A 70145-nucleotide genomic window follows, 5' to 3' on the forward strand; every position below is an offset into this window, starting at 1 on the left:
TTCTTGGTATTCATTTTTTAGAATTTAATTAAATGATTCATTTATAATAATAATTGTGAAAAAATAGCTTCTAAAACAAAATAGAAAATAAAATCACCAAACAACTTTAGCTTTATTTTAAAGTTCTTCTTTTTAACTTTAAGTTTAAAGTAGCTTTTATTGCAAAAAAAAACTAGGCCAAACGGTACCTACACACCCCCTCATGCCCAGCACTATTGGGCTTGGTGCGTTGATATAAACGGTAGGTGGCCCGATAACGGAAACCTGGTAACAGGTGGCCCAACAAATCGTGGAGAGGCTCTGATACCATTTTAGAAATGAGTATTGGGCCTAACTCAACCTTACAAAACCGGCTTGTAAGGTGAGAATTGCCTCTAGTATATAAACACTTAGTCAGATCATCTCTCAACCGATGTGAGACTCTTAACATTGCAAGACCCAAAAGTAAGTGCGGCACATATAAGATTTTCAAAATTGCATCGAAGTATAAAATTAGAGAAATTAGACAGCAAGTCAACACAACAAAAAACACCCTAAATTTTAATGTAATTAACCAAGACAAGATACATAAAACTACATGCATATTTGTTGTTGTTGCTGCACAACTAAAACAGAAGCTTTACAATCAAGATCAGATGAAGCCAAAATATCTCCAACAGGACCTAACTCAGGAAACTCACTCCATTCTTGAAGCCCATATGTCTGTGGAGATTTGATTCCATGTCTTCTCCCAACTATAATAAAATCATGTTCTTCTCCCATTTGTCTAAGAACATCAATTGTTTGTGATCCACCCTCAACTTCAATTACTTCATATGCTACATTTCCCAATCCAGAGTGTGATATCTTACTATCTTTTAACATTGCTATATCCAACCTTGTTTCCAAATTTTCCATGTCCTCTGAAGTTCTCTTCTTGTCTACAATGTGATATATCACAAGCTCAACATTAGGGTCTTGCGCTGCCCGATTCGCCAAACATAATGCCTCTCTATCATCTCTTCCACCTAAAAATACTAAAGCTAATCGAAATAATGAATCCGTTTGACGAATACCACGAGTCACTAGGATTCCAACTGAGCATGGAGATCTTTCCAAGACTGAGCAGTTTAAAGACCTTATATTCTTGTCTTCATATTCAAGCTTACCATCACTAAACCATTTTTTATGAAAAGGAAGGATTATAATTGATGAAAGTTTGTCAAATGCTAAGTGACAAACATCTTCATGCATCAAATTAAGTGGAGATATGGCAGTGTAAGGGTTTATTATTGCTGCACCTAGTTTATCATGTTCATATAGTTTGAGATTAAGAACAACATTATCAGAGTAAGAGTCATGTAAGTTTAAAGCAACAACTTTTTTCTTCTTGTGAGAAATGAAAATAGGTGAGGATCTTCCAACTAACTCGATTAAATGCAACGCGTCTACGGTGATAGGACGTTCGGCTATAGGGTGACATAGATCGATTACTTCCGTAATAGGAGTTACATGATGTTGTTTATGAATGACAACTAGTATCTTCCATTCTGAGTTGTGTTTCAAACTGAATAAGTTCCTCTTTTCGTAGCCAGCATATTTTCTTGAAGGATCATACAAACGTTTTACCAGCAAATGAGTTATGCAGATTGAAACCATGATTATCAGTATAATCACACAATGTGTATGGGAAAGGATATCCTGCAATCACAAGTATATATTTGATTAGTAATTTTAAAAGCAATACAAAAATAAAATTAGTTTTGTTATATTATAAAGGTTTGGATTGGATTCGCTCTGCGGAAAAATCACACAGTAGCTAATCTCGGTCGTTGATTTGAGATCTGAAGACTCAGATATGTTACAGCGGAGAGATTTTAGTACTTACATTTCTATCCAATGCAGTAGAGTACATGGTTACTTGCACAACACCTTTGCAGTTCAAAAGCAAGGAAAGAGTGATAGCATCCTTTGGAGGCATGTTGAAAAAGAGTGAACATATAAAACATGCTACCATTCTGACAAAATAACCCAAAAATAGAACATACAAAAATACATCAAGTGTCGATGTTGATGATGAATTCCAAAAGCCATATTCTACTTTCATTGTACTAGTAGTCATAAAAATTGGCAAAAACAATTTTAGGCCTAACAAATGAATTCTTTTAATCAATGTAGATCCTAATGGAGGTCCTTCTGGTGTAGCCAATCCAAAAATAAACGGTAAAAAGACAGGTCCTCTTTCTAGGTATCCTGAAAACCAACACAAACTAAATAGAATCCCAATAACAATGTTGACATAAATATCCTTAACTTCTTTTCCTTCAGGAGTGTGTTCAACAACCCAAAACATTGCGGGACGATAGATGAACAGAACGAAGATAGCTATGCCGAATAAAGATCCTAATCTCATGCCAAATGAAATATGATCACTCGAACTCACCATAGTTGAGGATATAGTTATAAAAATGTTACTCAATAGGTCACCAATCAAAGAAACAGATAATGCTAATCGTCCAAGTTCGGAGTTTAGAAGTTTAAGGTCATTTAAAAGAGCAACAACCACGGCGAATGAAGTTGTATTGTGTCCTATCATTATTATATTTCCTTCAAGGGGACTGTTGCTAAAAGCATCCATACCCTTTACATTTCGGGTAGCAAAACCAAATATAATAGGGCTTACTAACCCGAAAAACATAATCACCCATGCTTTTCTTCCCGTTCTCATGATCGTGCAAAAATCCATTTTTATACCTGTTTCAAATAGGAATAACACATAACCAAGTGCTGTTATTGATGCAAGTGTATCTTGACTTCCATAAGGAAACAACTTCCTCTTGTAGTCCTCAAATACCGGCACCATTGGTCCTAAAATTAGCCCAGCCTGAATACAAATTAAATTTCTCAGGCTCATGCATGATCACAAATATATAATTTTTGGCTCGTATATGATCAATCAATCACAATTAAGGTCTATTAAACCAAATTTAAATTTAAAAATATATGTAATTACATAAATGATGAATGTAACGAGAGTTTGCATCATGAATACATCACAAACCTTTCTATAATTGGCTAGTTAAACCTTTGACCCGTCATGCTTTCTAAATAAAAAACATGACGTTTTCATGAAATTTCACAAACGAAACATTCGTGATGTATTACGAGTTTGGTAGAACCATGCATCTTGTTATATAGAACTAAAACAATATTTAATTACTATATGTTAATATTCCTACTAATTAACCTATGACATATATAAGAACTATAAGGTAATTAAATAGTTACCATCATTTGTGAAAAGAGGATGGGTAAACCCAACTTCTTGAGAGGAAAATTTAAAAGTCTTGTTGTGATATAAATTAGAACAACTTGAAGAAGGAACATTGGTAAAGAGCACTTGAATGGAGTCCTGTGGGATTTATGTACACCCCATATGCCATCAGAGAGAATATTGGGTGGGGTGGTAATGCAAACTTTATAAAGTGTATTAAGATTCATATTGGTGGCCACATCTACACTATTTAAAATTTCAATTGATGAAAATAATGTTTCGTTTACATTTACTATCCCCATTATGGCTCCAACTTAAAATCTTCACAAGGAGAAAAGCAATATAATTAAAGAGAAAGATGAATGAATAATTGATATTATATAAGTATAGTACAAATGAAGAATATAATTAAAGATGTATAACAACTTGACAATTAGTTAGTAACAAGAATAGGTGAAGTTTGTTGTCATAATGTTGTGCTTTCATTGATTAGGAAGGCAATGAAACTAATAAGGCTAATTTGAGTATGACACAGTTCATAAAATGCAGACCCAATTCTAATTTTAGCAAAGTAAAATAAAAAATATATATTTTTAAGAGAAAAGTTGTAAATGTTAGCTAGAAAAGAGAAATTAAGGTGATCTAATGATCTATCCCCATTCCCATGGGGATATATACTTCTATTAAGGCTATTATTTAGCTGGTCAAAAATATAAGAAGGTTAGCAAAAAAAGCAAGAAAATGAAATCATAGTCTTTTATTATTAACGTTATTAATAGATTGCTCATTTTAGTTTTTTAAGTTTTAAATTGGTCCTTTTAATTTTTTTAAGTACCAAATTGATCCTTTTAACTTTGAAACAAAATACACCATTACCCTTTTAATGACCCTGTCTTACAAAAAGTACTTATATAGTCGTTATCCTTTAACAACTGTTATTGCTACCAGCATCACTTGATCATTTGGATAACTACGAACACTTAGTAAGTATTGTACCATTATAATACGCATTTAAAAAACATCCATTAAGCTCAATGAACGATATGCATTTTAGGCACAACTTTTAAATACACATATAGATTCTCTCATCTAACGGTCAAGTAAGAATTTTTGTAACAGTGATGTAAATGTTTTTCTAATGCTCACGTAAACACACAAATGTTACATCACTCGGTAAACAGCCACATGAGGATTTTTGTAAAGAATAATCATAAAAAGGATAACAGTGTAATCTATTATTACAAAGTTAAAAGGATCAATATGTTATAAACGTTAAACTTAAAGACCTCAAATACATTTGACCTATTCTTTTCTATGTGAAATAGTCTAATGACTAGACTTGGACACTTTAAACGTAAAGAAGTGAATAATATAGAATAAAAAACCCTCAGCCTCTTTAATGATTTCCCTTCCAGCTACTGTTAAGATGTGAGTTGACCTGAACATGAATTTTATAAGTAAGAGGCAATCCTCACCTTACAAACTGGTACCTTACAAACTGGTTTTGTAGGGATGAGTTATGCTCAATTCTCAATTCTAAGATGGTATCAGAGTCTCTCTAAAATTCGTTGGGTCACCCACCATTTATATCCATGCACCAAGCCCAACAGTGCTGGACATCATAAATGTGTGTTAAGAAGTATGACATCGAATATGAGTTGGCGAACATAAGTTTATAAATCCCCACCTCACCTAATGCACCACTCCGAATTGTAAGAGCTACAAACTAAGCTAGCAAATAGCAATCAATGTATCTACAATTTTATTAAACTAAAATTATGTACAAGTTATTATCTCCCTGATGATATGAATATGTGATGATTAGAAGGCAATTGGTGGAGACATGAACATAAAAGCATCTTTGGCAATCACAATTAGACAGAGTTTAGAGTGGGCATTGTGATTTTTTGACGAGTAATGTGGAAGCTAGGATGAAAATGCAAAATAGACGAAAAATAGGACTAATAAAACATACTATAGAGGAGTAGTAAAATTGAAAGCATGTCTTACTCGTTGTAGCGTGTGTGTGTGTTTGGTATCCACCCTTTGAATTTGAATACATACATACAGACGAATGAATGAATGAATCATAAAACGACGGAAATGAAGGACAAAGCGGTATCGTCTACGCCTTCTCTACAGCGATGTATGTATACAAACATATTTTCATTTATTCAACTACCTTACATTACTTTGCTACTACTATTTTCTTTTTCCTTTCACTAATTAATTCTGTAAATTAATTAATTTCGGTAATCACGTAGGAAAATGATAAATTTTAATATGGACCACTTCATCAAGTGGTTCATGGTAGACCAGTCATGAATAACATTATAACAAATACGAATTTTACAAAATTCATCGTTGGAATGAAAATTTATATCATATAGATCATCCACAGAAAAATTTAGAAAAATTGAAAATCATTTGATACGTTATTCAAATACATCAAGATTAACGGTTTATTAAATAATGTAAATTTTGATGGGTCTCAATAACATAAAATGATTTTCAAAAAAATTTAAAAAATTTATGGATGATCTATACGATATAAACTTTCAATCCAACAGTGAATTTCGTAAAATTCATATTCGGTAGATAACTAGCTTAAGAAAATGACGAATCTGGTGGGACCATGAGTGAAATGCAATAAGAGCCGGCTACGTGTCACGTATTCAGACACAACCTCGAATGAATCGACGTATCAAATGAAATTGGATGGATGGACTATATAAACAGATATAAATGATTCAGTGGGAGAGGGTACAGGAAAGCCCCGATAGACCATCAGAAGATAAATAGATAGATATTCTTAATTTATTTATATCTATAGACACTGAGTCCATTTGCCACCACAATTTTATTCCTTTCTCCTCTTCGATCCCACTATCTCATTGTATTATTAATTATTTTATTAATTTATCGTATAAACTTCTTCTTCTTCTTCCTTATCACCACCTCCTTCAATCGTGTTGTTATCTTATCCCTTTTCCCGGTCAGGTTCATACAATTTACTCTTTTACTTCCCTTTTCCATGCTTTCTTAACTCTAAACAAACAAATTCAATTATTGCTTGCTGTTGCTCATTCATTAATTCTACTTTTTTTTTTTTAATAATTATCTATGTTTCACAATTTTCTTAGCTCTTACTATGTTAATATTGTTTCTAAATCGAGTTTCATCAAACTAAATCCCTTTCTATTCTGTATGATTTTTGTTGGTTAGGTTTTACTTAAAACAAGAATTAGGAGGAGTTTGGCAAGTTAAGCAGCATAATTAACAATTATTTACTTGCACTCAACTTCCTCTCACTTAATATATCTTACCTTATCTTTTTATGTGACTCAAGTATCTTATCTTATCTTATTATCAATTAATTAAAAGAATGTTTAAAGGGCTTATTTCAAGTAACTCTTCATTCCTCTTTTAGATTAATATATAATAATTAACTTACCTTCTATACACATTTGTTTCAATTTCATTGCTTTATAGCTTAGGAGGAGTCATTTCAAAACTAACTCTGATTCTTCGCACGGTGTTGTTTTTTCAAACTTTGAATTTTCTTGTGTTGGTCCTTAATCCTTATTATAAGAAAATGATTGCTTTTTAGGTTCATAGAATGTTTGATGTATCTGGTTCATGATATGGACTAGATACATCAAACATTCTATGAACCTAAAAAGCAATTTTTTTTTCATATAATAAGGACCTGAGGGAGTATTAGTTTGCATGCTCTGAAAAATCTTTTATGTTCATTGTATTACTATTTTGACTATTTTCTGAATCATGAATATGTTCTCTATGAGGAAGGGTTTTTTGAAAGATTTATCTCGCAAGCTTATGAACTCTATTGCTTCAAGAGTAATGATTGTTGGCTAATATGTTTTATTAATAAATGCAGCCGGCTAATCAGGAATCATGGCTAGGGTTTTGGCTCAGTCGATTAATGTTCCTGGCCTAGTGGCTGGGCACAGTCAACATAAGGGATCTGGAAAATCGAAACGATCAGTCAAAATGATGTCTACTCTGCGAACAAGCGGATTAAGAATGCCGGTTTTCTCAGGACTTCGTCCTATCAATCGTTTGGATACTATGCTGAGACCTGGAATAGATTTTCACACCAAGGTAGCAATGGCAATTTCTTCACGGCGGGCAAGGGCTAAGAGATTCATACCTAGAGCCATGTTTGAGCGTTTCACGGAGAAAGCAATCAAAGTGATAATGCTAGCTCAGGAGGAAGCAAGACGTCTTGGTCACAATTTTGTTGGAACTGAGCAGATTCTATTGGGTCTTATTGGTGAAGGCACTGGTATTGCTGCCAAGGTTTTAAAATCTATGGGAATCAACCTTAAAGATGCACGTGTGGAAGTGGAGAAGATAATTGGAAGGGGTAGTGGATTTGTTGCTGTTGAGATTCCGTTTACTCCCCGTGCAAAGCGTGTATTGGAACTTTCCCTCGAGGAAGCTCGCCAACTTGGTATGCATTTGCTTCTGGGAATAAAAATTATATTCAATTGTAAGTCTTAGCTTGTTAAAACTCTGATTCTTACACCATAAACATTTCAGGTCACAATTATATTGGATCAGAGCACTTACTTCTGGGTCTTCTTCGAGAGGGTGAGGGTGTAGCAGCACGTGTTCTTGAAAACCTGGGTGCTGATCCTACTAATATTCGCACACAGGCTAGTATATTATGCTTTCCTTTTTTTTTTACCACATATTAATGTTTACATTAACTATTTTTTCCTTCATTTTCCTTAATCTGATCGTTTCTTTGGAATGGGCATAGGTTATTCGCATGGTGGGTGAGAGTGCCGACAGTGTTACTGCTACTGTTGGCTCAGGAAGTAGCAACAATAAAATGCCAACTTTGGAGGAGTATGGAACCAATTTGACCAAGCTAGCAGAAGAGGTAATGAAAGTTCCTAGTTTCCTTCATGACAGATGGTGGATGATACTACTCGGTGCATAAAAGCTAAAATGTTTCTCATCTGTCCCTCAGGGAAAGTTGGATCCTGTTGTGGGAAGGCAGCCACAAATTGAACGTGTCACCCAAATTTTAGGCCGTCGCACCAAAAATAATCCTTGTCTTATAGGAGAACCTGGTGTCGGTAAGACAGCAATTGCTGAAGGTCTTGCTCAGAGGATTGCAAATGGTGATGTACCTGAAACAATCGAGGGAAAAAAGGTTAATAGAAAGAAATCATCTAACCTTTACCGTCATTAAATTGGCATTCTATTTAAATGATTTGTTATTCTATATTTGAGTACCATTACTTTTTGGATGTGTTCAAGTAATTATGAAAATATCCTTTGTTTTTTTCTCTATGCACGTAATTTTACAAGTTAAAAAAGCATTTTATGGCACATTGGATAATCATGCCAGTATTCAGGAAGTGCTGTTTCGTTTCAGTTATATGGTTTCATTATGAATTTCATAGTGTAGGCTAGGTATTATTATTTTTTTAATTGCTGGATTTGTGGGAGTGTAATGTGATTTTGATGAGTTCGGAATAAAGTCAATACTTTCTTTGCTCAATTGTATTTGACATACGACAGTCTGTTTTGGGTATGTTTATCTTTACTCTTTAGACCATTTTTTTTTTGTTGACAATTTTACTCTTTAGACTATTAATCATTGACAAGTAGGTATTGAGGTTTCTTTCAATCATTTTAATTATGTTTTCGAAGTTATGGCTATAGAAAATCAATGATTAACTTCATTGTTGTTTCAAGGAGTCATATATGTTAATTGAGTTCTTAACTACTGATAACTTTTCCATTATATTTGTTGTTGACACATCCCTTTATGAAGACCCCTTTAGGCTTGAAGTGCATTAATGTGCTGATTTATTTTTACTATAATCTGAAATTCAAATATTATTTAGAAACATGATGTTGTCAAGGGTCAATGTCCTCACAAGTTGGCAAAGGAGGCTTTGATCCCATGTTATATTAAACTATTCCAACATCCTAAACTGTTATTTGAAGGCATGTGATAGTGAATGATTTTATATATCCAACATTTTCTTATAATATGCTTTGTTCACATGAACTAGGTTATAACCCTCGACATGGGTCTGCTTGTAGCTGGAACCAAATACCGTGGTGAGTTTGAGGAGAGGTTGAAGAAACTGATGGAAGAAATCAGACAAAGTGATGAGATAATACTTTTTATCGACGAAGTGCACACTCTAATTGGAGCAGGAGCAGCTGAAGGTGCTATTGATGCTGCTAACATACTAAAACCAGCTCTTGCAAGAGGTGAACTACAGGTAGTAATTTCCTCAAAGCGTTTGAAATGGATTTATTGCTTATTGATTTTGTCCTTGAAGTCATTGTGGTATATCCAGGAGGATGAATAAATTGTTTTTAGTTGTTGGATTACATTAGCACCACTCTTGAACCATTTCATAGGAAAAAGTTCTGACCTTCTCTGGTCATAAAGTTTCTATAGCAATTCCACATCATCCAAAAAGAATATATGATCCGTCTTCTGATTGTTCAGTGTGGCCACAAGTTCTTTCTAACTTGCTGGCTTGTAGTCAGAATTAAATAATATCTGCTCAGTATCAAATTAATAGTGGAATTTTTAATCTAAAAATTCAAGTGTTGACATTTCCTACTGTTTCAGTCTTGGTCAATAATGGAATACCAAAGGGTCAATTTAGACACATTTTGAAGTGCCTCATGTCCACATTATGCTTGTAGCTGGAACCAAATTGTAAATTAATCAATTTGATGAAATTCGCTCTGCGGTTTATAGGGAGGTTGTCCTAAACAATGTTAACTTAAATTTCACTACAGTGTATTGGAGCCACAACATTGGACGAATACAGGAAGCACATTGAAAAAGACCCAGCTTTGGAGAGACGATTTCAGCCAGTTAAAGTACCAGAACCAACTGTCGATGAAACCATACAAATACTGAAAGGACTTAGAGAACGTTATGAGATTCACCACAAGCTTCGCTATACTGATGAGGCTCTTGTAGCTGCTGCACAACTTTCGTATCAGTATATCAGGTTTGTCATGATTTGTCTATTCGCTATTCTGTTCGTTTTCCATGTCATTTATGCTGGTATAGATAATATTTCAATATTGCGTGTCTAACTGGAAGATTTCCTTTAGTAAAAATAAAACCCGGAAGATTTCCATTGAAAAGTGATGTTCGACTTCTTGAATTTAGTTGTCTTCCTCTGTGAATCTCTTGACATTATTTACATTAGAAATTTAGAATCTATAAAGCATGGATACTCTAAAATCGGAAGTACTAGTATTGTGTGTATTGGTACTGATATGTTTATGATATGCAATTATGCATAAGGTCTATTGTTGAGTTTGTATTTCTATTTTTAATTTTCCTGGCATATACATTTGTGGTGTGACTTTGCCTTGTCTAGCAGCTTAACCATCTAAACTACGATAACTTGATATTTTATTTATTTTAAAAAATTTAAAACAACTATGTAGCAATACACCTGGATGTTTAGCATAGCTCTTTGGCAAAAATGAGATATAGTTTGATATGGGCAGTGAAAATATATGCATTACAAATATCTTTATGTATTAAACTGAACGTTTTTATTACAATTACAAATATCTTTTTTTTTTTTTTTGTATATTGTGATCATTGCTTGTCAATATATTTTACACGTGAAGTGGTCAACTTCTCTTGACACATACATCTATGTAAAATATGTTTTGTGTTGATGTATTTAGTTCCGAATAATGCCTTTAAATTTTAAGAATTTCCCATATGCATGTCATGCTGCCCTAATATCATACTCCATATAAGCATATGGACTGGGGTTGAGATTCTAATATAGCCGTTTGATTAATATCCATGTTAATCAAAATACTCATCCAATCCTTACAAAGTGATTCCTGGCGTATAATAATGTTTGTTCCCTGCAGTGATCGATTTTTGCCTGACAAAGCTATAGATTTGATTGATGAAGCTGGTTCACGAGTCCGTCTTCGACATGCACAGGTATATTGTTTGTCTACCCTTTAACTAGCAGTTCTAGCTTCTATTATTTAGCTAATTGGGCTATTATGTGCTTCCAGTTGCCAGAAGAGGCAAAAGAACTTGACAAGGAGGTCAGGAAAATTGTTAAGGAGAAAGAGGAATTTGTTCGCAACCAAGACTTTGAAAAGGTAACTTCTTTCACTGAAGATCTACTTTGTTCAATTTTTAGAGTTTAATTTATATACACTGTCGGTGTAAAAAAAATTATAGTACATCCAATGATGTGTTGACACGTCATATAACGAGTTAAAAACATATGACTTGTCATGCTCATTAAATGGTGTGTCAACACATCAGTGGATGCATGTGCAAAACTTTTATACATTGACAGTGTATATCCATCAAACATTTTCAAGAAGATTGTCAACTACCTTTACTCGATGAGATAATGTTGTTTGTCTATGAAAAATAATACTTGTGCTCCGGTAAATATAAGAACGGCTGAAATTTTATAGTAGGCCTAGAATGATCTCTACTTCTAGTTCTTTGAGTTCATAGAACACTTCAGTGTTATCCCTGTGATTTATTCCTGATTCGAATGTGCAATGTTTTGGACAATAATTTGTGACCTGATGACACATGAATTTCTGAATAGGCCGGAGAACTACGTGATAAAGAAATGGATCTTAAGGCGCAGATCTCAGCACTTATAGAGAAAGGCAAGGAGATGAGCAAAGCAGAGACTGAGGCAGGAGATGAAGGTCCTCTTGTGACTGAAGTTGACATTCAACATATTGTGTCCTCCTGGACGGGCATTCCTGTTGATAAAGTCTCAGCAGATGAATCTGATCGCCTCCTCAAGATGGAAGATACTTTACACAAGCGAATCATTGGTCAGGATGAAGCAGTGGAAGCCATTAGTCGGGCTATCCGCCGAGCCCGGGTTGGATTGAAGAACCCTAATCGTCCAATTGCCAGCTTCATCTTTTCTGGTCCAACTGGTGTGGGGAAGTCTGAATTGGCTAAAGCATTGGCTGCATATTACTTTGGCTCTGAAGAAGCCATGATTCGTCTTGACATGAGTGAATTTATGGAAAGGCACACTGTCTCCAAACTTATTGGTTCGCCTCCTGGATATGTTGGTTACACTGAAGGCGGTCAATTGACTGAAGCAGTTCGGCGTCGTCCTTACACTGTTATACTCTTTGATGAGATCGAGAAAGCCCATCCTGATGTATTCAACATGATGCTTCAGATTCTTGAAGATGGAAGACTAACAGACAGTAAGGGCAGAACTGTGGATTTCAAGAACACACTACTTATAATGACATCAAATGTTGGAAGCAGTGTTATTGAGAAAGGAGGCCGCCGGTTTGGATTCGATCTGGATTACGATGAGAAAGATAGCAGTTATAATAGAATCAAGAGTTTGGTGACTGAGGAGCTAAAACAATACTTCAGGCCAGAGTTTTTAAATAGGTTGGATGAAATGATTGTTTTCAGGCAACTCACAAAATTAGAGGTGAAGGAAATAGCAGACATAATGCTCAAGGAAGTGTTTGAGAGACTGAAGATCAAAGAGATTGAACTTCAAGTAACAGAAAGATTTAGGGACAGGGTGGTTGACGAAGGTTATAATCCTAGTTACGGAGCTAGGCCTCTAAGAAGAGCCATAATGCGTCTTTTGGAGGATAGCATGGCTGAGAAGATGCTCGCCAGAGAGATCAAGGAGGGAGACTCTGTCATAGTGGATGTTGATTCTGACGGTAATGTGATTGTTCTCAACGGTACCAGCGGTGCTCAGGAGTCATTACCAGAGGCCCTTCCTATATAATGTGGTTACCTTTTCTATGATGTATGTATGTACTTTATTTATTTAAAGCATAGTCATAGTCACGTTTTCCCTTAGCAGCCTAGCAAATCAAGTTGAGAAAAGGGGATTACATTACACGAACTGGTGGGAATAGGGGGAAACCAAAAAAGGTGTGGGAATGATGAAAACAATTTGTGTATTGGACGCGTTCATCTTCATCCATGGCTGTTTCATCGGAAGCTGGAATGCCTTTTTATGCTTTCTCTGATAGACTATGTAATGTAACATCCCAACATTGTTGTATAGTATTGCTATGGCGTATTTATTGCTAGACATGTAATGACAAATACTTGTATGACAGCCACAGATTCGGGGTAATTTAGATCTTAAATATGTCACCCAATGTAAAGGGGGGTTACATGTTTTTCAGGTTCATCTCATGGTTGTATTCCTAGTTTATGGAGTGACACTGTAGATGTTGGTTTTCCACGTAAACTTCCAATGATAGGGAAGATTTTTTATCAGACATCTCAACCCTCATTAGTAGAGTAAATAGCAATTTAATAAACTTTTTAAAGTAAATAGCAATACTGAATGAATAAACCTTAAATTGCAAGCGTAAAAGTTCTAGTCCTATTTTGGTGCGAAGAAATGAGTATGTGTATGTTTGATTCTGCAATGTAAAACTTGATTTTTGTTAACTGAGTTAAATGAAAGGTGGTTTGCATTTTATGCATTCACGTAAAAGTAATTTTTGTGAATTCGTGTTTGGATTAGATCAAAATTGTGAGTGTATCATTACCAAAAGTAGTTTTAAAATGTATATAAAAAATTGGAAAAAGTACTAACCAATCTCGCAGTTCTAAAAGTCTTTGTAACGAGATAGAAAATATTCAAAGGAGCTTTTTATGAGGAGATACCGACCAATCTCGCAGACCTCATCTGGTGGGATGGGACGTTTGTTGTCTTCCAAAGAAAGAGGGTGGCCTAGGCATTAAGCGACGAAATTTTCCCATCTCACCCACTCACTTTCTCGCCTACTCCCCTAGCGCGCAAAAAATTCGGAAAATACGTTCCGAACTGTTTTTCTAGTGTAAAATTTACACTATAAAAAATTCGAAAAACGTTTTCCGAATTGCTAGGGGGTAGGGGAGAAAGTGAGTGGGTGGGATGAGAAAATTTCTTAAGCAACCTCATCATATGAATGAGGCTTTTTTAATGAAGATGCTTTGGAATCTCATCACCAAATCAGATGACCTCTGGTGCAAAGTTCTTTATAGCAAGTATGGAAGGAACAAAGACCTTAGGGTAACCATAAACTCTCAACCTTATGACTCTCCTTGGTGGAAAGCTTTAACAAGTATTCGGGAGAGATTTCAACAGAATATTGTGTGGAAGTTGGGTAATGGTAACATTATTAATTTTTGGCTAGATAAATGGACTCCCAGTGGAACTTCTCTTATCTTCATTACTAATCAAACTATTATCGACACGACTCTCTCTGTGAGGGATGTGGTAACCCCCTCAGGAGATTGAGATTATAATTTTCTTACTTCTAGCTTACCGTCTACCTTTGCTTTTCAGGGTCTCGCTATCCCCGTGCCTAAGGACGCCGATGGACAAGACAATATTGGTTGGGGAGGAACCAGCGTGAGGGGGATTGGAAGACCTATGACTCTCTAAACACTATAGCTCAACCCATTGAGGGGGATTGAAAGGCCTTGTGGAGCTGGAAAGGCCCTCGTCGAATTCAATCTTTTATGTGGATGGCAGCTCATGAACGTCTTCTCACTAGGCATGGCAATGGGACGGGGCGGAGACGGGTTTTGCCCTCTCCAAACCCAAACCCATAAAGTTCGGGTTTCCCCAAACCCATCCCAAATTCGAGCGGGGATAAAAATGATAACCCCAAACCCATACCCAACGGGGATCGGTTATCCCCATCGGGTTTCGGGTATCCCCATTATGCTTCTTTCCACATGAATTTAGATTATATTTTAGTATTTTTTTATTAAAAAAAAGTTAAATGTCCAAAATTATATTCTTTAAACAATATTATTTTAAACAAAGAAAAAAAAATAGAGAAAATGGTTTGTTTAATACTTAAATTAAAATAAAAAATAAATATATGAACGTAATTTAAGAGATTGTTTAAGCGTTTCTAATTTAAAAGAGGTGAAATCTAATTTTTAGTATAAGTGGGGCGGGTTCGGGGTGGGTATCAATGTACCCATTACCCGCCCCAAACCCATCTTTTGAAATCGGGGAAAACCCAAACCCGAACCCAAACCCAGTCAACTCGGGTTTTCCCCGTCAAAACGGGTATGATTTGGGTGGGTACCCGCGGGTATGAGTTTTACTGCCATGCCTACTTCTCACTAATTATCGTAGGAGCAAATGGGGAGTTGGAGCTTCTCCCACATGCTCTGCTTGTGAGAGAGACAATGAAACCACTATTCATGTTTTGCGGGATTGCCCCATAGCAACACAAACATGGATAAGGTTAGTACCTTCTAATAATATCTCTAATTTTTTCTCTCTTGAATGCAGGGATTGGATCTTCAAGAATATCAATAATCAGAATAAGAAGTGGATAACAACTTTTATGGTGGCGTGTTGGTACATACGGATGTGGAGGAACAAAAATATATTCGAGGAATTTTAGCGTCCGACTGATCCAATTTTCAGATTCTCAAGATGGTTGATGATATAGATAATTACACCAGACATCCTTTGAATACCCGTCGATGCGACACTATTTTCATTGATGGAAAAGACCTCGGGAGGGGTGGATCAAGCTTAACTGTGACGGAGCCTTCAAAAATTCTTTGGGTCTAGCTGGTTGTGGTGGACTCTTTCGGAACTCTGATGGTAGATGGATTAAAGGATATGCGCGAAAAATTGGAACTTGTGACGCTCTTTGCGCTAAAATGTGGGGAATGTACTTTGGAATGAAGCTTGCTTGGAGTCAGGGTTTCCATCATCTGGAAGTGGAAAGCGACTCAAAATCTCTAGTAGACATGATCACAGGAAAAATTAAAATTAATGGCAATCCTCCAACCTTGGTGCATCGTATACAAGAGCTTTTAAAGTTGAACTGGTAGGTGCATTTCAATCATACCTGGCGGGAGGGGAATAGAAGTGCTGATTGGCTGGCTAATTTTAACTTCTCCTTAGACTCTTTTAATATTCATGTTATGGAGAATCCTCCCAGTGAGGTTTCGAGACTCCTTTTTGATGATTTTTCCGGGGATTGCATGCCTGGGAATATTCGTTTGACTCTATAGTTCTTTTCGTTTTGGGCTTTAACCCTCTTTTTCTACAAAAAAATAAAAAATAAAAAAATTGGAAAAAGTAGTCAAAATTGATTCTAAAAATAAAAACCAAACATAAAAAACTAGTCAAACCACGTTTGACCTTTGCAAACTCAAGTTTGGGAAGTGCCATACACTTATTGTAAAAAGAAAAACTAAAAGGACTTAAGATGCTGATGTTCATAAAATTTTAACCTAATAAAAATTTCTAGGGACTGAAGAGTAAATCTGAAATGACCTTTTATTGCAAGAGAAAGAGAAATATATTAGTCTGTCATAGAGTGAGTTTGCCTTTGTTTGGGGCTCACACTCCCACCACGGCTAATATTCAAAGTGGTTAATGCCTTTTGGATTTCCATTGTCATGGCACTATCAACACTCCCTGATGATAGCCTTTTATGAGATTTCTGAAGATGTAGCTTAAGTGAGCTGCTGCTCAGTCCAGCATTCTTGCCACATATAGGACAAACTTTCATTGTTGGTTTCCGCCGCTGCCACTCCATCGAAACTTTCCCGTGCAGTTTTTTATCAAGTTCTTGTAAGATCTTTGCAAAACCATCATTAGGCTGCGCTCGACGGTGAACTTTTCTCATAGCATTCCATGCTTCTAATAATGTGAAATTCCTGCGTCACAAACACTTTTAGTTCTAAAACTGTCGCAGATATCACTTGAATTGATACTATTAACTATCAAGGAAGATGAACTTTAAGATTGCCAATGTTACAACCCACTTGGGGTTGGTCGAGTGGTGTTGGCTTGGGCCCTTGGAGTATGCTCCTCTCAAGGTCTCAGGTTCGATTCCCACTGGTGCCAATTTCGGTGGGCTAAGTCCATACAGAGCAAAAAACTCTGGCTTTAAATGGGGCCCCCGCAAGTGGGCGGTGGGATTGGTCCCCTTGGATTAGTCGGTCCTAAGGCCGGATACCAAGTTTTCAAAAAAAAAAAAGATTGCCAATGTTACACGTACTGAAAGATACTAAGATTGCATTATATCATCTAACTAACCATGAAAATAATTGATACTTGTACAAATAAATAATTCAGTAGCTGAAAATAACCTATCTGATAGCATAATTTGTGGACTTTAATTATAATTGCGTTTCAACTTTAGGCAGTGTAGTATTTATAGGTTTACTTACTTTCTGAGAATCAAGTAAGCAAGGAGCACAGTGACACTTCTGCTTTTCCCTTCGAAGCAATGAACTAAAACTCTCTGACCTCCTTTCTCAACATCTTCTATAAAATCACAAGCTTCGTCAAATAAGACGCCGATGTCAGAATTCTCAGTATCACACACCTGTTCAAACCGGAGAGTGAAAAGAAATATAACGAACATTAGCAGAAACTAAGAAGACAGTTGATATTTTAATCAACAGAAAAGAAAATATTCTTATTGATGTGCACAATAACAAGCGTAATGTTTAAGCATTTGGCGAAAGTGATTTATTGTTTAGAGATTTATGTAAAGCGGACGTTATTATAAAATGATAAATCCTATATGAAAATTCATGAATATAAATGATATAAACAAAACTTAGATAAGGAAATCAACTGAATCTCACACAAAAACCTTTGCAAATAAATCAGTAGAATAATTTGGGGTAAGAAATAGACACATGAGAAATATGGCTTACCGAGAAATTTTTGTAAGTAAACAGATCAGGAAATTGGGAATCTGATTGTCCAATTTCATTAGTACACAAACACAAAATATGAGTGATTCCCAAGTGTTGCATTGTGTATACAGATCTTGCAGATTGTGCTCCACCGATGAACAAATTACTTGTAACAGCAGATGGTCTCTCTGTATTTGCAGCCTCGGATATCAATGTAATCCTTTCAAGGATGTGCTCAAGTCTAACCTGAAAGTTAATGGAGTAGATACTATGAATATGTATTCTCTAAAAATGAATTTACTTTAATAATTCTGCATAATATCTAAACTCGGGTACCTTCAATTCATATGCATCAACAACAGTGTTGCTATCACTACCCTCAAAAAATCCTGAATTGAAATTGTTCTCCTGGCAAAACTTGATAGCATCATTTTTAAGCATTTCATTCCAGTGTTCCAATTCTTTATAAGATTCTGCATCAACCTGGAAAGTATGATAAAGTATAAGACGAGAAAAAAGTAGAATGATGATAGAGGAAATGCTGTGTTACAAGGAAACGAAACCTCATCGATTAAACAATAAAAATACGAGCAAAAGGTAAGAGTAACATGTTTCTTCAAAACAAAAAAGCAGTAACAAATTCCCCAGAACTCACTCTCACAATAAAAAGCAACAGCCAACAAGTGCACATCCAAGACATTGTCCACAATAGTTAATTTTGTTGACACAGACTTGTCATAAATCATTTTATTTTGCACAATAAGCATATGAATAAAAAAATTGCACGCGTATGAATAATGTTTTTCACAATAAGCATATGAATGAAAAAAATATGCAAACAGTGCACCAAATCAATAACCTGGATAAACACATCAGCAGAAGCAAGACCATGTACTAGTAAGCAGACTACCAACCTTGGCAAATTTATGAAAGTCACGGAGCTTGGCTGTAAAACGGGAACCAAGCAATGGTTCCGCGCTTCCTTTAGAGGATTTTCCATGCCAACCTTCTCTTGACATAGGAGAAGCAGAATCACAAAAATCTCTATTGCCTGAAGATGGTGATGCCCTTGGAGCAGATCTCTGTGAATCTGTCTCACTGAAATCTCGATGGCTGTCATTAGAAAATCTCTCCTTACTTGTTGGAGAAAGACAACTACCAGCAGCGGGTGACGGTGAATCTTCTTTTTCAGAGTCCCCCAATGGTATTTTGCTTATAGTATTATTAAATGATCGTAACACATTATCAAGTTTTTTGTGAAGTGTAAGTAGGAATATATGAAATCCTTGCAGATCCCTAAGAGCAGCACGAAAACCATTGCGGAACTCGTGAACTATTGATGCTGCTTCACTTCCTTGTACATCGACTGTTGTATTTATGTCTTCTAAGGGAGGACTTCCTAATTTCCCTCCAGTTATATCATATAACAAGCAAGAGGAAAATTCAGAGCTATTTAGTATCAACTCAACCAACTTAGGATAATTGACCTGATCATCTGCACGTTTTCCAGCAGGGGGTCGACGAGGAACACCAGAGTCAATAGCCACAATCTTAGAGCCAGTAAACAATGATTCTTCTGACTTTTGACTTTTAAGGCACAAGTCATCAGATGATTCACTTATCTGTGAAAGAAGAGAGCCTTGTGATTTTATTCCATGATTGTGAGAACTCGATCTGCTAACTACTGAAGTTGACCTTCTTTCTTTCTGAAGTGTCCCAACCACCCCGGGCCCATATCGGTTCATTTCAAAATCAAAGGCTTCTCCTATTGTATCTAAATTTGAAGAGATTGTCTTATCAGCCAATAACAAATTGGCAGGGTTCCCACGCCATCTAAGTTGACGGCATGGAAGCCTATCTTCATTTCTGATAACAAGATCTAGCATCATTACCCTGCCAAGGGCTGCTGATACTTTTTCTGCAGAATCCTGTGATTCAAATGCATTACAGCTTTCAAGCAAAGGTGAACCATGTACATAACTACAAGAAGATTATGAATCATTAGAATAAACATCAAAAGGTATCTTGAAAAATAATAATTCACAGAAAAAAAACACCATATTTAATTGCATTCATTTCATTGTTCTTCTTAGTGATATTAAATATGATTTATTTTCTCATAATTACTAACAATGCCAAAATAAATAGTTTTCAAACCATCACACATGGAGAAGAGAATAAAATAAACAGTTATTATTTGATTATTGCCAAAAATTTGTTACTGTTATGTTAAATTAAATTGAAATTTCGTATGAAAATTGCATATTTTGAATCAATGCAGAAACTCATATAGGATGATATTTTCTCACACCAGAATCAAAATTATTAGGTCATGCCCCTACAGCGGAGCATAATTAATTCATGAATAAAGGAAAATCCTCAAGAAGTGACAAAAATAACAAAGCAAGCCAATATATCTCATGTTGCCATCGAAGCCATGCTGAAAACCTTAATATATGAAAACTAGATTTGAATTGTACCTTATAAACAAGAGACACCGGCTAAGCTCAAGTGCTTCCAAAAGTTCTGAACATGTCCTTTCACCAATTGCATCACTCTCACAACTTGCTGCATCCCTTGCTTTTTCTGCAGCTTCTTTTATTTGGAGCCATTCTAAACTGGTATTGTGAATGACTCTAGCCTAAATTTTGCAAACAAAAAAAAAAAGCAAAAAATGAATATGACTAACTACGGGCTAAGTTGCAAAAATCATGGTTAAGTCAAGTACGAAGGGAACAACCTGTGGCGTTTGGACTCCCAACCACTTGGCAAATTCATATCCGAGACGTTCGGACTGTGTTGCCATTCTTGACGAAGATATCTTTATGACAGCTGCTGCTTCTTTTGGAGATGCATCATCACTCCCATGGACATTGAAAAGGGCAAAGAAGACAACCCCTCCAGAATTTACGGTTAGCTATGTGGACACAAATGAGAAGAAATGAGACAGAAGCCTATCAAATAAGCAGTAAGCACACATGTTTAAATGTTTCTGCACTACAAAAAGAAAATGAAACACAAATTTACTCTAAGAACAAAACATTGATTAAAAAACAGAACTATTTCTTGGACACCACACACATCTGAGTTGTATATTGGATGGTTTCGGATACAAAGTCTGACTTTTGCGTGTCTAAGTAACACACCTCAACATAGTATGTACTGAAACAACATGGAAGCCCTAACTGAAAATAAATGGAACAAAAACTAAAACATAAAGAAGTTATAATTGTTTATAAATGTTAGAAAACATAAGAAAATCACATCACATATTCTACATCTGCATGGTAACTATTTGTTCATTCATGTAAACAATATAATGAGGTATAGGAAAACATGAAACCTCAAGAGCTCTATTCATTTCATCCTCGGAATGTTCATTGCTACTAGTATGCTCAGTGTGGTGAAGTGACGAGAGCATATCCCAAGAAAAGGAACTCGATTCAATGTCCAACATTTCAGCTTTACCAAGCCTATCCCACAAACTAATTTCAGTTTGATCAGGCATGTCATCAATTTTTGCATCCTCTGCAGATTCTCCAAACCTAGACACAATTTAAATCAGTTACCAACCATTTCAAGAAGCATATTGATATCGAATCCATGACACAAAATTAACACTCTCCTTCAGTGAATAACAGTTAGAGTGTAAAACTCAACATCTACCAAATACATTAAGGATTTAATTATGTACACTCTCAATCAATGAATAACAGTTAGAGTGTAATGGACATGCTACTTCAGTATAAAATATTTTTACACGAACATCCAATAAGAATCAATTATTCCTCCACATCTTATCATTAGAGTGGGGTGTAGTAGGGTGATTTCGTGAAATGCATGGTTGATATTGAATGACAGTGTAAAATATCGGTGCATGTCCCATTTTCTCTAACAGTGGGATCATTAGAAACATTTGACTTTTATCATAAACACTTCAAAAGTCACGCACATTGTGATGTGGCGACAAGGTAAAACTTTTTACACCGAAAGTGCATAACAATTAAACACATAAGGAAATTGAAAATATGAAGAGAGTAGATAAAGTATGAAACCAAACCAAAAGGGCGTGATGGAGGAAGAAGAGCGAGGGAATCCAGAAGAGCGATGATCGGAAGCGCGTTTTCGAACAGATTGAACCCATTGAGTGAACATATGTGCAGGCCCTGCAGTGATGTCTCCCAACATATACAAAACCTGCAAGATTGAAACTTTATGAATTTGAGAATGACCCAATTGAAAATGAACACAAAAAGTAGCATAGAAATAAATAGCTACAATACATACCCGGGAAGTAACTGTTAGAGGCGATGATCCCTCAGAGTCCAACTGCTCTTTACCCTGCAATTCCAAATTTTCAGCATTCATTCAATCATTCATTCACATGAAATGAAGAAATTAAGTAAAGTTTTGTTTTGATTAGAAAGAAATGAGAGGGAAAAAAGGAACAGAAACCTGGTTTTGGTTAATGATTGGTGTTGGTGTTAGAGGGTGTTGGTTTTGTTGGTGATTTGTCATGTTGGTGTTTTTGTTGTTAACTGCAAAACTGCTAGTAACCGGAGGGAGGAAAAACTGATTTTTGAAGAGCAATGATGGAGGGAAGAGAAAGAGGGCACAAATAATAGCAATAATTTGTTGTGTGTTTGTTTGGTGATTGATAATGATAATGGATCTAAAATGGAAAAATAGTATTTATATTAGTGGAGTACTATACCAGTATGGTATATTGTATTATGATCAAAGAATAGATTTGATCCAACCAAATGCACTTTTTTCCTTATAAATAACTAGGAAAATATGCATAATTCCGCGAATGACTTCTTACTAAATCTAAAAAAAAAAATAGTTAAGAACCATAGCATTTCGTGATTCATTGGTAAATCTACTTTGATTCTCTCAACCAAGAATTTTGGAACATTACCATTCCTTAAACAAATATGGTACTCCATTATTATTAGCAAGAAAAAATGGTATTATTAGGAAGAGTAGAATTTAACCGAGAGAATGTTATGGTCGGATAGGGATATTGCATTTTAAACGTAAGAGTTGAGATTTAAATTCTGAATATTTTATTTATTTATTTTAAAAATGAAATTCTAATTATTATATTAACAAAAAAGAATTAACTAGAGATTTTTTTCCTTGAATAAAATCAGAGAAGTTAAGTATTTGTGAGTTTAGCTCAGTTAGTAGTGATATAATATTTTTTATACACAGAAGACATCCTACTTATGGGCGGAATTTCTAACCCATATGGATAATTCTAAAAAAAAAAAATCTAAGAAAATTCAAATTAATTTCCTTTCAAAAAAAAATTCAAATTTGTTTCCTTATACAAATCACAAAAGTCAAATTCATTTTATTTCCTAATTGATGTTAAAGTTTCTATTTCTAATTTCGAATCCTAATACTTCAACTTAAAATAAACATATGCAATGGGAAATAAACATATGCAATAATAAAACCTTAAGAAAATATTCAATTTAAATTCAAAACAAACAAAACTTGAATTTCATTTAAATCCACAAAAATGAGGAGGAAAAAAAAAATATATATATATATATATATATATATATATATATATATATATATATATATAGGGGTCCCCATATATATATAAATCTCATGAATTTAATTGAGTTGACTTTCTTTTTTTAATATGTGCCAAAAATAGAAAAATAATTTATAATGGGTTGAGATTTTATTTAAAAATAAAATTTAGTTAGGCCCGACGGGCCAACCCGCCCCGCCCCAGCATTGTCCCGTGTTTTTGCAGGTTAGGCGGGATGATGCCCGCTACTTTTACGGATAGAAAATGTCAATCCACCCAGCCAAAAGTAGCGGGTTAAATGGGCCGACCCGATGGGCTTGACCCGTTTTGTCATCCCTAAGTGCATGAGAAGAGATTGGGCTGGGGACTGGGGGCAAAAGATGAAAGAAAGGGAAGTTGATAATTCGGTAAAAGCAACCGGGTGTGGATAGCAAAAGGAGACGGAGATAGCAAGACATGAGGGAAGGGTAGATGAAGCCTGAAGGAGAAACAATATCTTTTCTAAAAGGGAGAGTGGTGGAATGGAAAAAAATATCATTTCTCTCCCAATCTCCCTCATTTCTTTTTTACCCCTGAATTTCCGTTTTTGCTCTTGGGGGTACTGCGGTTTATACGAACCGAAGGAATTTGACATGCTGATAAACTTCGGTAAACCACTTACCTAAATCTGGGACATTTAGGTTCACAGGTACCGAAACAATTATTTCGGTAAACTTCTGCCGAAAATGGCCTAATTCCAGCGACCCAATGAAATTTTCGATAACAACGTATCGAAATCTAAGACATTTCGGTTCGCAGGTACCGAACAAGCTGACGTTCGATTTCTGTGTACCGAAAATGCTAATGTTCGGTTCGCAGTTACCGAAATGGTCTAATATTTGGCTTCGGTGAATATAAACCGAAGTTTTTTGGCAAAAATTTTTCAAATCGCAAGTGGCAAAATGAGATTTTTGGGGGTATAAAAGAAATGTGGGGGGTCGGGAGAGAAATGATCGAAAAAAAATGCTTAATTGTAATTTTGGTCTTTTTAGTTTTATCATTCTATAGATGTGGTCTTTTATTTTAAGGAAAATGCTAAACAGTGCCCCCGGGGCACTAGTTAAAGCATGTTAAAATAGAAATTTTGTCTCGAAATGCGTGCATTCAATGTCTCAAAAATATAAAAAGTTGTCTTTTCAATATAAATTTTATTTTTTATTTCCTTTTTAGGTAAGCTTAACAAGTGCCCAGGGGCACTGTTTATCATGACCCTTATTTTAAAAGAATTGATAGTTTTGGTTTCTATCATTTTTTTTAAACTAAATACTCCTTTCATTTTAAAATAAGTGTCATTTAAGGTTTTTACATATAAATCAAGAAAATTAATTAATGAGTAAATGTAGTAACAATTATTTATATTATTTTACTATTTTTAATTGCTAATAAAAAATATAAACAAACCTATATATAAACTGGCCCTATTTTCTTTTTCTTTGAGTTTCTTCTTCCTCTACTAGTTAGGGGTGATTTTAGGTCATATTTGGCCTAAAATCACCCCTCTTCACCTTTTTTCTTGTTGTTTTCAATCTAAATAAGTGATTTTTCACATAGATTAAGTTTTTTAGTTGTTTTTCTTTTTTATTTGTGTGATATCGTCGTCTGAGTGCGGCGTTTGTGTTGATCGTCGTCTTGGTATGACGTTGTTGAATTCTCCGTCTTGTTACGGTGTTCGTTTAGTTCATATTGAAAGATCATCTTCAATCAATTGCAGATTCAATCAATGATTTGGGCATCAACGTTGCAGATCCGGAAGCATGGATATTTCGGTGACTTTAGTTTTATCATATTATTATTTGTAGGCATTTTGCCGTTGTATGCTATTAACACGGATGCTGTGAGTTTGTTCGCAGATTCATCCTTTTTGTTTTTAGCGATGTTGAATGTGTATTTGGATCTGATGTACTATATCAATTATTGGAATGAATGAATATCGTTATCTTTTTAGTCAAAAAAAAAAAAAAAAAAAAAACCTATATATAAACAAACATTTTCTAAAATAAAACAGAACAAGCAATCAATGATTCAATGCAATCATGTATTAATTAAAAGGGAAATTATTGTTGGACATCAAAATTTAGTAGACATCTTACTTTTTGCCACTTTTGTAGGATGAACAGAGCTTGTAGTAAACTTAATTCACCAAACAACTTTTGTGTGCCATTTCTCTCATTTGTCACATTTTTTTTGTTCTTGAATAATTTTACTGTTTATTTTGGAATATTGCACTTTGCAGAGCATAAATGGCATCAGAAGTTGCCTTTCTGAACAAAAGTTGCTCCTTTAAGCCAAGAGTTAGTACTTGAGTACAACCTTCCTGAATAGACATTTTTGTCTATAGCTCAGTTATTCTATACCTTATCTTTGCTAATCAACACCTAATTTGCCGATTTTTTTGACACCGATCCATGGTTATCTGAATAGGTGGTCTATGTTAGAACTTGCCTGTTTTCGAACCTTATTGTTGGCCTAAATATTTAGAACAAGAATCCACTTGCATTCTCTTCAACAACTTTTTTACATAATCTCTTAACTACACTTAACAGATACTAATAAAGAACAAGCATGCACACAAAAACTCAAGTACAAAGGTTGAAAACCAAAAGGCCCGAATGGCCAATGCTAGGGTGGGAGACCATGACATGTCTCTCACCGGTGCACCATATGATATGTGGATTGGATTGAATGTGTACATGATATTATGGTGTACTGTCAGTATTATATTATTTATATTTTTTTGAAAAAAAAAAGTTTTAAATTTTTCCGGATAAAATTTTTCTATTTTTTTTTGGAAAAAAAATTTCGGTTTTTTTTTTCGAAAAAAAAGTTCCAAATTTTTAAGGAAAAAAGTTTCGATTTTAGAAAAAAACAATTCCGGAGTCTTTGCTGAACAAAAAAGTTTTCGTTCTTTTTTCAAAAAAAAAAGTTTCGGATATTTTCCGAAAATAAAGTTTCCGATTTTTTTTCTGAAAAAGATCCAATATTTTATTCGGAAAAAAAGTTTCAAATATTTTCTATTTTTTTACTCTTTTTTGTATCGACAATAATTTTTAGGTGAACATTTCGAAACTATTTTTCCCAAAAAATCGGAAATTTTTTTTGGGAAAAATCTGAACTTTTTCCATAAAAAAACAAAAACTTTTTTTTTTTGAAAAATATCCGAAACTTTTTTCCCGAAAAAAGAACGGAAAATTTTTTTCCCAGAAAAACTCTGGAATTGCTTTTATGTGAAATCGAAATTTTTTCCCCCAAAAATCAGGAACTTTTTTTCCAAAAGAAAAAATCGAAAATTTTGTGCCCGAAAAAAAGATAGAAAACTTTTTTCCAGAAAAATTTAAAACTTTTTTTTTTCAAAAAAATATAAATAATATAATACTGACAGTACACCATAATATCATGTACACATTCAATCCAATCCACATATCATATGGTGCACCGGTGAGAGACATGTCATGGTCTCCCACCCTAGCATTGGCCCCAGAAAAGTAGTAAAAATTTGTGCAACTTTTCTTTTGACATTCTGCACATTTAATTTAATTTAATACATTTGGTATTAAAGGATAATGCTTATTTACAAATTACAATACAATCTCAATTAAATAGGAAACACACAAAGGGAAAATGGTGTGTCAGAAAACTTCAGGTAAAGGGCTTCCTTCCAAGAATGATTTGAATAGCACAAGTGATCTTTCAGGCTGTGAGAAAGGAGCTTCATGTGCAGCACCTCTGACAGTGGCAAATGAGAGAATATTGCCATAAACTTGAGTCCATCCACCAACCTAAGTTTCATTTAAATTGGGATTAGTTTATCATATATTTTATTGTATTACATAGTAGTATAGTACATACAATTTGGATTTGGATTATGTTAAAAAATAGTGTTTCAGAATTCAGACACAAAAAAGTGTCACATTCTTTGATAATCGAGTTTAAGGGTAATTTATAAACACCAATTCTCCTCAACTCATTGAGGCATGGGCGGAGCCAAGGCCCAACAAGCTTGGGCAGTTGTCTGGGCTCTGACCAAAAAATTTGGTGTTTTTAGGGGTTAGTTTAGAGAAAAACTGAGATTTTTTGTTGGACTACTTATATATTATGTCACATGTGAAATTGTACCGAGTCTCTATAATTTTTCTAGCTCCGCCACTGCATTGAGGCATCTTTTAACTAAAGATAAAATCTTTTGAGCTTTACACAAAGCTCAAGACAGACAGCACTTCATAACTCCGGTGCATCTAACGTGAGGTTGAAGCATTGGCGCTAGAGGGAGACCTAAGCTACGTATGAGGGCTGACAAACTCTTTAGCCCCTTAACCTCGGCTGGGGCCTGGGGGCTACTGTTTCGTCCACCAAAAAGGCTCACATTACTAAGAAACCGAGGATAAGGTAGTTTATAAATACTCTCGTTCTCTTCTTCAATCCACTAAAACATTTTTTAACTGAAGATAAAACTACGAGGGCTTGCACAGGACTCAAAATAGACAATACTTCAAAATGTCAGTACAACGGACTTAAGGTCGAAACGAATAGATATTACTCAATAGATGATTTCTTTATACTGTTGTTGTGAATACAGACATAATAAAGTTCAAACAAAGAATAAAATCCACAGCTCTACAAAGGGCCCAATTGACAAAGACTAAAGCCAAGGTGAAAGGATCTTTCCACATTGGGGAAAGACTTGTCAGTGATCTCTAGTCACTCCACTGAAGGCTTTCTGGCCTCTTATAAAATATGGCCAAAATTTGTGCAATTGTTTCTCAATAATTCTAACAAGCAAGATATTTAAATTAATTTTTCATATATTTACCTGCTGGCCTTCAAACCATACTCTGTAAGGTACTGTTGTATTCAGTCCTAATTGTCTACCCAATTTTTGAACTAAGGTTCTGCTTCCAGTCAGTGGAATCACTGAATCTTGATCACCACTGTATCATTAATAATGCACATTGTTATGTTAATTTGGCACTTAAAAACATGTATGTACCCTCAAGTTCAAGCCACAAAAGGAGAAGGAAAAGTTTAGGTTATGTGGCTTCTAGGTACCTGTAAATTAGGACCCTAACTCCAGCTTTTATCAATGATCCAACTACAGGAAGTGTTGGCACTTCCAAGTTAAGCACATCATAGTCCAGAACACTGTTACCAACATAACAAAGATCAGTTGTAAAATCATAGCAGGTACTGATTTTTCAATTTTCAATGATCAATTAAGCTAAACCATTAGCCTAATAAAAGTAATTTTTTTTAAACATAGTGAAAAGGACCAAGGTTTTAAAAACAGGTCCGTGACTGCGATTTAGACCGTGACATCAAGACTTTGATGCGTCCGCGATTGCAAATGAGGCTGTATCAACCACATTTAAAATTGATACTATGCAGTATTAATAATTGTGATTTGCGACTGCAACTGCAATTTAAAACCACAAGAATGACTTACTTGCTGCAGACATCCCACTTCCGAACGCCAACAAGCTTTGCGTGAAGTGCCTCTTGCACATCTCTTCTGTTTAAGTAGTTTGTAACCTTGTCATCCACACACACATCTATCATCTCATTTGCTTGCTACAACGATACAGGAAAACAATCTAAACCAATTAGTGGCCAGAAGCTATGTAGCACCGACACTTCAAATTGAAGACGTATTTATTCTCTAACATGTGTCAATCTCTGACACTGACACACTTGATTACATTCAATTATACTATTTTCTCAAATTATTATCGATGTTGACGTATCAATGTTGCGTTTGCATCAATAGTGACGGAAAAGCATAAGAAGTTAAATGGTACAAGAGAAGAGTACTACTCACTTGAGGTTGAGGAGAAATAATCTTGGATTGTGACAGCACAGAGGAAATACAAACATCAAGAGTGACATCATATTTATCCACAAATCTACTAGTTTCTTTAGTCACCAACCCCATAACCTTTGAACAAAGTGATGAAACTGAGTCTCTATTGTACTCACTTACATAGCGTGAGTAATTACACACTGTAGTGAACATGTTATAAGTTGCATCTGATATTAGTCCATGTGACCAAAAAAACTCAGCCCTTGAATTGAAATCAGTGGCATATTCTAGCACTGGATTCCCCAACTGCAATTCAATTTTGGTATCAGCAGCTAGCAAATTTGAGGAGAAAAAAACAAACAATGTAGCATTACTTACAGCTATGCCTTTAAGATTGAATATCTTGTTTCTTTTGTTCATTTCAATCATAAGCTTTGCAAGTTGAGGAATATAATGACCTGAAAATATGCATGCATAAATGTTAGTGATAATTAATATTCCCTCCGGTCCATAAACAACTCAGTTTTTAGGTTCATTGAATGAATAACTAATGTATATGGTCTATAATAAAGACGAGATATATCAGCAATGAACCTAAAGAGTCGATTGTTTCTTATAAAAAAGACGGAAGGTTGATGATTACTTTGACATGTTTTTAAAAAGAAAAGGTGACAAGTTTAATTACCTGCATAACTTTCACCAGTTAGAAACAAATCTCTGTTTCTATATTGTGGAAACTTGTTGAACCAACGTTGCAAGAATACAAGATTGTCCCTTGCTTAACAATTCAAAAAACATAGTTTCAGATTACAAAAAAATGTACATAATTACTATTTGAATTGAATTTTAGAGTATACATTTTACAATAAAATCATCATATAATGATATAAAAATCATATCATAGTAAACAACAAGACATGAAGAATAATAATGTAAAGTACCATAAAAAAGTTAGTGACATAAACATTTTACAATAAATCACTGTTTTATCTTATCTCAACTTTATAAAAATGCCTAAGAAAGTATAAATACATAAAGATACACTACTTTGTGCCTAATGCTTTTTATCAATAGAAATAGTAAGATTTAAAGGAAGTTTCTAAAGAGAAACATTTTAGTACCAAAAAGATTTAATAATGAATACCTGTTTCCTCGTCATTCACTGTTGTTGTATAAGCAGAACTACCTTTGGCATAGGAAAATCCAACTCCAATTGGTGTCTCTAAATAAAGCATATTTGCCTCTGCAACACAATTCACTAGAAGAATGAATATTCATGATGCCATTGTTGAATGTGACAACAATAGAGTATAGTTACTATATAGTATATACCTTTATTCCAACTATGCTCATTTTTTATAAGAAATTCACCATTTGGTCTAAAGGGTCCATTTTCTGAGAATGCACCTACTCCTAGAGAAGAACAACCAGGTCCTCCATTGAGCCAAAGAACAAGAGGTTTTGAAGATGGATCAGTTTCTGATTCAGCAAAATAGTAAAAGAGTGATTTGTGTTTTTTGTTATCAACTGTGACATATCCTGAGAATTGTTGAAAGGCTATGTTGTTTATGTTTGGTTGTCCAGGAAGGTTAACAATTCTATCTGCATGAGAATGAGAAGGGAAAGAAAACACTTTCAAGATGAAAAAACTTAGATGAAGAAATAGCATAGTGATTATTGCCATGGTTTTAGAAATGGAGAGTGAAGAGAAGTGGAAAGTGGTACACTCACTATAGAGAGAAAGAGTGATGGAGTGGTGTATTTAAAAATGATGACTAGTTAGTACAAGGTTGGATGGATTGTTAAGTGTGGTGGGGTATTGAGGTGGGTGGAACTTGTGTTTTCTAGTATTAAAATTATGATTACAATTTTAACTTTTTTAATGGCAGGCCTGAAAAATGGTGTTGAAAGAGATGTGACAGAGGTGTGCTGGGTCTTGTCCATAAGTAACTATACCCTCCTCCATCCACCAAAAAGAAAAGATAATTAATACTGTAGACTTGGAATGCTTCTAGCTGAGTTAACTACCCGAGTGATCGATAGTGGTGACCTGATAAGTGTTTTAATGGACCTTAAATATGATTTAGTATGTGTTTGGTTATGCCGCAGATAGAATTGAGTTTGGCAGAATTGAGTTTGACAGAATTAATTATAGTTAAAAGTGAGTTGAACAGAATTGATTTTTGTTTGGATACATTCATGTAAAATTGATTCTTATCAACTCATGATGTTTGGATAACTTAAAGTTAAATTGTTTTTGAATATGCAATTACCAAAATGGGTTTTATATATATTTAAATTGCATTATTAAATGTTATATACTTTCTCCGTTCATTTTTAAGTGTTTTTTGACGTCGGATTTAACGTTCCTATTTAACATTCTTTTTGGTGTTTTAAAAATACGATTCGTCACTTATACCCTTTGTCAATTACTCATATCTTTTTCAATAAACTAATTAATGCTATATATTAATTTATCAATATATATATATATATATATATATATATATATATATATATACAAAAAAATGTATATTTGAAAAACTAAAGTTTGTTTAATTTTTATTTTTTTTGTAGATAACATATTAATTTTTTTATACATAATATATTGAATTTATTGGAAAGAAAAAGTATGTGCAAATCTATCCAAAAAAAAAGTGTGTAAAAAATAAAATTTTTTTGGCAAAAATACAAGCATGTGCAGATGTATCCAAAAAATAAGTGTGTGTAAAAAATATAAATTTATCGGTGGATTAAAACGAATGAATAATAGAAAGATAAGGTGCAAAAATACACTTTGTTAAATTGGTATTACTATTCATCAAAATATCTTTTTTATTTGGTTGATTTTTATTAGTAAAAATATACTTTGTTAAAAATAAGATTGACGTTAAATATATTCCCCAAAGAAAGTTTTACAAGAGGATAATAAAGGGCAGTTGTGGAATACACATATTGTGACATATACAATTGGGTAGAATCGATTTGCTTATGACGCAGAAGCTATGAATTGCTGCTTCACTTAGAATCCATTCTAGTCCATATAATTGGTTTCTCACAAAACACCCAAACAACTTTGTAAGGCTTTAAAATCACGTTTAATGAAAGAAACGTGATTCTAGTGCCTCTGAATGTGGAACCAAACAGGCACTTAATACTCTTGGTTTTCTAGTACTATAGGCTCTAAACCTTTTCAACTGAGTTCAAAAGGTCATGCATAGTAATGTTGTGTTGCATAGGTCGATGAATGTAGTTTTTCAAAGATTGGATTTTGCTATCCAAAAAAATTTAGCGGCGCAGCTTGTTGTCCTTCTACCTTTTGTTCATATGTAACTATTATGATTATAATATATATATATATATATATATATAAAGAGAAATTTAAATAGGCATAAGTAAAATAGTCCCTTAAAGATATTTTTGGTTTCACATTAGTCTCTTAAAGAAAAAAAATGTCTGAATAGGTCCCTTAAAAAAAATGTCTGAATAAGTCCCTTAAAGACATCTTCGTTAATCAGTTTGGTCCTTTCCGTCCATTTTTTCGAGGACCAAACTGATTAACGGAGATGTCTTTAAGAGACCAAACTGATTAACAGAAATGTCTTTAAGGGACCTATTCAGACCTTTTTTTAAGGGACCTATTCAGTCCTTTTTTTTCTTTAAGGGACCAATGTAAAACAAAAAATGTCTTTAAGGGACCATTTTACTAATTAAGTCATTTAAATACCATCTTAAAATTATGGGCTGGACTTAACTCAAATTTATACAATCAGCTTGTATTGTAAGATGAAAATTGTCATAGACTTTTGATCCTCTTTGAACATGAGATCTAGACGACAGATTGTAATGAGTCGTTGGTTTAGGGCCGTTGGTGGTTGTATCTCGTTGTGTGATGAAAGTACAAAAGCAAGTATTTTTTATATATCGTATCCACAGGGACTAGTGTGATATCGAACATTGATTCGCAATTTCCATGATTTTAAGTGCGAGTTTTATAAGATTTTTGTTTAGAAACATAAAACGTGCGATCGATTAAATTGATTTAAAACTTTTGGATAAAAGAATTTGTCGGGACTAGACTCGTTATCTCATTAACATGTATCAATCAACCATCAATATATATATTTCATTCACCAATCATTATTATTATCACATATCGCGCGTCGAACGTATCCGTGTCCAGATTACACCGTGAGATCTATTATATCTATTAACCTTCAATGTCTCGAATCATTAATTGACATAATAGCTTTAAGTTCTAATATTTCAAGTGATTATTAAACTCAAAATCTATGTCTAAATTTTGAAATTTAATAAGTGATTATCTTAACTCTTGATTTTAAACAATATATATCTATATCATTCAAATCTTGAAATAAACAATTAAAACAAGATAACACTCATAATGATTGATAAATAAAACATATATATCATGATTAAATTGAGTGCATGATCACAAAATAGCTACATCTAATCCCAACAACAAGGAAAATTAGCTAGACATGGATGTAATCAACTTACAAGAGTGAGGAGAAGTCTTCAAATCCTGCCTTTTTCTAGCAATCCTAACAAAATGTCTTGGGATTAATTTTGTCTTGACCATGACAATATTCACATCAAATAGGGGGTTTTAATCACAAATTCTTTTCAAATAAGTTGTCAAGTGCCCATAATTTATAATGTTTTTTAACTCAAATTGGGCACTTATCATTGTGAAGGAGTGGGTGGTACATGCATGTACTCCAACAATCAAATCAATAGGCGCCAAATGTGAGGAAGTATTTATGGTTTGATAAGACATATCCAACATAGTCCATTGGACAAAGTTTATATAAGAAGAGAATTAGAGTTTTAGGGAAAACTTAAAACCTTCTCTTAGACACCTGTTACGCGGACAAAAGTGTTAGTTGATTGCTAGGAGGCAGAATCTAGCGGCTCATGTGTCCCAACAAGTGTTAATCAAGTGTATTTTAGAGCGTGTCTATCGTATGGTCCATTCAACTAAGTGTGATTCGGATGTCCAATCCAGCTCCCGGATGAGCCTTGCCCAAGTTTGAAACAATAACTCAAATTTTAAGTTAGTATCAGAATCTATCAAGATTCATTAAGTCACATGCTATTAAATTTATGTTATCAGATCACTATGCATGAGGGGGTTGTGCTGTGTTAAAAGTCTCAACGTTGGATGATATATATGATCTGAATATGTAAGTGTTTATATATATAGGTAGATTATACCTTTTGAACAATATATTGCTTACATTTTTTATATGGGTACCTTGAATTTGAATTCACTACAGTAAATTAAGCACCTAATTTCGCACATTAATAGATCAACTGTTGATTTAAAAACAAACAGTTCAAATTTTAAATAAAGTTTTATATGCATAATAATCTCATCAATTTTGATCATAAATTAGATGGTCTACACTCATTATTACAGCACCCTATTATAACCGTGAGAAATTCACTTTCTATATTCCGAAGACTTCATTAGAGATGGATGCCATGCTATAAAAAGAATTCTTTTATAAGAATAAGATTTTTTTTCTTTCTTTTTGACGAATTATAAGAATAATCTCTTAATTTTTTTTTGACAACAATAATATCTTAAATCTTAAAGAATTTAAATGTGGAGAATTGTTTAAGTTTTTTCATTGGAGTAACAGTTTGTTTAAGTTGTTAACCATATTTGACTTTGTAAAAGAATGTTAAAAACTTAAAATGAGTACTCAGAATGCTGGCAATAAAGTCTTTGTATCTTTTACACGAAAAAATGGTAAAGCTTTTTACTATTTTCTTGAATTTCTCCTGCAACAACAGTCAACACTCAACAAGAGTGTCATCTATTCCATGGAAAATGGCTTTTGGGTTACTTTTTAAGGCTTTTTAAGGTATGCTTGGATTAAAGTTTACATAATTATGTTAAATAAATTTTGAAAATTTAAGTTTGATTAAATGTATTTGCCCTAATGTATATAATTTATGTTTAGATACAAAAATATTTTTGAATGTATTTTGATAAAATATAATTTATTTTATAATATTTATCGAAGGTACTTTTTAACACTGATTGCAAAAAATATTATGATTTTATAAGACCATTTTCAAATTATAAGATGAATTGATTATTTTTTTCAAGAAATACTCTTAATAAAATGGATAGAATTACGTCAAAAAAAAAAGGAAAGAATAAAAAGACTAATTAATCACTTCTCTCTTTTAATAATAAAAGGATAATTTAATGTGAAAACAATTTTTTTCATTCTTGTGCATTGATAAAAGGAGGTCTTACACCAAGTGATAAATATTTATGATCCTTAACTATTTGGTTCTAAATTGAATCCTTTAAAGGAATCTCAATTACTTCTGCAGTTTTGCTTGCAAGACTTTGATTAAAAAAAAATCTTACATAGAGACTATGTAATAAAATATAGTTAAACTGTATTAAGGATCTTGTTTTCCATATAAACATAGTTTGAAGCCAAAATCAGTTTGGATTTAGGTTTTAAGGTGTGTACCAACCAAAGATAAGGTCAATGTTTGTTATTTGCTCGTTCAAAATTACTTTTTGCTCTAACTTATTTTGTCAACTTCAAACCAAACATGCACTCACTCCTTGAAAAATTGCGTATTTGTTAAGATTTGAAGAAGAAAAATAGCTAAAAGTATTTCATTTCCCCACTAGGTGTAGTCGTGTAGAGAAATATTAGTAGTTCATAGCATCTTAGGGAGATGATGGCATGAGATATGCAAGGTATAAACAAAGATAATTAATGTTGCTTTTTGGTTTTCCAATTTTTTTTTTGTAAGATTGATTAGTTTCTCTTGATTAGAAAGTACAAGAAAGATTTGCACATAGACAAAATAAGTGGTTACAAAATGAAGATTCCAAAGAAAATAGCTACTAATGTAATGACCATTAAATATTAAATGTATGTGGCTTGCAATATAAGTTATAAAATCAAAAGCACACTCAAAACACATCATTAACCATAAGACTTGAGTAATGAATATGCTTTCTTTCTTTCTTTTCATGCAAAGAATATTATATAAAATAAAATGAGTGAGATTTGGGATGAGTGTGTTCTTGAATAGACCCAAAACCCAAACATTTTTTAAGTGGCAAGTGGAAATCAAATCAGCTTAATTCTTTAAATGTCCAATATTTTTCCTTGTGGTGGTTAAAGACTTATCTTTATGTACTTATGTGAGAATGAACTTGTTCTCTTTGACCATTTGTGAAAAGGCTTTTCTTATAATCATACTCCTTGATTCTTTTTCTCAAAACCTTTTTGTCCTTGTGACACAAAAGTAAAATACACCCCCATCTTCATTTACAAACTCACATGCTAGCCTCTTGGGAGCCACATGTTCCCATCGTGCCCTCAAACCTTTCCACGCTGGTTTCTCATGGGCCCTTTCCTCCCTATTCAACATCTTATTCAATCACACAAGATTTATATGTTGCTTAGGTCATTAGATTTTAAAAAATAAATAGACCAACAACTATAAATACAAAAGAATTCTCTCATGTTGAAAAAAAATACGAAACAATGTGGAAAATTTAGACCTTTGAAATATAAGAGTTTGTAATTCGAAAAAAAGGAGAAATGTTGGTCAAAGATTAAGGTTTTTGTTCATATTTAGAGCTGTCAATTTTTACCCGTCCTAGGACTGGTTATATGAGTCGATATTTTAGTTTGAACTAGACTCCTTAATTGCATGTTAGAAAATAAGACATTTCTTAATCTGCCTAAGAAAATGCGGAGTTACTGAAAACATAATTTTGACAAATTTAAGTATAGAGGGGAACAAATTGAAAAATTATCGAAAATAATTAGGTCATTTTGCCCTAACTAAGCCGATAATCCAACAACAATGGAGACGGTGTCGGTTATACTTAATTGTGATTCTCTACAATATGATTGCTATACAAATGTGATTTCAAACCTTATTAGTCATGCAATAGCGCAATTTATGGATGTTATGCTTTGGCAAACCTCTCGAATGATTTTGAATTGACCCAATATGCCTAGAGATGAAAATGAGAAAGATGATCTAGTCATGGAATAATAATATTTATAAAACCTTGTCCTTAGATTGGACCACTCTATCAGCAAAGGTATATAGGTTTTTTTTTATGGTACAAAAAAGTTGCATAGGTTTTAATCTTGTTTGCCTAAGACAAGGTAGAAAACAATGAAAGCTAATGAATGTGAAAAAAAAGAACAAACCATAAAAAGACAAATATGTTCTAGATTCATATGGTGGAGTCTAAGCTTTTTCTGTTTTATATGCGGCCTCAAAAAACTAGTAAATGAGAAGAAAATGGTCCTACTTCAAAACAGCTTTTATAAAAGATTTCAGGTTTTTCATCATTACAAGCACTAGTGTCACTGATTTTTTGGCATTCATATCTTTATTACTAATTGTGAAAATATTCTATTCATTCATTCTCTAAACGTGAATTACTCCCACCCAACCCCAACACAAAAAGTAAAAAAGAAAGAGTAGTAGGTTGATTATAATGGTTAGGAAAATATATGTCACAATTGAATATTGTAACAAAATATATGTATAGAAGTGGTTAGAGTGACTTTTGAGCATCATAGTTGGGAAATGTGAGAGTGCAAATGAAGTTTATACTATGCTTTTTAATCCTTGCGAGTAGGGCAAAGGCATATCTTTTTGGTGAGTAATCTTTTGTTTTTTTCCCTTAAAACTAGGGTACTTTTTTTATGAAAACTAAAAAATATAGACAAGTGGAGAAAAAGTTGATCCACTTTTACTATTAAAAAATGCAGGCCTTCCTTCTTTTTATGATCAAGGTTGCTATTCATAAGCACTGTTGGTTCCACCAAGCTGAATAACAGGACCCTCGCGTGAGTGTACTTTACCATCTCAATTCTCAAGTCTCATCTATACTTAATTTATTTATTGACGATTATACAGTATCTTGGTACTATGCAATCAGCAGAAGCACGTTCCTCACATCTTCCCTTACAAGGAATGGGCATGTATGGCTTATGTTATAATCTACTCACTGTCTAGTACTATGGGATTTAGTGAAAATAAACTTCTTCAATGCCATATAATTAAGCATTTTAATCTTTTAAATTCAGGTGATAACATGTTTGTCTATGACTCTATTAAGTTAAAGAACATTGATTAATTTAGTTTACTCGGCAAAATATCTCTTTAGAAAACATCCATCAAAAAATTGTTTCGGATTGGGTTGGAACCAGAAGCTTCTTTTTCTTATGGTTAAACAACAAGCTTGGGAAGATAAAGTAGCTAGAGAGAAAACTGATTCAGGAGAACAAGAATTTCAAGGGCAATTATTATGAGTAGTGCATACTGCATTGAACTTCTCATCTGAAAAAACTGATGGTGACACAAGTGGCAGTAAAAACTAACAGCAATTAAAGATAATAACCAACTAGTAAAAAAAAAAAACTATAAATATTAACAAACAAACTCCACAAGTTACAAAATTCAATTAAAAGAATGAGGAAAAGAATCTCAGTTTCATGTAATTTATTATCACGAACACGGTCTTCCTTTCCTTCCAACTTAAAGATTCTTACTTTCTATGTATTAGATCAAAATATAATGTTGAAAAACACGGTGTACAGAAAAAGGGAGGGGGGAAACTTGTATAAAAAACTAAACAAAAATGTACAAGCAGAGCAAAGAATCAATCGACAAATAAAGGGCTCGGACAATCATGATGAGGCATCTGAGTCGGAAGAAGGCTTATGATTGGCAAGTGCTGACTCTGAAGGCTGATCAATTCCCTTGCGAGAAGCTTCCCAAAGTTGCAGTTCTATACCCAGCTTCCTCAACTCCAACAAATCTCGTTCAACTGGAAGGAAGTAGACTCAACAAATGAGTTCATATACAAAACATTCATTTACATGAAAGTAATACAAATTAAACATTTGAGCACATAACTACACAATTCAATCTTTGATTTTCCCATATTTGTCTACCCAACAATAACATTACCGACACATCACAGACACGTTACAGATCCATTTTCTGAATTGCAGCTGATAATGTTGCAAGAACTTTTTGTTTTATTCACTAATTCCATGATCGTCAAGAAATCTAAAATCCAATATATATAAAGAATAAAAAAGTAATACCGAAGGTATAAAATGATCTTAATGAAATTCAAATAGTACTTTGTTGTTTTCCCTTGGTAGCCAAATATCAAGTATTTTTAGAACATAAGCCAAATTTAGATCCCTTGGTAGCCAAATAATACTTTGTTGTTTTCCCTTTGTTATTTAGATCCCTTACACTAAATAACTCAAATGCCATTTGCCACAAACAGAAATTCATATTCATGCATACAGTGCGAATGAGTAATACGGAAACTCTCACATGCTAAATTAATCTTCTAGCAATTTTTAATTTTAAAATAAAAAACCAAAAACCATTTAAATTCAAAGGGTAATCAGACTAATTCAAGCTTCTTGGTGTCCGCTTAGAAGCTGTCACTACAACATTTACTGCTCGTCAAATCCAAAGATGGTAAATATAATATGTACTTCGAGTTTGGATCAAACCAAACCTAAAAATGTTTTTTTTTTTTTTGACAAAAACTATGTATATATTAATTCATTTGCACCCAGGTAGTTTCAAAGACAGTTCACTTTTAGCTTAAGAGCATATTCGCTCTCTTCAGAACCAGAAAAGAAGATGATAAGAATGATGAGCTTACCATCAACGGCATCATGTGATGTTGGTGACTGTCCGCTCCGGGCAATCCAAAACTGAAGCCTGTCTTCTGCAATATCTTCTTCTACACCATGAAATAAAGCTCTCCTCCAGAAATAAGTTAACCACGCCTGCAAATATTTGTAGTTTATAAACTGGTCATCCAAAAGCCATGATTATATAGGAGGGTCCACTCAATATTTCATCTCAACGATTGTAGATAATGAGGAAAAACAGAGGAAAAAAAAACCAATTGACTGAATTTTCTAAGAAATAAATCTGACTTGTGCAAAAGGATTTTCAACAAAGAACACAAATTTCTGTCAAGATAACTGATTGCTGATTTTAAGAAGACATTTACATAAGCTTTAACCATGAGAATAATGCTAGTAGAAATGAAAATTCTGTAACATCATTTAAAGAAGAGGTATACCAATTTCATAAAATAAAACCAAGAACATAGAGTGCAAAAATTTCATGTACCAAAAAGAAAAAAATGAGTGCAAAAATTTCAGAATATTCAAAGAAGAAGCAACCAACCTCTTTGAAAAGAACGTCTTCGGCTTCCTCTTCACTTAATTCTGGAGGAAACAGATAAGATTAACAAAATATCAGCAAATTTTACTAGTTAATAAAGGCAGAGAGAAAATTTCTGTAATGCAGATGGAAAACCTAGACACCTGTAACATTTGACAGGGGTTTTTATATCTACAAATTCAACACCACTAAAGCACACCAAATTAAACACACACAAAAAAAAAACAGAAATCTCATTCCATGCCGAAATTTTAAAAATAGCTGAACATCAAATGAAAGTAAAAAATAAAAGCTGACAACTTAACGCTTACCAAATGCTTCCAAATATTTGGCATCACCAGGTGATTTGGAATCTGAAAATAAAATTAAAACAAACAAAAAAATTATAATTCAAATCATCTTCTACAAAACCATTCTGCTTTGGAACAGTAACACAAACATGACAAAAGAAGTTGAGAAAAGTACTAAAAGCACATGAATAAAAAAACCAAAACACAACACTCTCATTACTAAACTCAATAGATCATCCACATATGACAAATCGTTGCACTAAAACACCGCCTCAATCAAACAAAAACTGAATATGGTAAACACCGCCTCAATCAAACAAAAACTGAATATGGTAAGAATTGTACTAGGTGGAATATAGATAAGTGCCACAGATCAAATGAAAGAGTCTAGAGTAACCAAGTCGATTAAACAGAAGAGAAGTGGAAAAATTAGATTTGAGAAAGACAGATTCAATGTACCTAAAAAAGACTGCCGAACCAAATTTGGGCGTCTGTGTTGGGCTAATGCAAGCACAACAGCATCCTCAACCTAAAAAATAAAAATATTACTTAAATATTGATAGGAACTGAAATTCTACTATAGATAAGCAAGTTTGGTGGAGACCAGCTCCTTACAATCACAGGTATCCCTCTGTACAGACACAAACAGCAAAACAAACAAAGCATCAACTTAAATAACATTCATTAAGAACCTTCAAAGAAGCAAGTTCCCTCAAACCCATCTCAACTGAAAGCATACTCTCTATGTTTCCTTCCCCCGCAAGATCATTCAAATCACGAACACTTTGGCTTCTATCTGAACCATCAGCACCTAGTCCATGCTGTTTAATTAGACATCACAGTAACTAGTTTAAGAGGTAAATTATTCAAACTAAAGTTTAGTGTACCAACTCATGCTCACTTTTGTTCCAAGATTCCTCCTTAGCCTTTTGTCCAGCAGAGATGACAAGTTCAAATGGAAGAGGAGCTAAAGAAGACCAATGTTCATACTTGGACTGTGCTATATCTGCACATATGCCTTAAAAGCATGGAAGTAACAAGTCAGAAGAATTATAAGCACTCACATGTTAGCAGTAATAGATGAACAGACCTTTGCAGAATATGCTTCTCATATTTTGCAAGTCGTGTTTTTTCAGATCCAAGGAAGAAAAAATATAGTTAAAGATCAAGATTGCAAAAAGTAGGGAGCACGAGCAATTTTGTTACCATGTTTTACAGAAAGACCCCAGTAGCGGGCAAGCCAACATCTCTTCAGGACCACTTCCTCCTAAAAGATATAAAAATATGAATTGAGAGTTGAGACAAATGGAAAAAGTGAATACTTGTTAATTCTCATTTTAATGAAAAATACATACCATTTCTTCTTGGGTCAAAACCATTCTCTGTGTCATTGTTCGAAGAGCCTTTGCTTCGGCTTCGGCTTCTTGCCGTTGTTCCTCTGCTGCTGCAGCGTCATCTTTTAGGTTCTGAACAAACAAAATAGAAGCTATAACTTGTACCAGAGAATAATTGAACAGGCCAGGTATGTGGTACAACTAAAAAAAATGAAAAGAAATTCACGCTTCCTTCAAAACTACCTCAATTTCGACGCGTAGGGCTGTGAGATCCTCATCCCTTTCACTCTGTGTTTGTTTTGCAGCCATGAGAGCAGCCTGTGACAAAAACATTGAGTACTCCAAGGATATACTTTGAGTGAACCAGCATTTATGAACTTATTGCTCAAAACACACAATTTAAGGATAAAACTGCAACTAGAAACAGAGCTTAGGTACAAAAAAACCATTCTTACTGCATACCTCTCTTTGACGCAAAGCAGCTTCTTTCCTGCAAATATACCAAACAAAAACCATGACCTAAAAAATAAACAAAATAATTGTTTCAGATCCGACCAGCATATAAGGGATTTTAAAGATATGTTACCTGCTCAGCAGTTTGGCTTCAAGCGATACACCTTCTCCAAGGGAAGCAACCTGCCAAAACCAAAATGATCAAGGATACAGATATCAGCGAAAATAACATACAAAATAAAAGCTATAAAAATGAAGTGACTTTTATATGTTAAGTAGATCTTTACTTCATACGTGTACATACTACTGAGAACAACATCAAGGTGGTTTATGCAAAATATGGCATCTAAACTATGGTATTAAAATTTCTATTAGGAACCAGAAAACAATGTTTACAAGGGTATCCCCTTACAAGTTACAACTGTGAGACTTGGTTAACTTCTGGTTGTTCCAGCATGTGATCCCATCCCATCTGCACAGTTCCTGTCATGTGATCTCTAACTTCCTAACAGCTAGTATAACTGATTGTAACTAACCAACTAACCTCCTATTGTTTATTATTTCTTATATACACCGTCCAGGCCCTATTTTTCTGCTCAGGCTTATGCCTAACAGTTACAAAGTTAATAAGTAGCAAAAAATCTCACCTGTTTCTCGAGTTCCCTGGATCTGATCTCCACTTCTTGGCGTTTTTCCTCTGCTAGTCTTAGCTGGAGTATAACCAGGCATTTACATTCAGCATCATATTATAAAACAAATAAGAACTGATTTTGTTTGGGTGAGTAAGCATACCTTTTCTAATAAAGAGTCATTCTCTTCTTGTAGCATATCAAGCTGCAATATCAATAAGAATCAGCTTTAAAACTCATCATTTAAGAATTAAAATACAAAATATACTTAAAGCTTGAGAATGAACATAAACAACTATAAGGACATCCAATTTAATTTTTGGAGATAAATTGATGCATGTAAATACTATACTTCATCACGGAGTGCAGAAGCTTCGCGCTGATCTCCTGTGTCTTTGGAGTTAAGTTGCCTGCCAGTGATGTCTGGCGGAAACCTGAAATCATATCAACCAATGACTAAAATTCAAAGATTGAGTCAACAAATAACTGCAGTGCAGTCTACATACACAGAAATTGATAGATATATGTCATCCAAAAATAAATTAAGGATTGAGCTCATTGATACATAAACAAGAATCAATTGAAGGCATGTGCAGAGGTAATTTTTGGTCAAATCAAGACTAGATCCCAAATGAAGCTTATCAGAAAATATGGAGCAAGATAGTAAAATATAATTCCTCTTATATTTGTCAATAATAAATAAAATAATGATAAGGGAAACACAGTAACTTTGACTGAACCACTGATGGCTCGAATACACTGCATGTCAATCCACTTTATTATTTTTATTTAGAGAACAGAGTTTTTTTAACCTTCAAATAACTATCCATTACAACAGCTTACAATTTTTTGGATTTTGTTTGGGAGTTAGGAGGGGGTGCGAAGGCTGGGCCTTGGGGAAAGGACAAAGAAAAATGAAGGGGAGATAGTCCCCCACCTTATATGAGAGGTTTACTTTTCTCCATATAACTATAACCCTCCAATATGAGGAATCCAAAAAATATATATTTGGTGAGGGCTTTGGGGAGTTTTGGAAAATTCTCCTCATCCTTTTCCTCTTCTTATAATATGTTAAACTAAAAAAAAAATATATTAATCATATGCATTCGCCTTCTCTCCCCTCCAAAAACATTCTCTCAAACAAGGTGAGAGATTTTTCTTTCTTTCCCTTCCCTGTCTTCTCTAAAAAACCCTCCCTTCCCTTAGGATATGTTGGGGAGTTGGGTTTTGGAGAGCTAAGTCTATATTTTGCTATATATTGGAGATTTAAATAAATTGAAAGAATAATATGATAAATAAATGGTCATATAATATTTCAATCATAATTCATTTTTTGAAATATTTTATAACTTCCTTAATTTTAAAAATAAAAATAAGTCCTCCCCTCCAAAACTCTCCATCCAAACACATCCTAAGGATAATATTTGAACTTTTCAGAGATAATACAGTCAAACCCTACAAAAGCCATATACTGTATTATCATTATTATAGATTATAGAAATTTCATGCATTCACTCGTCAGAGGGGGATAGGGTCATTAAACCTACAAGCAATTGAAGTAGTTTAACAAGTGTTTTGCATGTCCATGTCTAGATCTTTTAAATTTATCATGAATCAGCTCTACAGTATTATTAGCTCAACCTAAAAGCGCTACAATACACAAAAACTTACTAGTCAATTGCCGCAGCTGAAAAACTAAAAGAATTCAGGCCCCGTTTATTTTGCGAAACCATTTTCTATTTTCAGCTGCGGCAAATGACTAGTAAGTTAAAAATTGCACACTACCTCTTCTCTTTATATTTGGTAGGAGGATCAATTGGAGGTACATGCATAGGTGTTCGGATAGTGGATTTAGGAGGTGCCACCACCGTTGATGACCGAACGGAAGAAACTGCCGGTCTTCCAGCTGATGTTGAACGCACTGATTGAGTATGCTCTACAAAGTTCCGACCTAACTAATAAAAACATCAAAATCTTATTAGCTCAACAAGAATTTAGCAACATAAATTTGATCTCAAATTCTCAATTCAATTATCGAGAAAATTTATCAATAAATCAGATCAGATCTCATCAATCACTATTGCTAGCAATCAAATTAACAACTACTAGTATGAATCAACAAAACATCACTAAGCTAAAAATCTTACCGAATACTGATCATTTTTTATTTTTTTTGCTTTTCCATAAGTCAATAAACGAATCGGTGCAAATAATTACATAATTGAATCAGAACCGATGCATATGAAGCAAGAGCAGAGAGAATTACCGCAGGAGAAGGAGATCTATTCGGTCTCGCAAGCGAAATTGGAGGAACGGTGGGAGCATCAGCACCAGAGCTCTTAGTTCTGGAAATGGAAGAAAAAGCGGTTGAAGTCGGAGCACTGAAACGGAAGTCGAGATCATCGTCATCATCTTCGTCATCGTCAACTGTTCGAGACGCCATGGCGCGAGCCAGGCGTTGTGCAGCGGCTTTAGCAGCCACGTTTTGAGTCCGTTTGATGGTGGAGAGACCGGTAGAAGTAGGACCAAGCCGTGACTGAGGATGAGCCGGCGACATAACCGGAGATGATGAACCGGTGCTGCTGGAATTGCCGCTCCACTGCCGTGTGTAAACTGGACTCTCGGTTCTTCTCCGGTCCATGATTGTGAGCAATGTTTATAGAAGACTTTGAAGAGACTAGAGAAGATTTTCTCAAGAAGATTGATGGAAAATTATTGCGGAGGAATCATAGTTGGAAAGTTTTATTCCGTTCGGATCGTGCGCTGGTGTGTAGGATAAAACGACGCCGCTTATTTGTAATGAGTTACCGGGAGAGAAGACTAGAGATTCCAATTCCAATGTGTGTCAATTTTCAGAGATTATTACATCATATACTATCAATTATTTTTATTTTAACATTAATTAATTTCTGCTGCTTCAAAAACATTAATTTCTACTATATTTACAAACACGTTAAACTATTTTTTTTTTAAAATGAAAGGTATCCTCCGTGACCTAATTTTTTTAATTTTTTTTTTTGAAGTTATAGAGTTTGAATATCTAAAGATCGATTAAATATTTTTTAAAATTATGGTATTAGGTATTTTCTCAAAAAAAAATTATGGTATTAGGTATATATTGGTTTTTCGATCGATGATAAATGTTTTTGCATATATTGAATTTGGATTAAGTGCCAAAACTAATATTATTTTTTTAGCAAAAGTAAAGTAAGAGTTTAATATAATTTCCATTTTCTATTAAATTTTTATATTTAAAAACGGTGATTTGATATAATTTAGATGACATGACATATGAGATCATGATATTGTTTCATCCAAATAAATTAATTATTTAGTCCCCATGAGCTTAGCTCAATTGGTTGGGACATCAGCATTTTATATGCAGGAGCCAGGGTTCGAACCCTGGACACTCCACTTATCCATCTTTAAAGGTGGAATTTCAAGCCACTAGGCTACCTGACAAAAAAAAAAAATTAATTATTTATATTTTATCAATTAAATTATAAAAGTGAATAATTTTTGAAATTGAAACCGGAATTTTTAATGATTTTTTCCTTGTAATTTTCATGAATTTTGGTTATTCATTTCATTATGTTTTATGTCACCTCATTTAAAATATGTTAAATCATCATTTTTAAAGTACACAAATTTAATGGAGATATCAAAATCGGGTGACTTTAAATAGGAGACTAATTTCGTGAATAAAAATAAGGGAACAAAAATTGTGATTATAAAAATGTTTTAAAAATTCACTTAAAAATTTTGCATTATGAATATAACTTATTTTGATAAGCTAATTCAATTAGCTTAGTGGTTTTTCTTCCAATTTTACTCTTAAAAATTAAATATTATTTAATCATAGTTTTTTACATCATTTCATATATAGGTAGTTTAGCAGCTAATTTTACCGACCACTACAAATTCAATCAGTTGGTTTAATCGCTTATAAGCTATAAGTTCATATGTTATAAGCAGGGGCGGAGCCCTTCATGGGCTGGACAGAGGGCCATGGCCCGCCCCAGAATTTTCTATTTTTTTTCATAGGTATACTATTTAGCGGCGGTTACAAACCCCTGCTAGATAGTCTGTGTAGTTTGTTATATTTTGTTTTGCGGGGGTTTCAAACCATAAAATCCAGTATTCTTTAACAGGTTTTCATTTTCCGGGGGTTTCAAACCCCCGCTTGTTTTACGTCCCAGAATTCAAATGATTCAAATATACTTTTTAATTTATTTTTTTAAACATCCCTTCTAATGTTTTATTGTTTAATAATTTATAGATGTCTTAAAATGTGTAATTTATTTTTTCGAAGTATTCAAGTATAATTTTTTGGAGAAAAAAATACTCAAATTTTTATTTAAAATAGAGTTTGTGCATAAAAATTCATGTTTGATCAATCTTTTGTTAAAAAAATTTAAATTTTTGTTAGACAGATGCATATAATATTATAAACATAAATAAAAAAACTAATTAAAAAGTATGAGTTTACACATTTGACATAAAATATATTTCATAATATATTTTTAAAATTTATTTAATAAACATGTTAATGGTCCACCTTTGGACTATTTTTGAGATATTCATACTAGTCAGACTATCAATATGATATGTCTTTCTTTTAGTAATTTCTTTTGCATATTCGATTTATATTTGTAGCGGCCCGCCCCAATTTTTCGGGCTAGCTCCGCCACTGGTTATAAGTTAATTTATCAGTTATCCACTATTTTTACAAAATAGAGTATGAATATTAAAATAAAATTTACACTCTAAATTGTTTTATATTTAGCAAAAAAAAAAAATCGTTTATTATTTTTCGCCAACAATAAAAAGAGAGATCCCCTTTACCAACAAAAAAGAAAAAGAAAGAGAGATCCTTAAGGATTCGTTTGATTGGCAAAATATTAATACTGGACAGAACAGTATAGGACAATACAAGACAGAACAACACATGACAAACGTTTGATGTATTGAACAAACTTTGTGTTGTACGATATTTGGTGGACAAAATGTTATTTTGGTATTTTAGACAACTTGTGATGAGGACAAAAAGTTATCCTGTGATTCTGTGGAGGACAAAAATTTCAGTTTTTGTCCCGTCCCATGGACCCCAGTTTGTCCGGTACCAGAAACAGTTTTAAAATCAAACACAGTTAGGAGTTGTCATGTCCAGTCCCTTATTTTTTATCAGATCAAACGCACCCTAAAAGTAATTTAGTTGATGCCTAGTATTTACCATATAATTTTGTCGGAATTGAGGTTCAAAACCAGATTTCTCACTTTTCACATTTGTTTATCTTTGATTGTCCTCCTGATATTGGTTGTATTAAAGAACGTGTTATCATTTTACAATATTTGTAAGATGGGAACACATTTGTCGAACCAGGGTGATTATTTTTAATCACATTCCTTAGATTTAATTAAAATATTATGGCAAGTTTAGTAAAATGATATTTTTTTTTTTAAAAAAAAATTAGTGGCTAAAGTTCAAATAAGCTAGACACTCGGAGTTCGAATTGGGGCCCTTGCATATATCCGTTTGAAGAGTGAGGAAGTTGGGTGAAAACCTCATAAAGTGGAACATTAACAAGTACTTATCCTGTTAGAAAAACTCTTTTTTTCTCCAAGTGGTTCAATTATTTGATGGAACTTAAATATATTTCGCACAAGAAGTATGCTAACGAGTGATACAACAACATAAAGATATGAGTATTTCTAAAGAGTGCCTCATAACCACTAATATATAAACAAAAATTTACTTTTTAAATCTATTCAATAACTAATGTACTCCTATTTAATATATAATATAGATTAAATATATCAATTTTTGAATACCTTAAAATAATCAGGCTAGGGAATGGAAGGTGTATCACAGAAGTCGCCTGAATAAGAGGTAGTTAGCTGAGCTGGCATTGGTGGACCTAGGGGAATGTGGGAAGCAATAGGTAGTTAATAACGAACAAAGTTTGAAGTTCCTAATTGTTTTATGCTTAATGCTATCTACTTTCTCTTCTAAATGGCAGCAATATTTCCCAACTATACCACTTTCGGACTGTGGACCTTAAACTTTAGGATGGAGCCCTACATTAATTTCTCAAAGACTATTAGTGTGTAACATTATTAACCATTGACAAAATACTTTACCAAAAAATCCCCAAAAGATACAAAGTTGTTCCAGACATTGATTGATGAAAGAACTATCTTTGGGGGGGGGGGGGGGGGGGGGGGGGGACAGCTCAGCAACAAACCTACTCTTCCTCTTAAAAAAAAAGAAGATAGATTTATCATTACAAGCCAAAACTGAAGAACTTCTTTTTGTAATAATATGATATGATTTTTCTTCAGTCTCCATCGGCTATGTAGCGCTTGTGATTTAAATGTAATGATACCAGGGCAGTGCAGGTCTCTTTCCTCTCAGGTGTTGACGAAAAATAAATTGATGATAATTCCTGCAAGTACGTCTCACAGCTGGAATCAGACCTTCCATCAATACACTGATTATGATCAGACTATTCCCATTGATAGAATGCTTATTTAATAAAACCTTCAAACTAGCCTCCCTGTGAAACCCTACTGCTCTGCAGTGACTGATCCTGATCTTGATGAAGTGGGAACACCGTATCAAATACAATTCTTGCAAAAACGTGTCTTATTTCTTGTATATTACCATTAGCTAAGGACTCATAATCAATTTTCATGTCTTGCTTTGACAAAGATTTCTTATCATAACTCCTTTTCACACATTCAAAAATGCTGAAGGCTTTTACGTACAATGCTAATGGGATGAACACCTGTGAAATTGACGTAAAGATTAAGAACACAAATTAAGAAAATTCACACCAACTTGTCTTTGCTTGCTTACTTCTAAAGCAAACCAGAATGAAGAGAGTAGAGAAATACTTTTTATTACGTTATCCAGAATGCGATTATCAAGGTTATTAACTTGGTCATATATGAAGACTTGGCAAAGAATGTGATGCGAGCGAGAGTGCTCTTTCACTATGAATCACACCAATGGTGATTTTGACACTATCTATATACCATGTTTTGCACATCAACGTGAGTGCTATTGGTGAGGAAAGTGGAAGTTTTGATTTAATTGAGATAAATAATAATTAAGGTATTTAACATCCTCGTGCGTTCCATGCACTGGATAAAATCCTAAAGAATATGCATAAGAAAAAAGGAAAAAGATACTCACTAGGTCTGAATGAGGAGCTTGTGGATAGTCAGCCATAGCCTGAGATACAAAATGTTCATCAGTCATTTGCAACAATGCCCCTCTAACAGACTCTGCAAGATCCCTAACCCCAGCTTCCAAAGGCTCCACATTGCCTGAAAGGTTTAATAATTCAGGAAATTTCATATCATGTGGCTTATTGATCATCCTTGCTATCTTAACTGCTTCCAACACGTTTCCACCATTATAAACTGCAAGGCTAAATGCAGCAACCACCAAGGGGTCCCTCGGTCGATCACTCAATGCTTTATGTAATGCTAGGATCCCGAACCTGAAAACATAGATTTAGCTTTGGTTACAAACTTTCCTTTGTTGACTTGACCCACTTTTAATCAGCTTGTTGATATTAGTGTGTTCTAACTCTAAGTAACCATGTATACTTGATACAGTAGTAAAATGATTTTTTTTTTTTTTTTGCGTTCCACCAAGACTCTGAACAATTCAGATATAAGAAAAACAATTTTTGAAATTATTCTTACCATTGAGCATTGAGTATTGACGAGTGTTATTAAAGGAAAATTTCAATAATACTAAAATAATCGAATGATTTAGACACACAAAAGCTCCAAAAGTATCTTTGAAATATTTTTTATAGAACCAAATTTTGTTAAAAAGAAAATCTAAAAATATGTAACGAACTAATTGCAAAGGGATTATTATATAATTTCAATTGCTTCCTCTTCATAGAACAAAAGGATCATAAGTGTGTTAGCATTTCAACTTATTTGTTTAAGATATTGAAAATAATTTAAATCTAAACAAAAAAAAAAACCTGAAATTTGATTTTAATGAAAAACTATTTAAAGCAACTTCTGAAAAGTAATCTGATTAAATTAAATGATTTAAATGAGGTAGACGAGAGCGAATATTAAAAAGTGATTTTCCTGATTGTATTAACTGACTCAATTTAGGTTCTGTTGCACATAAATCTCTCAAAAGAATAAGCGCTAGATTACCTTTTTATGTAAAAGTAATTTTTTTAATCCAAAATAAACGGGTGTCAATTCATGTCTTCAAACATATGCAATCCTATAACATGATGCCATGATCAAAGAAAGCTTGTGTACAATTCTAGTGAAAATTATGAAATTTCTCATTCTCGTGGATGTTTTCTTCAGAGCATTACACACTGTGTTGATCATATAATACAAAGGAAACATGGAACATAAAGGCAATTTTGTTGCACAGATCTTACCATACGCTACTATGACATGGACGGTTTGGAGCCAAAAGCTTATCTAAATTGGAGAAGAGAGACTGCAATAAAATTCCAAAAGATCCAATAAGAAAAAAGGTGTCAATGTTGCTAATATGATGCACATTTTGAAATGATAATCAAGAAACAAAAATTAGGGGCATGTTTAATTTGTGAAAACATTTTCTGTTCTCATTTTCTAAAGTATTTGTTCATTTTGACTTACTAATAAGAGGATGTGAGAGTGAGCCTTATAATAATGAACAATTGTGATAGAAAGAAGAAAACAATATTTGGCAGTTTCATCGTTTCCTCAAAATGCACACAATTGTTCACTTCAAGAGTCTAGTATATCCTTTTAGCAAGTAAAATTAACACTAATTTTAGGAAATGAAAATAGAAAACATTTTCACAAAGTAAACGGAGCCTAATTTTGCCAAGATAAGTCTGATAAACCACATAAAACTGGAAGGTGATCCCCACCTTACCCCCACCCCATCTCACTACTTGGACACTGGAAGTCTTCTGCCACATGTACTTAATGAAGGTATTGCTAATATGTGTGTTTGTGTGCACTGGCATAAGCATGCATGTATGTAAGTTACGCACATATGTATATTGCATGTCTTCAAGTAGTGGAACAAAATGAACTTGCCATATTGCATATTCTATGTGAAAATCATATGCAGGGATCATATGCAATGTGACAAGCATGTTTTTGAAAACTCTATGAAGAAGCATGAAGTTACCACTTACCAAAAGCATATTGGTCCTTTTGTCCCTCCTTCGAAATCCATGGTGAGTAAAATAAGCAGCCTGTAGTGTTCAATCTAAATAAATATTCATTTCATGATAGAGTAAAAAACTCAATGCATAATTAACATCTACCTGGAAGGGAAGAAGTATATCTAGCAGTCCAAATTTCCATAATAGCCTCAAAGAAGCTTCACCGGAACCATAAGCTAGCATATAATCTATTTCCATCAAGAGCCTACCCTAAAATATTGAAGAAAATCAATTTGTTCAGAACATTGGTGTGTGTGTGTATATATATATATATATATATATATATATATATATATATATATATATATATATATATATATATATATATATATAAGAGACAAAGAAGAACACTTGAAATACCTTATTAAGTCTTACTACAGAAGAAGACAAAAGTTTAACAAAATGAGCTGTTTCCTTAGAAATATTAAATCCTAAGCGGGCAGTAACTCTAATTGCACGTAGAATTCGAGCTGCAGAAAGGAAAACTGGAGTCAAACATGAACGAAATAGGAAACCAGGATGAAGTAGTTGACCGATTGAAACTTACCACAATCTTCCCGAAAAGACATATCTGCAGGAATTATAGTCCGTACCTATTCATACAGAAAATTCAGTAAAAAAGCCTCAAAATTCTGCTTAGCAAAAGAAATATAAGAAAACATAGTTATTCAGAAATACATGCACACTTTAGCTTTTCTAATATCTTCTATTCCCCCCATGTAATCATATACAACTCTTGCATACGGGTCAAGCATCAACCTGCAAGAGCATGAAGTTAGTTAACAGCATAAAGTGTTGTACAAAATTAAATGTGAATTTTAAATAAATCAGAGATGTCCGCTTAGGATTTAGTATTTCTAAGTTGCATGAACTGATACACAACCCATTAATTGTGAAGTCCCGGTTTAAACAATTCATCCACCGAAGATGGTCCTTCTCATCACAATCATTAGGGGCTTTTGTATGATGAGAGAATTCCACACCCTTCTTGCATCTAGTAGCAGTGCTAAAACTTGACACCTGATTGGATGAGAGATAAAATAATCAGCATAAACAGCAATCAAGAAAAACAGGACTTAATATAGAAAAATTCAAGCAAGCATTTCACTTTATAAAGTTCAGGCCAAAGCTAAAATTCTTTGAAGTTAACCAAAATATACCAACCTCAATGATGGTACCATCCATGTGAACATGACATATAGGGAACCGTTCGCCAACTATCTCACACCAGGAAAATACTTTCATCACCTGCAAATTGAGTCAATGTTCGTCATGCAATTTTACAAGGTATCATCCTTTCATGCAAAGCCGAATGCATAAAGTTGTCCATAAACTGTAAGTTCATAAATAATTCAAACAATAAAATAAAAAATAGAATAGAAGAAGAAAACCTCTTTTAACTCAGCTGAAGTTATAATATCAAAGTCCTTTGGTGTTTGCTTTAGAATAAGATCCCGTACACAACCTCCTACAAGGTATACATCATATCCTACGACGAGAAGAAAACAATTTCTTGACATTTCGAAAAGAGGATATACACAACATAAGCAGTAAAACATAATTAATGATGAAAAGTACAATATATATGTTCAACTAGGGAAAACCGAAATGTATAATTAACATGATAACATGGCATTGCAGACAATATAATCCATGGAGGATCAAATATAATCAAATCCATCTTACATTCTTATTGTAATCAAAGCAAGCATCTTAAACTCCTATGCAGCTGAAGACCACTTATTATTGTTGCTTATATAAACCTAGAAGTCTTGGAACCTTATGCTTAAGCTATGAACATACAAGACCATTTACAAGGCTATTATTCAATAAATAATAATCTATTCATTTAAACCAAGTGAAAATGCAATTCAGAAGTGGAAACTTTCAATGCTCTACTAGCCTAAAACATAAAAGTGAAAAGCACTATTTTTGCACTGACAAGGAAGTAGGAACCATGTTGCTATAATAGGGGGGAAATGGTTACACTAAATTGCATCATAATTATTAGCTATAAGCTAACTTATTAGCTATAAGCTAGCTTATTTTTAGCAAACAGAGTCTAAGACATATGAAAAGTGAAGGAGTATGTACCCCTTTTCTTGAGCCCATTAAGAACCTTCCTGGCAGTGACTCCAATCGATGAATTATGAATTCCAAGCTCTTTGGAACCTATCTTCCATTCGGTGGATTTCTTATTTCCTTCACCAATTAAACAACAAAAACAATTCCATAATTGAACAAGAAAAAATCTCAATTAAAAATTGAATAAATGAAAAGTAAAAACCCTTGCTTGAGTTCACTACTAACAATTGAGTAAAGTGCTTGACTTGCCTTCTTCACGAATTGAGCCGCCGCCATTTTCATTTTTGAAGGTCTCTGATACATCAATTGAAACGACAGATTTGGGCACAACCTTGAATGAAATAAAGAATAGAATTAGGGAAAAGATGGAGAAGAATTGAATTGAATTGATTGAGGAGTTGTATGTATGGTACCTTACGAAGAAATTGGAAGGGAGTGGGACGAAGATGAAGAGTAGATTGACGCACGAATTTGAAGCCAACGACCGCCATTGGAAATCAACAGAGATAAAGGTTTGATGAAAGTTACACAATTTGCATTTCGCTTGCGCATAGGGTTTGGGGTTTAAGCCATTAAAGAGAAGCCCCTGTTTGGCTGTTTCCAAATAACTGTATTTGAGACCAAAAAATATGATCTGTTCGAAACATTGTTGGTAGGTTATGAAGGACGGACCAGACACGGACACCGGACACGACACGGACATTGATACGTCGACATTGATAAAAATTTGAAAAAATGACATAATTTAATATAATCATAAGTGTTGTGTCGGTGTTGGACACGGACACCGACATGTGTCCGACACGGACACGCTTAATTTGAGGAGTGTCGGTGCTTCCTAGACGGTAGGATTCGAGGTTTGAACTTGGAATACTTTAGGCTAAATTGCACTTTTGGCCTCCTAACTTTCACAAACTTGCGATTTTGACTCTCTAACTTTAAAAATAGCATTTTTGGCCCCTATCATATGTTTAGCTAGGGGTGTACATGGGTTGGGCAAATCCGGTCGACCCGGTCGAACCCACCCAACCCAACCCAAAAAAGTGGGTTGGGTCGGGCAAGTGGGTGGATATGGATTTCAAAAATAAAAAACCCATTAAAAAAATCGGGTTTCGGGTAAAACCGGACCCAACCCAAAAAACCCACTAACCCACTAGTGCTATGTTTCTTGAAATTTTTTTATGAAAATACTAAAGATTTTTTCATTTGATTATTAAATATTTTTTATATTGAAAATGAGTTATACTATTTTTTACGAAAATAAAAAAGATTGAATAATTTTTATAAACAAATATGATAACTTTTCGCATTATTTTTTAAAAATTTTAAAAAATTGAATAATTTTCATAAACAAATATAGTGATTCATGGTTTAGTCTTTTGATATTAAAAAAAGCAAAAAAATCATTTGGATAACACGCTATCCAACCCGTAAATTAGTAGATTTACACACAAAAATGGGTGATTATTTTTTATAGTGAAAAAAAGTTACCCTATTTTTCAAGAAGATACATTGATTGAGTTATTTTTTATGAGAAAATATGATGATTCAATATTTAGATATTTAATAAAAAAAATAGAAAAATAATTTGGGTAACCCACAACCCAACCCAATCCAACCCGGAAATTAGTGGATTTACCCAACCCGGCCCAATGTTATAACGGGTGGTTATTTTACTAAACCCAACCCGGAGTACCATATGTGGTTTGGGTTTTGGTTTTGGCCAAACCCAACCCAATCCGGCCCACGTACACCCCTATGTTTAGCCCCTTTTGCAAAAGGTCAATTTTGACCAAGTCAATGCTGACATGGAGAGTCATTTAAGTGACTTAGATGCCATGTCATCACTACTTTGCACCTAATAATTAACAAAAATAAATAAATAAAGCAATTGAAGGAGTTGAGACTTCCAAAAAAAAAACCTTCACTCAAATATCACATAATCAAACTCCAAAAATTCACAGTACTTGAAAGACCACAACTCACACCATGAAACTCCATAAACAAACCTTTATCAAGATTCAAGATTTTATTTTTCTCAATTTGATGACACTTTTTTGCCAAACTGATCTGTTTCACTATCTCTCAATTGTAAAGAACATCACCATATACTACCATCGTTCCTCTCAGTATTCATATATTTCTCCATGTGGACAAGGCCTTGTTGATACACTGTCAGCTATTCTTCAATTGTTAAGCAACAATCGAGGAGAGTATCTTAGGAGGAATATACAAATCATATATCAATACGGGATTGGTTATTATACATAAGCTATCCTTATGCATCATGCATAAGTTACTTAGTGCACCCCCAAATTACTTGTGCACCCCCCAAATTACTAGCACACCCCCAAATTTCTCATGCACCCCCCAAATTACTTGTGCACCCCCAAATTTCTCATGCACCCCAAATTTCTCATGCACCCCCAAAATTTCTCGCACACCCCCAATATGACTTTTGCCCCCCAATTTTATTTTTTTGGTCCCCTCCACATTTCTAGCCTAAACCATTTTGTTGTGGGAATGGTTTCAGAGATATGCACTCCAAAACCATTAAGTGTATAAGATGGTTTTAGAGTACAACCCTATAATTAGAATACAAACAATAATTGTGATTTGAAACCATTTAACCAACATAATGGTTTCCAGAATTTTTAAAACCATATAAACACACATAAAACCATTTTACAATACAAATGGTTTTAGTGTATAACTATCTGAAACCATTTAACCAACATAATGGTTTCCAGAATTTTTAAAACCATAAAAACACACATAAAACCATTTTACAATACAAATGGTTTCAATGTATAACTATCTGAAACCATTTAACCAGCATAATAGTTTCCAGAATTTTTGAAACCATAAAAACACACATAAAACCATTTTACAATACAAATGGTTTTAGTGTATAACTATCTGAAACCATTTAACTGGTTTTAAATAATGATTATAATTGTACAAAAAAAAAACAATTATGATTCTAATTATAGGATGTACTTCAAAACCATCTTATGCACTTAATGGTTTTGGAGTGTATATTTTTGAAACCATTCCCACAGCAAAATGGTTTAGGCTTGAAATATGGGGGGTTAAAAAAAAATTGGGCGCACAAGTCATCTGGGGGTGCGTGAAAAATTTTGGGGGGTGCGCTAGAAATTTGGGGGTGCGCGAGAAATTGGGGGTGCATGAGAAATTTGGGGGGTGCACGAGAAATTTGGGGGTGCGCGAGTAATTTGGGGGGTACGTGAGAAATTTGGGGGGTGTGAGATTAGGTGTGAGTGTGTGAGTTGAGATTGGCTAGGATTATTACATGTGGATGCTCAATCTAATGGATGTTATTGACTTATGTACCATGCATAAGGATTACACTTATGTATAATAACTTCTCCCTATCAATACGACATTAAGACGTTAAGGTGAGTATCTTAGGTGGATTTATTATTCTTCAATTTTGTATTGCCTTCTAATTTGTCATTTTATCTTTAAGTTGGGTTATGAATTTCAATACAGGAAATTTGATGATTCTAGTTGGCTCCTGTGAGCCTTTGGCAAGTTCATTTCAATATAGGAAATGGTCCTCACACATTGTCCTCTTCTTGTATCTAGTACAGGATGTGAGAATTTAAAGAATTTATTTTACAGAACATACCAATTTCAAAATCATATTAAATTAAAGCCATATAATTTCAAAACCATAGAACACAACAATTAATTACAATAAAATGATAATGAAGCTTGAAGATTGGCAGAGAACGAAATTGATTTGAGAGAAGAACGAAAATGAAATCGGGAGAAGAACGATATTGAAATTGATTGAAGTTGATTTGGAAGAGAAGAACTTAATACTAGCATATATGAACGTTGCAGAATGGCAGGATAATGCACATGCTACTTTTTTTTTTGTTAATTATTAGGTGGCAAGTAGTGATGATGTGACATTTGAGTCACTGCCATGTCAGCATTGACTTGGTCAAAATTGATCTTTTGCAAAAAAGGCTAAACATAGTAGGGGTGCTCAAATCCAAACCAATCCAAATAAAAACCGAAAACCGATCCAAAAAAACCGAAAACCGTAAAAAACCGAAATTTTTTGGATTTGTTTGGATGTTCTTTTGTGAAAATCGCTGGATCGGATCGGATTTCGGATTGATTTCTTAAAACCGATCCAAACCGAACCAAACCGCATATATATATTTTAATTTTTTTTATTAGTATAAATATATATATATTGCATTAACCTTTTTTTTTTCATTTTAAATTTTGTTAATACTATATGTTAGTTTAATTTAATCTGTTTTAAATTTTGATAATACTATATGTTAGTTTAATTTAATCTTTTTTTTTTTTACTTTTTATATGTTTCGAATATAATTGGTAATTTTCATTCCAAAATATTAATTTTCAATATATTATATGTTATATTTTACATCAAACTTAATATTTATTTTGTCAAAAATGTCAAACTATTATTTTGTAGCGTTTTTTATAATATTTATATTTATTAAAAAAATTACAATTTATAATTTGGATATCCAAAAACCGATCCAAATTAAACCGTATAATATTGGATCAGATTTTTTTTATTTGTCATCCAAAACCGAACCAAACCACAAATAAATTTATTTTTGGATCGGATGAGTTTTTGCCTCAAAACCGATCCAAACCGAACCGCGAGCACCCCTAAAACATAGGAGGCTAAAAGTGCTATTTTTAAAGTTATGGGCCAAAATCGCAAGTTTGTGAAAGTTAGGAGGCCAAAAATACAATTTAACCAATACTTTATTTGTAGAATTTTAGCATCGCATTATATATATTACGAAATAAAAATTAATTTTCAATTAGGATTTCAATGGATTTTAAAAGACTTTTTTATGATGACAAAATCCTGTGGTATTCAATTAGGATTTTAAAACACTTTAAAAAAGTCTAGTGGTATTCAATTAGGATTTTAAAAGACTTTAAAAAAGTCTAGTGGTATTCAATCAAGACTCTTAACAACTTACAAAATGTCTTGTGGTATTCAAAAGTATTCTAATTTCGATGGATTGTTTAAAAAATAGGATTTGAATGGATTTTGATGGACTTTTTAGTGAATTTTGAGCTACAAAAAGTCTTTCCTCATATCATGAGATTTTGATGGATTCTCATTTTTTTTTTATTTCTTTCACCTTTCCTCATATTTTTTTTTTGGTTACAATAGAGAAAAAAAGAAAAAATTACTCCCAAATGAAAACTACACCCTGCGCATCAGCGAGAAGAGGCATAGAGAGTTCACTAGGAGGTGAAGTAATTTTCACTAATGGCAAGTTAGAGCGAGCACCCATCTTGGCCAGCACATCCGCACAAGCATTACCTTCTCGGAGCGTATGTTCAAGAACTACATCCCAATCTTTATCAACTAGTTGTCGGATGCTAAAGATTTCATTCGCAAACCGGTGATGAGCTGAGACTCCTTCCCGGATTAAATTAACTGCCTGAAGCGAATCTGAGAAGCAAATGATTCTTCTGAACCCATTCTCCCAACAAATTTGTAAGCCATGTAGCACCTTTCCTCATATTTCTATTTCATGTTTCCTGATTATCTCATGTTTTTTATAATCACTTATATTTTCTCCCTACCTCTCTATCACGTTTCCTCTTCATGGTTGTCATGCTACCATAGATAGTGTCACGATTCATTATAAGATATAGACATTGAAAATATATACAACAACATGTTTCAACAATAGCAACAGAACCTTGTTCGTCATTTTTTTTTTAACCACAAATGTATAAATAAAATTTTAACCACAAACAAATTTTGTCATTTTGTTTAGCTTTTCATACTTTTTACGGCAACCGCCTAAACACATTATTTATTTATTTTCATACTTTTTACGGCAATTTATACACAATTTTGTATAAATTGTTTTTTTGTTTATTCATTGATTTTTTTTGGTACAATTTTATTCATTATTTTTTTTTATTATATTAATGATTGTTGATTTTTTTAAGGAAAAATTAATTTTCATTGATTGATTCATTATTATTTTAGAAGGAATTTATATCAAATTTATTGACTCATTTAAATCTTAAAAGTCTATAAAGTACTTCAAAATCTCAAAAGTCTGTGTCATAAAGTCTAACAAATTCTTGTGTTAAGAATCTTGATTGAAAAAGTCATTCAAAAAAGTCTTCTAAAATCTCATAAAATCAATACAATCTCACAAAGTCTTTTAAAATTTTCAAGATTTTTTTTGCTAAAATTGTCTTGTGAAATCTTAATCCAATACACCCCCCTAAGACTTGTGCTCATAATATTGTGACAATAGAAGACTTGCTCTTATTAATGTGTTACTTTTCGTTCTATTATCTTCCACAAAAAAACTGAAAAATAGTTCATCCCAGGGACGGATCCATGAGCCACACCAGATTTTTAGGATTTTTTTCATATATATATTGGGGAAAAAATCTGAATTGTTGAGAGAATGCATCACATTGGTTTTCTTGTATTTTAGAGATGTTATGCCATTGAATCATAGAGAATGCATCACATTGATTCGTATTACTGCAATTTTGGGCAAAGCAAGACGGGACATGTCATGGTTGCTGTTGCATTTTTGAGTGTGTGCTACAGTGATATCTCCAAGGTTAGGGAAGATACCACGATGGACTCTATATTGCGGGTCAAAAAAGAAAGGAATAGATGGGCTTCAAAGTCCAAAGTCCAAAGGTCCATTCAAAATTAAATACATATTATATACGGAGATGATCGTCAAAGAAAGGAATAGATGGGCTTCATCCCCATATATAATATGTATTTAACTCTGCTTTTCCACCTCAACTTTTTAGTGGATTAAGTGGGGGACGGACCAACTAATGGTGGCAAATTGAAAATTCCAACTCGATCAATTTTTTTCTTTAGGTTAAACAGAATGACCCGACGGACCTAACCCGTTTTCATGGTATTCAATTGCCGTTCCATATTCTAATGTTTTGGTCGTCAGTAGTCACCATTTTTCCATAAATCTGCATGATCAATCTCCTCTATTCTAGCCTAGTTCTCCAAGTGTAACTTGGATTATATCTTACAAGTGCCACCGCCAGGAGAAGATTGTTTCTAGGAAAGTATTTTCCCTTCAAACAACTAGAGATCAGGTTTTCTTCATTTTGTAAAATGCGCATCCTTGCTTAGCCAACATTGCTGCTAACTGCTAAGCCATCCTCTTTTCTGTTTCACTTGTACTAATTTGGTTTTGGGAGTTTTGTAAGGAATTAGAATGAGATTTTATTTTTCTACCAAAAAAGAAAATAAAATTGTATTTCATTTTCATGATTATGTATTCAAGATTAGTAATTTTTTTTATAAATTCTACTACTAATAATATTATTTCCATAAATGTGTACGGTAAGTTCTTCTTATTCAAAGGAACATAAAAAATTAACTAGAGAATAGAGATTGATCTAATTGACAAGAAGTTGATGCATATATCCAATGATATTGATTTAACTTCTATTATACCAAAAAAAAAAAAAAAAACTTCTATTGTCGGTGTTGCATCTCGGTAGTCGGTACTCAAGTGTTCCCCCAAAATTCTCATCACTCTTTCCTCTTAACTTCCTAATAAACTTTTAATCTCTTTTAGGCGAAAGAAACAAGGGTGCGTTTGTTTCATGGTTACAAAAATTAATCCCAGGAACAACTTTCCCTGGCATGACTTTCCAAGGAATAAATTTTTCAAAAAAGTGTTTGGATACATTATTAATTCCCAGGAATCTTTTATTTAATTTTTCTTAAAATAATTAATATATTTTATTTTTGAAAAAAATAAAAGAAAGAAAGAGGGAACATTTGTGAAATCGTGGGTAGATAGTGGTGTAGGCTGGTAGTTTTATACATAACTGATTTTGTTCCTTGGGAATAAAATATTCCTGCGTCTATTAGAAGGGATTAATAATCCTGGCAACATGGGAAAAAACCATTTCCCTGGAATAATTATTTCCTTGGAACTATTGTTGGTTCCATTTTAACAAACACGGGTAATTTTATTTTCAGCCTTAGATTCCCAGGAATATGTTTAGAATCCATGAAACAAACACACCCCAAATCTATAGTATCATTTAAAGTAGGGGTGTACATGAGTTGAGTTGGACAAATCCGTCGATCCGGTCAAACCCATCCAATCCAACCCAAAAAAGTGGATTGGGTCGAGCAAGTGGGTGGATATGGATTTCAAAAATGAAAAATCCATTAAAAAAGTCGGGTTTCGGGTAAAACCGGACCCAACCCAAAAAACCCACTAGTGCTATGTTTCTTGAATTTTTTTATGAAAATACTAAAGATTTTTTCATTTGATTATTAAATATTTTTATATTGAAAATGAGTTATACTATTTTTTACGAAAATAAAAAAGATTGAATAATTTTTATGAATAAATATGATAATTTTTCGCATTATTTTTTTAAAATTTTAAAAAATTGAATAATTTTCATAAACAAATATAGTGATTCATGGTTTAGTCATTTAATATTAAAAAAGGCAAAAAAATCATTTGGATAACACGCTATCCAACCCGTAAATTAGTAGATTTACACAAAAAAATGGGTGATTATTTTTTATAGTGAAAAAAATTTACCCTATTTTTCAAGAAAATACATTGATTGAGTTATTTTTTATGAAAAAATATGACGATTCAACATTTAGATATTTAATATAAAAAAAAATAGAAAAATAATTTGGGTAACCCACAACCCAACCTAATCCAATTCAACCCGGAAATTAGTGAATTTACCCAACCCGGTCCAATGTTATAACGAGTGGTTATTTTACTAAACCCAACCCGGAGTACCATATGTGGTTTGGGTTTTGGTTTTGGCCAAACCCAACCCAATCTGGCCCACGTACACAAAGTATGTTTAAATGGCGGATTCTCATGTGGAAGATCATGATAGGTCTCTCACCAATGAACCATGTGTTTTCGATATTTTTTCCGAAAATATTTTTTCGGGAAATATTTTTCAATTTTTTTTCGGAGAAAAGTTCCCGTTTTTTGGGGAAAAAAGTTTCGATTTCAGATAAAAAAATCCGGATTTTTTCTGGAAAAAAAAGTTTCCTTTCTTTTTTTGGGAAAAAAGTTTCGGATATTTTCCGGAAAAAAAGATTTCGATTTTTTCTGGAAAAAGTTCCGATGTTTTCCGGAAAAAAGTTCCCGATTTTTTGGGAAAAATTGTTTCAAAATGTTCACCTGAAAAAATTTTGCTGATACAAAAAAGAGTGAAAAAACAAAAAATATTTGAAACTTTTTTTCCAAATAAAATATTGGAACTTTTCCAGAAAAATATAGGAAACCTTTTTTCTGGAAAATATCTGAAACTTTTTTCCGAATAAAATATCGGAACTTTTTTCCCGAAAAAATAACGGAAACTTTTTTGTTCAGACAAAATCTCCGGAATTATTTTTATCTGAAATCAAAAAAATTTCTCCCAAAAATCGGGAACTTCTCCGAAAAAAAAATCAAAAAATTTTTTCCGAAAAAATATCGATTTTTTTCCGGAAAAATCGAAAACTTTTTTTCAAAAATAAAAAATAATATAATACTAACAGTATACCATTGTTCTGGTAAAAACTCAAAGGGGGTTGTATTATTGATTAAATGGTGTGATTACACTTGGTTTAATCCCAACAACCCTAGGAATTTTATAAGTCAGATGATGATCCCCTCTTACAACTGAAAATGTGGAACTATTTATAGACCGCTAAGTCTTCTTCTCCAAGCTAAGGTTCCTAGAAATTCGGTCTTCAGCACCTCCTTCGGTGGTACAGCGTGAAAGTTGGGATGGTAACCTTGGTCTCCAAGCTATGGCGGTTGCGGGAAGTTGGTTTCTTCCTTCCCAAGTCAGTTGCTAAAGCAGGGAAGAAGAAGATATTTATAATAACACAGAATCTAACTTACTGGATTTGGGTCTATCTTCCTTCTTATATTAATTGGGCTTGTTGGATACGTCTCTAAGCCCATTGCCCAGTCCACAGCCCCCCAAGCATGAAGTCCGTAGGAGTGAAGTGCTTGAATACGATTCAAATTTTCCCTCTAAAATTTATGGCGCGAGGTAAATTTTGTCACGTTCTTTCCCACTTTCTGGTGCACGTTCTTATATTCATACACCATATCTACCAACCGCCTCTCCACTTGCTGCTGCCACGATGAGATTTTTCTCTATAAAATGAAGCATTCGATGAGATTTTACAATATGTCTCCCAAAAACCCTCCCTTTGAATGTGGCCAATCCCCCGCTTATCCCGTCATTAAGCGGCTCCGGCGTATGTTGACCCTAAGAACGGAGGACCTAATGGACGATTTTGGTGAGTTCTCAGAATTCGTCAAAGAGCTGAATGATTATTGCTGGAGGTTGACCAAGGAGGAGAAGCGTTTTCTTGACAGTGTGTTGCGTCTGGAGAAAGAGTTAAAGGATAATGCATCCTTTGTGATTGCCGTGGAAAACGTTAAGGAGTGCCATACCGAAGTTACTGAAGCCGTCGACAGCCAGATAGAGATCACGAAAGAGACCATGGATGTGCAGGAGGAGATCCTGGGTATATGCTTCAACGAGGAGCGAAGGGTAGATGATCGTTTGGCGATGTTGAACAAAGAGATGAAGCCGCTCTTGAAGAGGAAGAGGGCTCTTCAGGGTGAGATTAGGGATGATGTCACTAAGTTGATTTCCAGACGTCACTCTCTGGTGGACCTTTTGGATAAACAGGGCAAGCTGAGAGAAGATTTGAAGCCCATTGAAGAAAACATGGTGAAGGCGAAGAGGGTGAAACGGGAATTGGAGGAAATGCACCGTATCGCCGTCGCCGATGCTGGTGAATTGGGGAGTTCTACCATGCCGTGAAGTCTTTGATTGTTCGCCTTTTCCTTTATGTCTTTTTTTTCTATGTTTGTAATTTGCTTCCGCATTTTGGGACCTTTGTTGTTTTCATTTCGCACTTTTGCTTCCGTTGTATTTCCTTCGCAAAAATTTGAATTTTAAGCAGTTTACTTTCCTTATGCGCTGTTCTTTTATTTCTGCTAGTATCGCCTCCTTTTGCAGTCTTTGATAACTAAAATGGGTCAAATTTTGACTCCTTGGAAACATAAGAACGACGCTTTTCGAGGCAGTCAAACCAAAGTGGTTGCGACCGTCCAAGCATTAATTAAGACCATTAATAACGATGCTAGGGTTGAACATAATCGGCTATAAATACCAACCGTTAACTCACCCATTCATCAAGTTGTTCTGAATCCTCACGATGGAAAGGAAAAATACCAAAAAGCCCATCGTTGAGAAGTCTCACTCTCAGCAAAGGAAGACAAAGGTGGAGGTAACCACTTCGAATTCCACCCGTTCCCGAAGGGCTAAAGGAGTCAAAAAGGTGGAGATTATCGTTCTTTCCTCTGATACTTCTGATTCTGACAGCGCTGATGGGGATTACGTTTCGTTTCTGGAGACGTATGTTCCTCCCGAGCTTTCTTCCCGTGCTTCTTCGTCGGGTGAAGAAGATGGATCCCGGATCACCGTGGAATCGAAGGTGACGCTTCCTGGGCCTGTGCAGAAAGATTCGGAGTCTGATTGATAGGATTTAGGACTAGTTCTTTCTTTGTAACTCTGGTTTCCCACCGTTGTATTTTTATTTTTCGTCATTAATAAAGATTCCCTTTTCCTGTTTAGAACTGAATGTGTTGTCTTTATGTTTCGCTTTTTTGCCTTGACCTTGAATTCTTCCCTTTGGGCGCTGCCCCTGTTATCTTTATTACGCCTTAAAGGCGAGTCTAACTTACTCTCGGCGAGATACTTATTCCCGGCGTGACCGTTCCTTTAAAGGCGGTTCTAATTTCACCCCTAGGCGTTATTGTTGATTATCTGACGATAAATCTTCTATAACTTACTCTCGAGATACGCGCCTTTGACACGTATATGATCCGACGGCGCGTGTGATATTACTTGTTCCGACCTTACAACTCCAATTTAAACTACTGGGACTGGAACTTCATAAATAGGGCTTCTATTCCTTCCTTCTTCTTTATTTCTTATGTCAAATCTTCTACTCCCGTTACGCTTTTCTCTCCACCTTTCTGACGAATCTCCTCACCAGTTTTTATTTGGGACGACTCCAATTCCTTGCTCGAAGTCTTCATCAGTTTCTTAAGGTATTTCATCTCGTACCTTTCCTCTTTTCACTAATTAGGTCTGTCTTAAGTAGGAACCCTAATTTTTCTGGTTAGGCTTAGAAAGATGGTTATTTTGAGGGAGTTAGGTGATAATGAGGAGAGAGTTCCTGCTTCTTCTCCTGGTTATCTCGAGTGGGCGCAACAAGTTCGTGCCCACTATACTAGGGCTAACGACGTTCTTAATAGCCGAGGATTTTATTCGGAATTGTGGGGTTTTGATGTTGGGAGTAGTAGTTGTGATAGTGGTAATGACAGTGATTGCGTCATAATCTCCCCTTCCTCTTTCACAGGAAAGCGGAAGAATCCTTGTCGAGATCTGGTTGTTGCTGGTTATACTTCCGTCACCATGGAAGTTTCTTCAAAATATACCAGTATGGAAATGGTGAGGAGCTTTAGGAAAGCCGTCAAACTCTCTGACCCCCCACATGAAGATTTATAACCGAGCCCGTCAAGGAGGGCGAGTTCGTGTTTACTAAGAACGACACCTCGCCTGATTACTTTTACCTTTACACCAATGTGATCCAGCCGCTCAACATCTGGTTACCCTTTACTTCTTTCGAGGCGGAGATGCTGAAGGTTCTGAATGTCGCCCCTACCCAACTTCATCCTAACAGTTGGGCCTTCATTAAAGCCTTTGAGGTAATGTGTTTGGGTTTTGACCTAAAACCCTCAATCGGCGTTTTCTTCTCTTTTTACCAAATAAAGAACCTGAAACCTCAATCTCTAGTTTCCCTTAGTAGTCAACCCAACCGTCGTCTCCTAAGTTTATATGCCTCCAATTTCAAAAACTTTAAAGACTCTTTCTTTCGGGTTCGCAGTGATGAGAAATTTCCTGATTTGATGTATGATGAGGTTGACGATCCTCTATTTCCTTTCTATTGGACCGATAACCCTAGGCTTATCAAGGGAGCCGTCTTTGAGGCCTTGAGTGATTTTGAACAAGATACCGTCAACTTCCTTGATTCCTATGCCCTCATGGATACCGCTGACATTCTTAGGTGTGAGGGTAATAGTGACGCCTTGGAAGAGTATTTGCGTAAGTAATGAATTTGTATTTTTCTTTATTTGTTTAATGTTGATCTCGCCTTATTGCTAACTTGTGTTTCTTTGCCTTCCTTGTTTTTGTAGAGAGAATGAGAACTATCTCGAATGAGGAGAGACTGGCGTTTTTGGCTAAAGCTCGCCAGCAGAAAGCCAATCCCGTCGTTGCTGTGAGCGACCCGTTGAAGCAGCTACAAGTGGAGGAAGCTGCTACAAAAGAAGGGCGAAGTAAGAAGAAGCATGATGGGCGGATCCGTGTCGAGATCCCGGGGAAAACAGCTTCTGGAGCAAAGGAAACCGAGGTTGTCGCTCCTCCTCCTCCCAAAAAGCAGAGGGTTGAGAGTACCACTCAAACTGCCAAGGACGCCACCAAAGGCAAAGACGTGGCTTCCAGTTCTTCTCAGCCTCCCTCTCAAGACGCCGATATCGGTGCTTCCCTTACTTGGAGCTCTTTTGATCCCTTTGAGTTCATTGAAAGGGGGGTGACTATGGTTGGCGATATGACTCGCTTCACCAACACTTCTACTGAGGACTTGAGGAAAAAGGCTTTGGAGTACGAGGTTAAGGGCACTCTTCTCAACTATTTGCTGACCAATCGCCAAGAACAAGAGGTCCAAGAGGCGAAGCAAAAGGTGAAGACCGTTGATGATAATCTTGCTGATATTGAGAAGAGGTATACTGAGACCAAGACCAAGCTGGAGGAGGACATTAGGAAGTTGAAAGAAAACCAGGAGGGCGAAGCGGAGAGGTTGAAGAAGGATTATGAGGAAAAATTGGCGAAGGTCAAAGAAGGTTATGCCGCCTCCGAGGCCAAGCTCAAGGAGAATGCTGCCGCTCAAGATGAAAAGATTTCTAAGCTCTCCAAGGAGAGGGATGAGGCGGTATTTTCTGCAGGGACTTTGGGCGAGGAGAAGGCCAGGTTGGAGAATGATGTCACGGAGCTTCAACTCTATGCCGCCAGCCAATATGATGAAGGTTTTTCTTTTGCCATAGAGCAGGTCAAGCTTCTTTTCCCAGATCTCGATGCTAAGCGCCTAGGCGAAGCTGATGCGATGAATCAGATTGTTGATGGGAAACTCGTTCCTTACGTTCCTCCTTGGACTGGGCAATGGGCTTAGAAGCAAATTCAACAAGCCCAATTAATATAGGAAAGAATATTAGGCCCAAATCCAGAAAGCCCTAAACGTCCCATTAGGCGACTCAAGACCAAGGCGTGACCAACGACAACATGGCAACGCCCAGAAGTGAATTCCGTATTGTTATAAAATATCTTCTTCTTCTTCCCTGCGACAGCAACTGACTTGGGAAGGAAGAAACCAACCTCCCGCAACCTCCATAGCTTGGAGACCAAGGTCTTTATCCCTATTTTCACGCTGTGTCACCGAAGAAGGCGCTGTAGACCGGATTTCTAGGAATCCTTACTTGGAGAAGAAGACTAGAGGCTCTATAAATAGCTCCATGCTTTCATTTGTAAGGGGATCCTTTTTCTGACTTATAAAACTCCCAGGGTTGTTGGGATTGAACCAAGTGTAATCACACCATTTAATCAATAATACAACCCCCTTTGAGTTTTTACCAGAACATTTTGGCGCCCACCGTGGGGCTGCGGTAAAATCATTTGATCCCAGCCTATCACATCAATTAGACGAAAAAATCAAACATCTCCACATGGCTGGAGAACAGGGAAACAACGATAATTCTAGCGTTAACACCTTGCAAGCCGCCGTCGTAGAAATTCGGCGTTTGCAGACCCAGATCGCGGCTATCGAAGCCGAAAGAACACATGAGAAAGAAAAAGCGAAAATGATTTCAGAAGAGGAGGAAGGAGAGAACATCATGGACGTACAACCTTTGGCACAGCATTTATGGGATACACAAATCACGGAAGCGATCAAAGTTCCTCACCTTCCTACCTTTGACGGGAAAACTGACCCTCGAGAGCATCTGATGGCAATTGGAACACAAACCACCATAATCAATGCTCCAGAACACCTGAAATGTAAACTACTAGCCGGCACCTTCAAGGATGTAGCCTTGCGTTGGTATATGAACCTTCCAAGAAATTCAATAGAAAGCTACGCGGATTTTCACAAAAAATTCGTTCACCAGTTCGCCGGATCAAAACACGTGAAAGTCACGTCAACTAGCCTATTCTCCATTCGCCAAAACCACGGCGAATCGTTGCGTAGTTTTCTAGCCAGATTCAGCGAGGCCACCATCAAGGTCTCAAATCCAAACCAGGAGATGTTCGTGGCGGCCTTCCACAATGGGCTAAGAGCAGGACATTTC

The 70145-nt window shown here is 34.4% G+C and overlaps 7 protein-coding genes across 13 annotated transcripts in view; 2 read left to right on the forward strand and 5 right to left on the reverse strand.

Moving 5' to 3' along the window:
• Positions 1 to 474: 474 nt before the first annotated feature.
• Positions 475 to 2857, reverse strand: LOC123917976 (cation/H(+) antiporter 4-like). Its single transcript, XM_045969897.1, has 2 exons — positions 1868 to 2857; positions 475 to 1680 (listed from the first exon to the last, which is right to left on the reverse strand). The coding sequence occupies exons 1-2, from the start codon at positions 2840 to 2842 to the stop codon at positions 574 to 576; spliced, it is 2082 nt and encodes a 693-aa protein (XP_045825853.1). The 5' UTR covers positions 2843 to 2857; the 3' UTR covers positions 475 to 573.
• Positions 2858 to 5869: 3012 nt separating this feature from the next.
• On the forward strand, positions 5870 to 13473 carry LOC123917977 (chaperone protein ClpC, chloroplastic). 3 transcript variants are annotated; one of them, XM_045969899.1, is made up of 10 exons: positions 5870 to 6253; positions 7155 to 7730; positions 7820 to 7935; positions 8043 to 8165; positions 8256 to 8441; positions 9313 to 9528; positions 10061 to 10278; positions 11171 to 11246; positions 11324 to 11413; positions 11881 to 13473. In XM_045969899.1, exons 2-10 carry the CDS (start codon positions 7172 to 7174, stop codon positions 13057 to 13059), a joined length of 2763 nt encoding a protein of 920 aa, XP_045825855.1. In that variant the 5' UTR covers positions 5870 to 6253; positions 7155 to 7171; the 3' UTR covers positions 13060 to 13473. The 3 variants fall into 3 exon arrangements, with proteins under 3 accessions (XP_045825855.1, XP_045825856.1, XP_045825854.1); XM_045969900.1 differs by having other exon boundaries at positions 5870 to 6248; XM_045969898.1 differs by lacking the exon at positions 5870 to 6253 and adding an exon at positions 6267 to 6515.
• A 2084-nt stretch (positions 13474 to 15557) lies between these two features.
• LOC123917978 (dual specificity protein phosphatase PHS1-like) lies at positions 15558 to 22721 on the reverse strand. 4 transcript variants are annotated; one of them, XR_006812641.1, is made up of 13 exons: positions 22425 to 22628; positions 22257 to 22310; positions 22030 to 22166; positions 21313 to 21514; positions 20710 to 20886; positions 20450 to 20610; positions 18884 to 19949; positions 18306 to 18452; positions 17988 to 18215; positions 17493 to 17650; positions 16591 to 16976; positions 16160 to 16357; positions 15558 to 16049 (listed from the first exon to the last, which is right to left on the reverse strand). XR_006812641.1 is itself a non-coding variant. In XM_045969902.1 (11 exons), the coding sequence occupies exons 1-11, from the start codon at positions 22485 to 22487 to the stop codon at positions 16619 to 16621; spliced, it is 2751 nt and encodes a 916-aa protein (XP_045825858.1). In that variant the 5' UTR covers positions 22488 to 22721; the 3' UTR covers positions 16384 to 16618. The 4 variants fall into 4 exon arrangements, 2 of the variants coding, with proteins under 2 accessions (XP_045825858.1, XP_045825857.1); XR_006812640.1 differs by having other exon boundaries at positions 15578 to 16049; positions 22257 to 22316; positions 22425 to 22622; XM_045969902.1 differs by lacking the exons at positions 15558 to 16049; positions 16160 to 16357 and having other exon boundaries at positions 16384 to 16976; positions 22425 to 22721.
• A 4321-nt stretch (positions 22722 to 27042) lies between these two features.
• On the reverse strand, positions 27043 to 31167 carry LOC123917979 (serine carboxypeptidase-like 45). The gene is made up of 9 exons (XM_045969904.1): positions 30683 to 31167; positions 30495 to 30593; positions 30036 to 30128; positions 29729 to 29808; positions 29369 to 29656; positions 28997 to 29121; positions 28603 to 28695; positions 28367 to 28484; positions 27043 to 27335 (listed from the first exon to the last, which is right to left on the reverse strand). The coding sequence occupies exons 1-9, from the start codon at positions 31032 to 31034 to the stop codon at positions 27186 to 27188; spliced, it is 1398 nt and encodes a 465-aa protein (XP_045825860.1). The 5' UTR covers positions 31035 to 31167; the 3' UTR covers positions 27043 to 27185.
• Positions 31168 to 38818: 7651 nt separating this feature from the next.
• On the reverse strand, positions 38819 to 46189 carry LOC123917980 (coiled-coil domain-containing protein SCD2-like). Of its 2 annotated transcripts, none has more exons than XM_045969905.1 (17): positions 45588 to 46189; positions 45107 to 45276; positions 43674 to 43755; positions 43485 to 43526; positions 43340 to 43402; positions 42826 to 42875; positions 42702 to 42729; positions 42483 to 42557; positions 42261 to 42371; positions 42112 to 42172; positions 41807 to 41923; positions 41598 to 41716; positions 41365 to 41434; positions 40927 to 40968; positions 40619 to 40659; positions 40083 to 40209; positions 38819 to 39218 (listed from the first exon to the last, which is right to left on the reverse strand). In XM_045969905.1, exons 1-17 carry the CDS (start codon positions 45960 to 45962, stop codon positions 39079 to 39081), a joined length of 1713 nt encoding a protein of 570 aa, XP_045825861.1. In that variant the 5' UTR covers positions 45963 to 46189; the 3' UTR covers positions 38819 to 39078. The 2 variants fall into 2 exon arrangements, with proteins under 2 accessions (XP_045825861.1, XP_045825862.1); XM_045969906.1 differs by having other exon boundaries at positions 45107 to 45272; positions 45588 to 45726.
• Positions 46190 to 49430: 3241 nt separating this feature from the next.
• Positions 49431 to 55257, reverse strand: LOC123917981. The gene is made up of 14 exons (XM_045969907.1): positions 55038 to 55257; positions 54874 to 54955; positions 54634 to 54741; positions 53931 to 54028; positions 53704 to 53787; positions 53423 to 53559; positions 53226 to 53298; positions 53087 to 53132; positions 52900 to 53009; positions 52642 to 52749; positions 52510 to 52569; positions 51754 to 51815; positions 50520 to 50829; positions 49431 to 50109 (listed from the first exon to the last, which is right to left on the reverse strand). The coding sequence occupies exons 1-14, from the start codon at positions 55113 to 55115 to the stop codon at positions 49870 to 49872; spliced, it is 1596 nt and encodes a 531-aa protein (XP_045825863.1). The 5' UTR covers positions 55116 to 55257; the 3' UTR covers positions 49431 to 49869.
• A 14267-nt stretch (positions 55258 to 69524) lies between these two features.
• Positions 69525 to 70145, forward strand: part of LOC123915021 — a 2253-nt gene continuing 1632 nt past the window's right edge. The window contains exon 1 of the mRNA XM_045966181.1: positions 69525 to 70079. Within this exon, the coding sequence (XP_045822137.1) occupies positions 69525 to 70079 (555 nt within the window). The remainder of the gene's footprint in view (positions 70080 to 70145) is intronic.

This window comes from Trifolium pratense, linkage group LG3 (assembly GCF_020283565.1).
Source record: "Trifolium pratense cultivar HEN17-A07 linkage group LG3, ARS_RC_1.1, whole genome shotgun sequence".
Classification (NCBI taxonomy): domain Eukaryota; kingdom Viridiplantae; phylum Streptophyta; class Magnoliopsida; order Fabales; family Fabaceae; genus Trifolium; species Trifolium pratense.

What these genes read in the sequence shown, in the direction of transcription:
- LOC123917976 (XM_045969897.1), bottom strand. Translation starts at nt 2,842, where the DNA reads ATGGTGCCGGTATTTGAGGACTACAAGAGGAAGTTGTTTCCTTATGGA. An exon ending in CTACTGCATTGGATAGAAAT is followed by an intron (nt 1,681 to 1,867) that starts GTAAGTACTAAA and finishes TTGTGATTGCAG; the next exon opens with GATATCCTTTCCCATACACA.
- LOC123917977 (XM_045969899.1), top strand. Translation starts at nt 7,172, where the DNA reads ATGGCTAGGGTTTTGGCTCAGTCGATTAATGTTCCTGGCCTAGTGGCT. An exon ending in CTACTAATATTCGCACACAG is followed by an intron (nt 7,936 to 8,042) that starts GCTAGTATATTA and finishes GAATGGGCATAG; the next exon opens with GTTATTCGCATGGTGGGTGA. An exon ending in AAACAATCGAGGGAAAAAAG is followed by an intron (nt 8,442 to 9,312) that starts GTTAATAGAAAG and finishes CACATGAACTAG; the next exon opens with GTTATAACCCTCGACATGGG.
- LOC123917978 (XM_045969901.1), bottom strand. Translation starts at nt 22,487, where the DNA reads ATGACAAATCACCAACAAAACCAACACCCTCTAACACCAACACCAATC. An exon ending in CTCTAACAGTTACTTCCCGG is followed by an intron (nt 22,167 to 22,256) that starts GTATGTATTGTA and finishes TCAATCTTGCAG; the next exon opens with GTTTTGTATATGTTGGGAGA. An exon ending in TTACTTACAAAAATTTCTCG is followed by an intron (nt 17,651 to 17,987) that starts GTAAGCCATATT and finishes CGGTTTGAACAG; the next exon opens with GTGTGTGATACTGAGAATTC.
- LOC123917979 (XM_045969904.1), bottom strand. Translation starts at nt 31,034, where the DNA reads ATGGCAATAATCACTATGCTATTTCTTCATCTAAGTTTTTTCATCTTG. An exon ending in TTATTTCTCCTCAACCTCAA is followed by an intron (nt 29,122 to 29,368) that starts GTGAGTAGTACT and finishes GTATCGTTGTAG; the next exon opens with CAAGCAAATGAGATGATAGA. An exon ending in GTTAGGGTCCTAATTTACAG is followed by an intron (nt 28,485 to 28,602) that starts GTACCTAGAAGC and finishes TTAATGATACAG; the next exon opens with TGGTGATCAAGATTCAGTGA.
- LOC123917980 (XM_045969905.1), bottom strand. Translation starts at nt 45,962, where the DNA reads ATGGACCGGAGAAGAACCGAGAGTCCAGTTTACACACGGCAGTGGAGC. An exon ending in ACCAAATATAAAGAGAAGAG is followed by an intron (nt 43,756 to 45,106) that starts GTAGTGTGCAAT and finishes ATATGATTTCAG; the next exon opens with GTTTCCGCCAGACATCACTG. An exon ending in GAAGCCAAACTGCTGAGCAG is followed by an intron (nt 42,730 to 42,825) that starts GTAACATATCTT and finishes GTATATTTGCAG; the next exon opens with GAAAGAAGCTGCTTTGCGTC.
- LOC123917981 (XM_045969907.1), bottom strand. Translation starts at nt 55,115, where the DNA reads ATGGCGGTCGTTGGCTTCAAATTCGTGCGTCAATCTACTCTTCATCTT. An exon ending in TGGATGGTACCATCATTGAG is followed by an intron (nt 53,560 to 53,703) that starts GTTGGTATATTT and finishes TCATCCAATCAG; the next exon opens with GTGTCAAGTTTTAGCACTGC. An exon ending in CGGGACTTCACAATTAATGG is followed by an intron (nt 53,299 to 53,422) that starts GTTGTGTATCAG and finishes ATGCTCTTGCAG; the next exon opens with GTTGATGCTTGACCCGTATG.